Genomic DNA, 72,089 nt, shown 5'->3' with positions numbered 1-72,089 from the left:
GGTCCAGCTTGGGATGCCCACATCCCATGTAGGACTGTCTGGGGTCAACTCATGGCTCTGCACCCAATTCCAGCTTCCTAATTCACACCCTGGGCGGCATCACGTAATGACTCAAGTCCTTGGGCCCCTGCCACTCATTTAGGAGACCTACATTGAGTTTCCAAATCCTGGCTTCAGCCCAGGTCAGCCCGGGTTGTTGTGAGCATTTGAAGATGAGCTCTCTTTCTCTCTCTCTCTCTCTCGCTCTCTCGCTCTCTCGCTCTCGCTCTCAATCTGCCTTTCATTATATTGCATGGGCATGGTCTGGAGATGATAAGCAGAATCAGTAGGATTCAGCTCAGAGAGGAAGAGTCAAAGATGTTTCTCGGACATCCAGCCTCTGAGTAGATAATAATTATGATTGCGGACAGACAGAATTCGAAGTATCCGTGGAGGCACAGGTGTGAGTGTCCTGTAAAATGATGGAAACGGGGTTCTGGTGCTTGAGAGAAAGTTGAAACTGATAAACTGATCAGACATCTTTGGTGACTGCCAGTGTAGAGATGAGGACAGGAGCAAACCTCACTGTTCAACCTGATCAAAACCTCCAAGGACCCAGCCACAAAAAGAGCCCCAAGCTCTTCCATACAGATGAATGCCCATCAGGTAACCAGCTTTCGTGGAATTCCTTCCCATTCTACTCTCAGTCCTGCTCCTCTCACCCCTCTCTGCATGTTACCTGCAGATACTCACACCCGTGGACAGGTCTCCCAGGCTTGGGTTCCTCTTGCTTTTTTCCCCAGATACCACCTTACACCTTCTTCAGCTGCAGCATCTCCAACAGCTAATAACCTGGTGAGAACTCTTATCATCACACAGCCCTAGGAACCTGCACATGTGCACTCCTCTAGACAACATTGGAACTAAAGAAATCTAGTCAACATGTGGAAACACCTCCAAATATGAAAGCAACTACAAACCAACATTGGATTGTTTAATATTCATTAAATAGGACACTACATTATAATGAAAAAGAAGACACCTACTACTGAATACAATGCCATATATAAATCTCATATACATAAGGTTGGGCACAAAAAATCAGATATGAATCTAACCATATGATTTCACTTATAGCAAATTTTAAAAAAGGCAAAATGCATCTATAGTGTTAGAAGGCAGAATAGTGGTTAACTTAAAAGAGTAGATTTTTTTTTTTTTTGACAGGCAGAGTGGACAGTGAGAGAGAGAAAGGTCTTCCTTTTGCCATTGGTTCACCCTCCAATGGCCGCCGTGGCCGGCACGCCGCGCTGATCTGAAGGCAGGAGCCAGGTGCTTCTCCTGGTCTCCCATGGGGTGCAGGGCCCAAGGACTTGGGCCATCCTCCTCTGCACTCCCGGGCCATAGCAGAGAGCTGGCCTGGAAGAGGGGCAACCGGGACAGAATCCGGTGCCCTGACCGGGACTAGAACCCAGGGTGCCGGTGCCGCAGGTGGAGGATTAGCCTGTTGAGCCACGGCGCCAGCCCAAAGAGTAGATCTTAAAAAGAGGGGTCATCAGAGAGCCTGTTAGTGCTGGTCATACCTCCTTCGTGATTTTTATTAAAAGATTCATTGGGGCCGGCGCTTTGGCGCAGTGGTGAGGCCGCCGCCTACAGTGCCAGCATCCCATGTGGGTGCTGGTTCATGTCCCAGCTGCTCCACTTCTGATCTGGCTCTCTGCTATGGCCTGGGAAAGCAGTGGAAGGTGACCCAATTCCTTGGGCCCCTGCACCTGCAGGGGGTACCCAGAAGAAGCAGAAGAAGCTCCTGGCTCCTGGCTTCAGATTGGCAGCACAGCTCTGGCTGGTGCAGCCAATTGGGGAATGAACCAGAGGATGGAAGATCTCTCTCTTTGCCTCTACTTCTCTGTTTCTGTGTAACTCTGACTTTAAAAGTCAGAGTTACAATTTAAAGTCAGTTACAGAGAGAGAGAGATCTTCCATCTGTTGGCTTACTCCCCAGATGGTCACAATTGCCAGCATTGTGCCAGGCCAAAGCCAAGAGCCTGGAGCTTTGTCTTGGTCTTCCAGGTGGGTGGCAGGGGCCCAAACCATCTTCCACTGCTTTTTCCAGGCACTTTAGCAGGAAGCCGAATCAGAAGTGGAGCAGCTGGAACATGAACCAGCGCCCATATGGGATGCCAGCACTGCAGGTTTGTCATTACCCCCTATACCACAACACTGCCCCTCTTTCATGATTTGAATATACACAGATGTGCATGAAGGTAAAATTTATCAAGTGGAATACCTAAGATTTATTTATTAAAAATAAAAATACTAAATTAAAAAGTAAAAGATAGTTGCCCTGTATCAATTCCAACACCCCCAGTGGTTGCCTGAATGCAAGGATAGCATTGAATCCTATGTTTTTTCTATTCATGCATATTTATGATAAAATTTAATTTGTAAATTAAGCATAGTAAGAGATTAAAAATAATAAAATAGAATAATTATAAGAACTTATAATTAAAGTTGTGTGACTACACTCTCTATTCCAAGAGTCAATTAATAAAAATATTAATATTTTTAGACTGCAATTGACAGGTAACTGAAACCATGAGAAGTGAAAATTTGGATAAGAAAAGATGACTGTACCCAAAACAAAACATGGTTTCGGTATCTCCAAATTTATTCGATTTCTTGCTGAAAAATCAGATGTAGCACATTAAAAACACATACACACATTGTACTACACCCAACACTTTAGACCCCAAATGCATGTGTGGTTTTCCCAACTTTCCCAACCAATTCTCCAACTTTCCAGATGCCAACTGGGTATCCTATAATTCAGTCTAATTCTAACAGTAACTACCTGGACTTAATACAGACCTCCCCCCAAGTTAAAGGCTCAGTCTTACAAGACTTGTAAGTCTCCCAAGTTCAGATCCCAACTGCAAATCCGGACCACCCATACTTCTGACCAACCAGATATAAATCGCACGTTATAATACCCCTTCCTCGTTCAGTAATTTGTAGGAACATCTCATGGAGCCGACAGAAACACATATTTACTTTTGCTGGTTTACTACAAGGGATATTACAAAGCGTACACATGCACAGCCAAGTGAAGAGATCTTTGGGGTACCTCCAGAAGGGGCGAGGTTTTCATGGAGCTGGGGGGCACCCCCTTCCTATGTGCAGATGTATCCACCAACCCAGCAGTTCCCTAAACCCTGTGGTTGAGGGATTTTTATGGAAGCCTCATGACACAGGCCTAACAGATTGCTAACTCAGTCCCTAGCCTCCTTCTCTCCAGGGGATGGGGTTGAAGGGCCTGAATGCCTCAAGCTGTGAATCCTGGCTTAGTCTTTCCAGCGCCCAGCCCACACCCTGATGTGACCCAGGGGCTCACAACCTTTCACTCAACAGAACCACAGGTGCTTTCACCTCTCAGGAAGTGGCAAGGAGCTTTGGAGCACTGCGTAAGACCCGTCTGTCACTCCCACCACTCAGGGAAGTACCTAGGCTTTAGAAGCTCAGTGTCAAGAACCAGGGGTGAAGGTCAGATAAATTCATATACTTTTTTTTTTAACTATAACACAGCATCACATGTGGGAAAGAAAGTTCTCATTGGGGAAGAAAATAAATCATTTTAGGGACAGAGGGAAAGGGTACTAGGTTTTAAAAGGATGGGTGCAAAATTATAGCCATCATTGGGGCTGGGGGTAAGGTGACAACGGGAAGAAAGACATGAGGGTTTACCATTTCATTTAATTTTTTATGATTGATTGATCTGAAATGCAGAGCAACAGAGAGAGAGAGAGGGACTTGATCTTCTACTGGCTGGTTCACTACCCAAATGGCTGCAACAGCCTGGTCTTGTCCAGGTTGAAGCCAGGAGCCAGGAATTCCTTCCTGATCTCCCACATGGGTAGGCAGGGGCCCAAGCCACTGCTTTCCTAGGTTCATTAGCAAGGAGCTGGTTGTGGAGTTACTAGGACTTGAACTGGCACTTTGATATGGGACACAGGCATCCCAAGCAGTAGCTTACCCACTGTGCCACAATGCCAACTCTGTACCATTTCATGTGAAAGTTCTATCCAATACATCTAATCAATAAAGAATGATAGCGCACCAAACACAATGCAAAGTTCTAGGGCAATTTCTCAAAATGGACCAGCTGCATCAGAAACATGTAAGTTTTTTGCCTTACAAGTTTGGGCAGCTGTTTGGCCTCACAGTTAAGATGCCCACATCCTATATCAGAGTGCCTGGGTTCAATTCTGGCTCTGTTCCCAATCCCAGCTTCCTGTTGGTGTACACCCTGAGAGGCAGCCAGTGATAGCTCAAGTGGCTGAATCCCCATCATGCATGGAGGAGACCTGGACTAGGTTCCCAGCTTCCAGCTTTAGCCTGGCCCAGCCCCAGTTACTACAGGAATTTGGGGAGGCAAGCAGCAGATGAGAACTCTTTCTGTCTCTCTCCCTCTCTCTTTCTAGCAAATAAATATATAAATAAATAAATCCATGAGTTTTATAAAAACAAAACTAAAAATATATATCTTTTAACAACTGCAAATCTTGGGCCTACCCCAGATCTACCGATTGAGAAACTTACGGGGGTTGGTCCAAAAAAGTCAGTTTTCACACTCCCCCCAAGAGAATGCTAGGAAGCTGGCTGTGCCCTCTCTTGGTGCTGCACTGACCTCTCTGCCCTCAGAGGCCTGGGGATGGAAATGAAGCCTGGGACACATCAGGGCCCTACAACGGGGCAAGAGCACTGATGTGGAGCCTGCAGAGCAGCATGGGGTACATAGTTGGATTCCTCCAGTTGAGGCTATGTTGTAACAGAGACATCCGTCAGGGAAGCTTCCAGCTATGCATCGAGTTCTGGCCATTTGGGGCTGGCTGGACAGAAGTTATGGTCAAGTGTTTTTGGATTGACACAACTGCTAGTGATTTGGCTTCATGAAGCCGGACTGAGAGCAAGCTGGCCTCCTGGGTTGCTTATTGTAGATAAGGGGTTGATCTCCTGGCAGGTTGCTGCAGGCTGTAGGTCAAAGTTCTCTCTATACGTATGGTCTGGTCATTGTCCACTTGTATTTTCAGTCTCTCAGGCGTGAAGCAAAGCACAATGACAGTGGCAGAAAGGTCAGCGGGGACCAGATCATGGTATTTCACATTCAGAAAGAAAATCGAAGCTGGGAACTTCTCCTCGCAACGATGGAGTAGATGTGCTTTTCCTGTTCCTCCAGCTAAGTCAACCCAAACCCCCGGGCATTATAAATAAAAATCTGAAAGGTGAAGAAGAAAAGCAGACTGAAGGGGGACCTTGGGACCCGAGACATAACACAGCAATAAGTTCCCTGGATTTTCTTATGGCCTCACCTATCCCAGACATGCTGCTGATGTACCTGGTAACCTACAGATGCCAGTGGATACGACAGGAAAAGCCCCAACAAAAGCCTCCTCTCCTGAACCAAAAGACGAGGAAAAGGGCAAAAAGACCAACTTTAAGACAATAATCACTCTATTCCAGCCCAACATCACAGGGGAAAAAAAAACACACACACAATTCTGGCCTCATTCCCACCCATGCCATTGAACACTGGATTCCACCCTCACCACGCTATGATAAGGTGCCACAAATGCCATACTGTGTGGTGTGCAAGAGGCCAGTGGGGAGCTAGGATTTCCATTCACATCAGGCAACAATGAAGCCCACCCTCTACTTGGTCAGTGGAGACCACCTGGAGAGTCAGAGCTCCATCTCCACCCAGGAACCATGAGGGGCAAGCATGCCTTGGGTGTTAACAGAGGCCACGAGGGAGCCCCGGGTGTCTACTTCACCCTGGCTGCACAGAGGTGGCACCACCTTTCAGCTGAAGGACCCTGCCCCAACCTTGCTGCAGGAAGCTACTCCCCAGCTGTGCCACTGAGCTCTAATTTTACAGTGGTGAACGGTCACCACTGGGGAGTCTTGCGCATGTACCTACAACGACCTCAACATAAGATTTAATCTTTTTTTAAAAGACTAAAAAGAAAGCCAGACTGACTCCTGTGTCACAGAGAGCGACGGGTTTTAAGCAGAGTGATGGATTCGATTTGCATCATAATTAATCTTTTTTGTGACAACCTCTGAACACCACTGAAATTCATCCCAGGAGAATCTGGTTTGTGCTGTAGGCTGCCTGCTCTGGAATTTGGCATCAACACAGCTCACACCCGGCCACCCTTCACCACAAACTGTAGGAGACGTCAGGGCTGCCCACGCACAGCTGCAAGTTTCTGGATTGCTGGGGTGATGAGCCTGCTGCCCCCGTGGGAAGTCTTAATGGAGACACACACCTAGGAAGATGATGGATGGCATTACTTACAGAGAGCTTGATCTGGAGAGGCTCTTGTTGCTGACAAATACTTGTACACTTGTGAATCTCCTCTGTTAACTCTAGCAGGATCTGAAAATTCCAAAGCATAAACACAAATCAGAATGATCAGTGAACAGAGGAACCTGTAGGACAATTTTTCTTTTCTTTTAAAGATTTATTTATTTATTTATTTATTTGTTTATTTATTTGAAAGTCAGAGTTACAGAGAGAGAGAGAGAGAGAGAGAGAGAGAGAGAGAGGTCTTCCATCAGCTGGTTCACTCCCCAATTGGCCACAACAGCCAGAGCTGCACCCATCTGAAGCCAGGAGCCAGGAGCTTCTTCCAGGTCTCCCACACAGGTACAAGGACCCAAGGACTTGGGCCATCTTCTACTGCTTTCCCAGGCCATGGGAGAGAGCTGGATCAGAAGTGGAGCAGCCAGGACTCAAACCGGCATCCATATGGGATGCCAGCACTGCAGGCAGCAGCTTTACCCACTAAGCCACAGCGCCGGCCCAGGACAATTTTTCAACAAGAGTTTTGAAAATAAAGACTTTAAGATGCTTCCTGTGCAATCAATTTGTTTTCACCTAGACTCATACATTTCAAGTCCTGGACCCTGTTAGGATGGAGCTGCCCTGGCTGGGAATGGGAGGCACCATGGGGAAGGAAAAGAAGAGAGCATTTTGGAGATCAATAAAGACTTGCAAAACCTTGCAACAAAAAAGACAAATAATCTTTGATGGGAAGTATCGACACGGAGTTCAGAAGTAGAGAGAATGTTTGACCCCAAGGAAGAGGGAGGTCATCATAGACTGATGAGGCCAAGGCCAGCTTCTGGGAGAGAGGAGGGCTATGGAGAGTCCTGAGCCAGGACCCAAACAGAGCCCAGTGTGGCATGTCCTCAGGGAACACCAAATTGCTGGTTGCAACAGGAATTCTCGATTAGGGTGGGATGTTACATTGGGGAATGCACAGATCTCAGAATAAAGCTGCTATATAAGCCTCAGAGCGTATGTAACCCAATTGTAAAAACTGAGAAACAGAAACCCGCTCATGTCCAGTGTTGGAAACACAGATGGCTCAGCACAGACTCTACACTTAGTCCTACAGCCCTGAAAGATCTTACCTCCCCATGGTAGAGATACACAAACAAGCACACATGTAACACCACTAACAACTGGCATTCTCTCTGGTGGTGGGTGGGTCACAACGTGTTTGTATGAAGAGTCTAGAACAACATGATGTTTTAAAATACAGATTTTTAGGAGCAGGCATTTGGCACAGCAGTGCAGTTGCCACTTGGGAGGCCCACATCCCATATGGGAGGGCCTGGCCCCAGCTTGGCTACTTCTTCACTATTTTTAAAGATTTATTTATTTATTTATTTATTTATTTATTTGAGAGGCAGAGTTACAGAGAGGGAGAGACAGAGAGAGAGATTTTCCATCTACTGGTTCACTCCCCAGGTGGCCACAACAGCCAGCACGGGGCCAGGCTGAAGCCAGGAACCAGATTTCTCCAGGCCACCCATGTAGGTGCAGGGGCCCAGGTGCTTGGGCCTTCTTCCACTGCTTTCTCAGACCATTAGCAGAGAGCTGGATGGGAAGTGGAGTAGCCGAGACTCAAACCGGCACCCATATGGGATGCCAGCATTGCAGGTAGAGGCTTAACCTACTATACCACAGCACTGGCCCTACTCATTCACTTTTGATCCAGCTTCCTGCTAATGTACACTGTGGGAGGCAGCAGATGATATCTAACATACTTGGGTCCCTGCCAGTCGTGTGAGATAACTCAACAGAGTCCCAGGCTCTGGGCTTCAGTCTGCCCCAATCTTGCCTATTGCAGCCATCTGGGGAATGGGCCAGTGGATGGAATCTCTCTCTGTCTTTCAAATAAACAAATGAAGATAATTTAATAAAATTTCTCTTAAAAACAGCATGTATGTGTATTCAGGTATGGTGAGGCCAACAGATCAGAGAATTCTACCCAAGAGACCTTTGTTACTCACAAACCTGTGAGCAGGAGGAGGCAGGTGCCACTGGATCCCCGTGGGGCAGTACCAGGGCAAACGTCTTCATTGTGGTCTCCATGGTAGGAGCAGCTGAGACAGGACAAGCAGACCCAAGATAGGCTAACTCAAATGATTTCAGAGGTCTGTAGGTTCCAGAGTCATCTCTAGTTGTCTGGTAGCAAGCCCTATGCTGACTGGGGTGACTGGGGCAGGTGGATAGCAGCCTTCAGTGTGACAGTCATCAGAGGAGATGTGCAGGGGGAAGGTGAGGAGGGTCTGGCCTGGGGAATCCATGAGTCGAAAACATGCTCACCAGTCAGCATTTGTTATCTCTAGGAACTAGCGCATGCCGGGAGGAGGAGTTTCTCCAAAATCAGCAAGGCTTCAGGCACCACAGCATCAGAAGTACAGGGGAAAAAAAAAAAAAGTATGCTTATCAAGTATTTATTGGGCCTGCCATTGGACCTGTGAATTCTCAGAAAATTCATAGACTTGACCTTCACCTGGGAAAGTCCCACTCTCTGCAGAGGTGGTACACACGCAGAGATTACTTAACCATACAAGAAGTAGTTAGTCATCTTGGTCAGCATGTGCTGCCGTAACAAAATACCATGGATGGGTGCTGTAAATAACGGGAATTTATTTCTCACAGTTCTGGAGGCTGGCAAGTCCAAGATCAAGATCAACAGCAAATTTCATTCCGCCTTGAGGGTTCCTGTCCTTGGTTTGCAGATGGTGGAGAGAGAGAATTCTCTGAATTTCTCTTCTTATAAAGCCACTAATCCTATAATTCAGGCTCCACCTGCATGGTCTAATCTAATTCCAATTACCTCCCAAAGGCCTCATCTCCAAAGACCATAACATCTGGAGTTAGGGCTTCAACATATGGGGGGTCGATATGGGGGTAGGGGAGGAAGATGGAACCATCCCTCAGTAACACTAGAAATTCAAAAAGGTATCAATATGAATTTATGAATTTTGTAAATCAGTATTTCTCAAAACTGAATTGTGTATGGACCCCTTTTAAAAAATGTTTTCAGTTCTCGACTTGAACTATATGTTATTATAATGTTACTTAAGTCTATGCAAACAGGAAACTGAAATCCTTATACTCATATACTGAAATCCTTATACTTTATATACTATAAAATCACAAAAACTTTATAATTACAAATAAAAAATACCAAAAAAATTAAAAATAACATTTATTTTGTGTGAGAGTTGCTAATGTTTTACATGAACTTGATTGATACTATTGGACCTAATTGTGAAAAGATGTATTCGAGCATCTCCTAGGTCACATGTTACCAAAATGAATCTTGTGATTTTGAGAACAATGAGTCATTATTTGAGGCAGTGACTTCTTTCTTATTATTATGGTGCTTCCTCTTAATGAATTCATTTTTAGCCAGTGATACACTATTTTGATAGACCAATTAACTTCCTAGGAAGCACAAAATTACAAGAAAGATCTCCCTGGGCTCTTCACAAACCCATGCATTAGTAGTAACTGTTCAAGTTGGTCCGTATTCAGAAACAAATCACAAAACCACTCTGCTCACAAGGCCAGGTCATGGAGGTCCTGAAACTGGTGTATGGTCTTCAACTGTTTTGTTTTTCCTCCACTGTTCTCTGGTCAAGCTTTCTCAAAACCTGGGTTGTGTGGTTTGTCTGGACACCCTTTGGCCTTCAGAAAGCACCTCTGAGGCACTGAGACCTTAAAATGAAACTCAAGCCATTGCATTCATATGATAACCTAGGCTTTTTATTATTTTTAAGCTGAGCATTGAAATTAAAACACTCTTGGTAGCCCAGCGCTGTGGCATAGCAGCTTAAGCTGCCACATGCCATGCCGGCATCCCAAATGGGCACTGGTTCAAGTCCCAGCTTCTCTGTTTCTGATCCAGCTCCCTGCTAATGCATCTGGGGAAGCAGTGGAAAATGGCACAAGTGCTTGGCCCCCTGCCACTCATGTGGGAGACCCAAATGAAGTTCCTTGCTTCAGCGTGGCTCAACTCTGGTTGTTGTGGCCACTTGGGGAATGAACCGGATAAAAGATTTTCTCTTGCTCTCTCTCTCATTCTAATTCTTTCAAATAAGCAAATAAATAAATATTTTAAAAAAATAAAAAACACTCTCCTGAGACCTCAGCTGTCTCCCAGGGGTAAATCTGTGAGTTCCCAGAAGTCCCTGGATCTCTGTGTGGAATATGGAGCATATTTTGGATGGGGGGGGGGGGAGTAAAAACTCCTGAGGTCCCAGAAGGCTTTGGGACAAGAATGTAATTGGAGCTGAATGAGAAGACAAAGAGGATTCAGAGCACTCAGAGGAAGGGGGAAAAGAATCTCTCAGTCCTGGATTGGGCCATCCGTGAAGTGACCTCCGGGAACACTCTCTCCTTGCCATCCTGCCCCACTGATCCCCTTTTAGATGCTTTTAAGGCCATTTCCAGCATTGCTTCCTTGGATACAACTCCCACGCCCCACCCTTTTTATAAGGCTCACCCCTTCTCCACTAGGTCTTAGCCAAAATAAAACTTTTTCAGAAAGATCTTCCTTGACCCTTAATCCTACCCATATAATTTGTTTTCACCTCAACCGCTTTTTCTTTGAAGCTTCAATTGGTTTCCTATTACTACTGAACCAATTTCACCCAATGATATCCCAGCATAAGGGTTAATAAAAGCTGTCCTTAAACCATCGCAAATCACTTAGTACTCTTTCTTCACTCTGTACTTATCTGCCACATCTAAACTTCTTGTCCTAAAGCCAATTCTCCTCCATCTTCTATCTTTACAACTCTTTTCTCTCTCTTCCAGCATACATAACTACTACATAAAACTGAACCACTTCTTTAAGATTTTATACCTTCCAGGTAAAGCTTTGTATTCCCATCTCTTAATTTTACAGGCCACTGAGTTAGAGCAGCCTACACTTAAGAGGGGAGCGAAGGGGAGGGCATCAGGACATAGCAGTTAAGCTGATGCTTGGATGCCCACATCCATACTGGAGGGCCTGGTTCAAGTTCCATTTCCTCTGCTTCTGATCTAGCTTCCTGCCAGAGAAGCAGGAGATGATGGCTCAAGTACTTGGATCCCTGCCACCCACAGAGGAGACATGCATGGAGTTCTGGGCTCTTGGCTTCTGTTTGACCCAGCTCCAACGGCTGCAGGCATTTGGGGAATGAGTCAGCAATGGAAAATACCTCTATTTCTCTCTCTCTCTCTCTCTCTCTCTCTCTCTCTCTCTGTAAGGGTAGAGTGAAGAGAGCTGTTAGTTAGAAGCATGGAGACTAGAAATCTGCTATAAACTCTGAAACTAGCTGCAAAACCTGGACAAGTCACTTGCCTGTATTTGGCTTTATATTGCTTTGTGCGAGATGAAGAAACTGATCTAAGTGATCTCTAAGACTATTAACCCCTGAGGTTATGTTGCACAGGGGCCAAAATGAACTAAAATGGGAAGAAAGTTGTTCACAAACAAGAGGGCGGGTTGCATGGAAACTGTTTTGTTTTGATTTTAGGAATCATGGCCATTCAGGAATAGTAGTGATGATGCTAACAGCTAACATTCATGTCCTAGGCACTCTTCTAAGCAGTTTACATATATCGACTCAGTTAATCCCCATTTGGGGATAACAAAAGCACAATCAACAGAAAGGTGCTGAACCCCTGCATTAGAGATTCCTGACAGCAGTCTTTGCCCATGAGCGTTGATCCCCTAATCAGGAGCTAACCAGCAATCCATTGACCTGCCCTAAAAGCTGTATTTGCATCAATATCAGTTAATCTTCACCACAACCTACAAGATAAGCATTTATATATTTCTCTCCTTGGCTAAAAATCAGCAACTTTTTTGAAAGTAGCTGTGATAGATTCAAGATGGTTACAGGTTATGGGCTGTACCTCCCACCAAAAAGAAGGACTCTCAACTCTTGACTCTGGGTTGGTACCATGTCTTACTCAGTCAATTAAAGGTGGTATAATTTACACAAGACCAGTCCTAAGCTAAGGCTCTGTCCTGGTGGCTTCTCCCTTTGCATTCTGGGAACCCAGCTGGTATGTGGTAAGGAGAGTATAGGCTCTCCTGCTGAAAAGATGGAGCCCATGGAGAATCCCTGAGGATAAGGAAAGAGAGACGGAAGGGGAACTGAACCATCTACTCACTAAACACAGCCACATGAGAGACCCCAAAGACCAGTGAAAGAGTTTCTGGTCAACCTTCAAACTCATGAAAATAATAAATTCATTTTGGGATAAACTATGCACAAGGGTCTTCAAAGTTTCATGGAAAATACATATTATGAAAAACGCATATAATTCAAAAATGTTTTACACTGAAATAAACATCTTTTTTTAAACGGTTTATTTATTTGAAAGTCAGAGTTACACAGAGAGAGGAGAGGCAGAGAGAGAGGGAGAGGGGTCTTCCATCCGATGGTTCACTCCCCAATTGGCTGCAATGGCCGGAGCTGTGCCGATCCAAAGCCAGGAGCCAGGAGATTCTTCAGCATCTCCCACACGGGTGCAGGGGCCCAAGGACTTGGGCCATCTTCTACTGCTTTTCCAGGCCACAGCAGAGAGCTGGATCAGAAGTAGAGCAGCCAGGTCTTGAACCAGCGCCCATATGGGATGCCAACACTTCAGGCCAGGGCATTAACCCACTGTGCTACAGCGCCGGCCCCAAAATAAACATCTTTTAATTTCATTTTCCAGGAACTTTTTGAACTACCTTTGTATGTGAAAAACGGATGATGAACTCTTCCTCATTCCCTCTCTGACATGCAGGTGTCTTGACCCAGTGAGAATAGTAGGTATCAGTGTTACTTGCCATCAGTTAAGGGAGATACAGACATAGATACAACACTCAGATAAGGGCCAATCTCCTAGCCTGGAGTCAAATGGCACTGACTTTCGGTGTTGCCTATGAAAGCAGACTAGAAAGGCAGCAACAAAGACAAGGGTTTGCATTTGGCCTCTCAACCACCAGGATAGACCATCCACTGATCACTTGGGCTGCCACACCAGAATCCATCACAAAGGAACTGAACCAACTGGCTTGCTTGCTCTGCTCTCAGCCCATCCCATTAGGATCCCAAAAGCCAGGCCTCTTTGGTCCCACGTGACCGCAGGTGGCAGACAGTGATGCCACAGTCACCCAAACACAGTGGAGAGGTGCATGGCCCAGAGTCTTCCTAAGTACTCCCACCTTCTAGAATGGATCTCTATGCCTTGAAGCCCTAGATTTAGATCTTTAGTCTACTCTGCACCCTGTGTGTTTTCCTGACTTGCAGGTTTTTGCAACCTGCTCTAATCCTGTCTATCTGAACCTTCAAACTGAAAAAAAAAAAAAAGTCAAGTCTCCAATTCAGGCCTGCTTAGCAGATAATCCTTTGTCAAACCTACAGCTACCCTTACCCCTTCACTTCACAATTAACCAACAAGCACCCTCTGAGTACCTACTACGTACACGAGAAATAAAAAGAAGGATTAGACTTGACCCCTCTCCTGCCATCAAGAGCTTCTAAATTGAAAAAAATGCTGTTTTCCATTTCTTCTAAGAATATTGGATTCTACTTAAAATACTCTGGCAAATAGGAAGTTCTATTGCACAGACAGATATCCCATTTGCAATGAATCAGAAAACCATAAAATATACCTGACACTAAAATTATACTGTGCAGAAGTCAATCATATTTTGAGAATTCATGAGACCCTTTAAGATCTTGCCAAGCCTCTGGAATCTCATTAGGAATATGTTATCATTCTGCTGGCAAAGCAGAGAAATGCCAATTAGCGGAGATTTTCAATGGATCGAAAGTCTGCTAAGCCAGCTCTCACTTGAGGGGAAAGAAAGACATTAGCAAAACAGAGAAAATGAACAAAAATTAGAAGAGAAAGCATACAATTTTTACAAACATAAGCTTGGGTCCTTGTAGATCCAGGCCCAGATGAGGCAAGGGTGAAGAGTGGTTGGAGATTCCAGTGGATGGTGCATCCTCACCAAATTCTCCATTTCAGACCCAGTACCAGGGTGGGGCTGGGGACCACCCCCTTCCTTTCCTCCTTTTGGGACAAAGGTGCTAGCTGTTCAGAAAAGATGAACTCTTTCTCAAATTCTAAGGTGGGGTTGGGCGGGGGGTGGGGGGCAGGAAAGTTAATACTGAAAGGAAACTTATTATTTAATGGTAGAAGTACAGAAGCCACTCCTAAAAGATGTGCAGAGATCACAATGTGACCAGAGTCACGAAACCACACTGTTAACGGCACCCAGCTGAGTTCTAGAAATATGTCACAGAAATGTCCAAACCCCAGAGTGAGGAAGTCATCTTCCCATAGAATTATTTCAGGACCCTAATTTGTTGAGAAAAGAATCACTGGCTCAAAACTTTGCAAGGCTGCAGTCATTAAACTCACAATTTGTAAGTCCATTTATCTGCGTAAAAGACATTCGTCACCAGGAGGGTGTGACTGCCAGATCCCACGTGCTCAGCATTTGCAATTGTTGCCACCAGGCAGGCACCGATTTGCTCTGCATGGTGGAAACAGTTCACTTGGAAAGAAAGGACCCTCCCTCCCTAAGGCGCTCTCTGTCCATCCCCAGGATGACAGGCCACGTAGAAGGCTTCAGGTTGCAGGGAGAATGGAAGGAGGAGCCAAGATCCGATCCATCTTCATGCCTGCAACAGCAGGAAATTAAATCTTCAATGCAAAGCTCTGTGGCCAGCATAAGATATGAGAAGAAATATTTAAGTGTGGATATAAATGAGAAAGGTCAAAGACTTATTCTTCTCGTTCACCTTCATGTAATTTATTGAGAAATTGGCATATCATTACTCTAGAAGATAGAAATGAGACCATGACAGTTTCTTTTCCTTTGCTGGTTGAGTCCAACTTTGCATTTCAGAGCAGCTCTTCAAGCCAGAAGTGAAGGCATTTGCACTGCCAGGTTTACCCAGCAGTGGGAATAAAAATGATTAAGTCTGGGCACCTTGTCTGTAGTCAGAGTTAGTGATTTGCCTGTTACTTAACACTGCCCATGGTGTTACTGGCAAACCTAACAGGTCCACCTGCTACTCCATTTCTCAGTTACTAAGAAAATTTTAAATAACAGCCCTACTTAATAAGTCCTTTGGGCTAGCCCAGGGTCTCGAAAAGTCTTTTTAAGTGAAAACTTCATCACTGGTCCCCTGACTCATCTTAAGGCAGTCTGGGGTCTGATCTCTTAGGGAAGAGGAATGATGAACAAAATCCAATACCGAGGGGCTGGCACTGTGATATAGCAGGTAAAGTCTTTGCCTGCAACACCAACATCTCAAACTCAAATGGGTGCCAGCTCATGTCCCGGCTGCTCCACTTCCAATTTTGCTCCCTGCTAGTGTACCTGAGAAAAGCAGTAGAATATGGCCTAAGTGTTTGGGCCCCTGCACCCACGTGGGAGACTCAGATGAAGTTCCTAGCTTCAGCCTGGCCCAGCTCTGGATATTGTGGCCATCTGAGGAATGAACCAGCAAATGGAAGAACTCTCTCTCTCTCTCTGTCTCTCTCTCTCCCTCTCCTTCTCCCTCTCCCTCTCCCTCTCCCTCTCCCTCACCCTCTCTCTGCAACCCTGACTTTCAAATAAATAAAGAAATCTTTTATTAAAAAAACATGTCCAGCAATGTAATGGTCAGCCCTGTCCTTCTGAGCACTAGTTTAGCTGATGAATCTTAACTCTGGGCTTCAACAAACACATCCAAGTCTTCAGTCTTCCACTGTAGCTCCAATGCCCTGTGTTTGTAGCCATTCCTGGTCACTGCAGACACTCACACAAGACAACTTAGTTTGGTTGGTTGATCTTTGGGGCTAAATTTTGTCCACCTCAATAAAATGTGTGTATTGACGTGCTAGCCCCCTGCTCCCCACCCCAGCACCTCAGAAGGTAGGTTTATTTAGAGATTATTCAGAGAGGTAAAATGAAGTCATCAGAGTGGCCTTGGTCCTATGTTGGTCTCTACAGGAAGAGGAGATTCCTACGCAGACACCCACAGGGAGCCCTGTGAGGACACAGGAGGAGGTGACCATCTGCCATCCAAGGAGGGAGGTCTCAGAAGAAACCAACGCTGCTCACACAGGGATCGGGGGATCACACTGAGGTGACATTCTGGGCTGACCAGGGAGGCAGACCACCAACCCCTTCTGTGGGTCAGCACCGGCTGGGCTGCTAGATGGTGGGACAGGGGGACCATCCTGGGAGGCGGAGCAGTGCTGAGGGCCGTGACCAAACTGGAACCTTTAACTGAGGCCCTCAAACCAAACGCAAAAGCTCAAGGACTGAGAAATGGAAGCCAGGTCTGGTTTTTGCTGATTGTTCCAAAAACATATTACTCATCAACATGCACAATGATATTCCTGTGAAAATAATCTAACGGTGTTTTTATTTCTAATGAAAGCTTGGACTAAACGGACTAGGGAGGCGATACAGGGCACTTCACCTCAAAGGCTTTCATTCGGTTCTTGGGAGCACTTTTCAGCCCAGTCATGAAAAACTGGAGCCCACTCGGCACCACAAGGTGTTGTTGGGCAAACAGGCCATGAGCAGCTTTTGGTAATGAGAGCAGTTAGCCTGAAGCAGGATAATTCAGAGGACAAAGGCTGCTGTTTTTGCTACTGGGGGGCGGGGGGGGCGGCTGTCCCGTGGTGGGGGAGCAGGTGTTTATGTGCTACCCAAGGGAAAAAAGGAAAACCCAAACGAAGACCTCACTGAGAGGCACTTGCAGGAGTGTTGACAATAATATCTGGTGATTCAGGAGTTGGGTTAATTTTGAAGTAATTTTCTGACCCAGCTCCCTGCTAATGGCCTAGAAAAAGCAGTGGAAGATGGTCCAAGTACTTAGACCCCTGCACCCATGTGGGAGACCCAGATGAAGCTCTTGGCTCCTGATTTCAGCCTGGCTGTTAGCCATTGCAGTGTGCTGGGGAGTGAACCAGCAGATACAAGATCAATCTCATTCTCTCCCTCTCTCCCTCTCTCCCTTTCTCTCTGTAACTCTGACTTTCAAAATAAACAAACAAATCTTTAATTTTTACTTATTTTCTTTGAAAGGCTGAGAGACAGAACAAGATCACCTATCTGCTGTCTCACTCCCCATATGCTTGCAACAGCTGGGACCGGACAAGTCAGAAACCAGAACCCAGAACTCAATCTGAGTCTCCCACATGAGTTTTGGGAACCCAATTATATTTTTTCTAAGATTTATTCATGTATTTGAAAGGCAGAGTTACAGACATAGAAGGAGAAGGAGAGACAGAAAGAGACAGAGAGAGAGATCTTCCATCTGCTGGTTCACTCCCTAAGTGGCTGCAACAGCCAAGACTGGGTCAGGCCAAAGCCAGGAGTCCGAAAAAACTACATCAGGTGGATCTGGGCCATCTTCTGCTGCTCTCCCAGGCATATTAGCAAGGAACTGGATTGGAAGTGGAACAGCCGGGACTTGAACCATATGTGATGTCAGCGTCACAGGCAGCAGCTTAACCCACTGCACCACAATGCCAGCCCCATGCTACTCAACTACTTGAACCATCACCTGCCTCCCAGGGTGCACATTAATAAGAAGCTGGAATTTGGAGCAGAACCAGGATTCAAACCCAGGATCCATGATGAGGGATGTGGCCATCCCACCAAATGCCCGCCCAGTTTAGAGGTAATTTTGAAGATAAAAAATTCAATCAAGAAATTCAAAAATTCAATCAAGAAACACTGATCAAATTTCTACCACGTGCAGAGTTCTGAGCTGAGCTACATGGAGGATTTCCACAGGGAGAACTCATCCTCGCACGTTGCCACTGGGCACAGTGAGGTTGCTGGGGAACAGAGCCCTGGCTCAGCTACGTGCGGTCATAGAGAAGGGCATGGAACTCAGGCCAGGGCAGGCAGAGCACACACTGCTGGCCACGGTGAAATGTCAAGAAAAAGGGCTAATCCACACTGGATCAATCAAAGGCCCTCCTTGAATGTGTGGATGTAGGGGACATCCAAGCACATGTGTCCATGTATGCTCACGCTCATATATGTGCCTTTTCCCAAAATGTTTGCCAAACTGGGAAGTTGGTAAACCTGGCACTTGTGGTAGCCATTTTCCTACCATAAAGACCTGAAAGGGAGAGGGAACAAGAGAAACAGACAGATGGAAAACACAGTCTGAGTTCCCAAATCCCATGGCTGACGTTTCTTTCTGTCTTGCTTTTTTTTTTTTTTTTTTTTTTTTTTTTTTTTTTTAAGATGAGTGCTGTCTTGAGCTGGATTTCTCTTACTTTTATCCAGAAGAGTCCTGGGGGGCACAAGATGATATTTATTGAACACACAAGTTGCTTTGGAGGAAACTAAGAAAAAGCAGGCATGGCCCCTGCACCAAGGACTTACAAGATCAACTCAGAGAATCCTCTTAGACTGAACAGATGTGTGGGAAGACAGACGGACAGGTGGAGTAGTAAACAGCAGGTGCTTTCAGGGTTCAGAGCAAAGAAGAATCTCTATGAATGGTAGCTGATAGGGATGGTTTCAGGGGACAGGGAGAATGTGTACAGCCCTAACAACACATAGGGTCTGAAGACGCTGATGGAGGTGACGTTGGGAAAAGGAGAGGAAATACCTACCACCCAGTCTAGAAGAGCAGGTGTGAGTCAAGGCACAAGCAGGTCTATCAGCACATCCCTCCAACACCACATGAAGACGTTGGAAGAGTTTCAGGCCACTGAGGATTCTTGGGCAGGTAGGGGAGGGATGAAAGTGGGATTTCAGGGTGAAAACTACGGCGGGAGCATGCAGCATGCATTTGGAAGCAAGGCTGGGAAGAGGACGAGTGTCAAAGTCAAAGACATTTTGCTGAAGCCTCACTGGGATCAGGAAGACCTGAGCTGACAGAGCCCTGCACAGAGAATTCAAGGGGTTAAACAATATCTCTTTTTTTAAAAAAAAAAATTTATTTGAAAGCCAGAGTTACAGAGAGGCAAAGGCAGATAAAGAGAGAGAAGTCTTCCATATGTTGGTTCACTCCCCAAATGGCCGCAATGGCTGGAGCTGGGCCGATCCAAAACCAGGAGCCAGGAGCTTCTTCCGGGTCTCTCACTTGGGTGCAAGGGCCCAAGGACTTGGGCCATCTTCTACTGCTTTTCCAGGCCATAGCAGGGAGCTGGATCAGAAGTGGAGCAGCTGGGACTCAAACCAACACCCATATGGGATACCAGCACTGCCAGTAGCAGCTTTACCCACTATACCACAGCACCAGCCTCCACAATGTCTCTTAAAGATACATTTTCAGGACTCAATGACACACAAAATCCCAAAGGACACAACAGGTGGATTTTGTTTTAGCTCCTTCCCTCCAGGGATGGAAAGAATTACGCTCAGTTAGTGGCTCTGGCTGCTGTGCCAGCAGCAAGGCCCGGTACCCATCAACTCACACAGATTCCCAATGCGTGAACATCTGTAAGCAGCAAAGGTCTAGAAATCATAGTGGATTATTTTCATTATTGTGGATTACATGCACCTTTTCTGAGAAAATAGCTGGGAACCTACCATGAAATGTGAAAAGAAAACTTAAATATTAGTTTGAAATTACCTACTGAGAATACAAATGAATAACCATTATCAGCCAACATCCAGAGAAAATATTATTTAGATGTCACTGCAGGGCTCAGGAGCTGATTCAGAGAGAATTTTGGCTTTGAACCATTTAACAAGAAAACACTTGTTGAGGTTCATAGTGAGTTACACTCAACTACCACAAAACACTTGCAGAACACAGTACAGCTGGGGCCGGCACTGGGGCCTAGCAGGTAAAGCAACTATCTACAACACCAGCATCCTATAGGAGCACTGGTTCAAGTCCCGGCTGCTCCACTTCTGATACAGCTCCCTGCTAGTGCACCTGGGAACACAGAAGAGGATGGCCCAATTGCCTGGGCCTCTGCCATCCACATGGGAGACCCAGAAGAAACTCCTGACTCCTAGCTGCAGCCTGGCCCATTGCAGCCACTTGGAGAGTGAACCAGCAGATGGAAGATTCTCTCTCTCTCTGTCTGTCTCTTTCTCTCAATCTGTGTGTGTGTGTCTTCCTCTCTATGTGCAACTTTCTCAAATAAATCTTTACAAAAAAAAAGAAGACAACATCACAGCTTCCAAAACCCATTCATATATTGTGCCTAATTTTACTGATTCTAAAACATTTGGTGTTTAGGCAAGAACAACGTGAAGGTGTGAGAAATAGGGGAACTCACCCAGATCCTCTCAATGGGCAGTGTTGAACTCAGGCTTGGAATCTGACTCTTTTGACATTGAGTCCAGATGACTTCATGCTGCACCAACCGGATATAAAGGACATAAAGGCACGGGCCAGGATTCACTGCCTGTACCTACTGCGGGGCTAGAACATCCCCTCTCCTGCACAGAGAAAGGACAAAGGAAATGTAGACGAGACCAGGTCATGCCCTGGCTCTGCCATGAGCCAGTTATGCAACCTGGGGTAAGTCATGTCCCCTCTCTGGTGTCCTCTGGAAAAAGGAGACAGTGAGTCTGCCATAGAAGAGTCAAGAGTAGCAGGACTGACAACAGGGCCCAGGTAGCTGTGCACTTCAAGTCCTTGGGCAGCAGGGGCGAGACCAGCGAGGGTACCCATCTCTGCACCACGCAGTCTGCCCTCCATGGGAACACCAGGCCCTAAAGGAGAGTGGTCTACCAGCAGCCGCTATTTTATGAAGAACTAGAAAAAAAAGAGGAACGAGGAACTTGCAGCCTCCAAATATAGAGAAATGAGAAGATGGAAATGCTTACACTGATTTATCATTAGATAACGCCTGTATGTGTAAATGTCAACCCATACCCCAGAAATATGTACAGTTACTGCATGTTAATTAAAGAGAAAAGTAAAAAAATGGTAAAGAGAGTCTGGGTGTCAAGGTCAAGGGTTATAGGGATTTTGCATATTATACCGAATTGGTCCCTGAATCTCCTCTAACTTGTGCCTACCCTCTAAGGAAGATACAGCAAATCATCGTCATAATAAGAGGAGGGCAGTGAGTATCAGCGTATGATACCGGACAAGCCTCCGTTGTCTCATGGGAAAATGGGATGACTACATCACTTACTTCACAGGATTGCCATAAGGATTTAAATGTAGAAGTGAATAAAACACTTGGCAAAATGCTGAGCACATGGTAATTTGTGACCTATATTTTATGATTTGGTGTTATTGCGAAGCTCCCCTGCTTCGTGACATGGTGATAAAACGTGGCACCAGCTGTCCATGTCGGGAGTCCCCAGCAGGCAGCACCCAGCTCTTGCATTGTTCTAAGCAGTGTCCCTTTTTCTCATCACAGAACCTCTCTTTCCCGTGGAAATCCATGCTGGTGTCTGAACAGGGCTGGCAGAACCCTCATCTGGCCACAGGGAGGCAGATAACCAGGTCTGGCCAATCAGATCCTCCCATTCCCTGGCCACAGTGATGACACCTGGAGTGGGCAGCGACTCCCAGCTCAGCCCATCCAAGACCTCTCATGAGAGCTGACACATGGATCCTGGGAGAGAGAGATCTCTCTTCTCCTGAGACTGGGAGCTGAAAAGGCAATATGCACTTGGACCAGTTCTGGAAAAGGCGGCAGGGAGAGTCCAAGAGACAGGGAGTTCAGTCTGATGAGCCCTGAGGGGCAGCTGCGTAAGAACCTGGCTCCATGATTAAACTCTGCAGTTGGTGAACCAATTAACTCCCCTACTGGGCTGAAGGCAGCTGAAGCTGATTTCTGTCTCTTGCACCCTGGAGTCCTACCAATTTGGCTTGCTGGCAGCGTATCTGGAGCTCAGGGCAGACCTAGCAGGCCTGAGCCCCGAGACAGAGCCACTTCTATCTGGAGCCAAGAAGGCACGTGTGGATGAAGGACTGAGAGACAGGCAGCATCCCAGCTGCGCCTGGCAGGCTCCGTAGCACACAACACTGTAGCCAGCAAGAGATGAGGAGGAAATGGCAAAAGCTGAGTGTTATTTGAAAGTGTTATCTGCCAGGAACAAAATTAAAATACAGTATATGGGGTTTGTTAATGGTGTTCTTCTAGAAAATGAATCCTACTTTTATCATTTCTTATTTTCTTACCACTTTAGAAGAAGCCACTTGACCCATTCATGGGCTGGGATTCAGAGTTAATGAAAAAGGAAATAATAAAAGCACCTTACTTCCCCACCCCCCACCCCCACTTACATGCAAAGCCGGGCATCACATTTCCAACACTGAGCCTTTCTTAACCCTGACAAAGGGGAAACAAGGGGCCGGCAACGTGGCTCACTTGGTTAATCCTTCGCCTGCAGCGCCAGCATCCCATATGAGTGCCGGTTCTAGTCCCAGCTGCTCCTCTTCCAGTCCAGCTCTCTGCTGTGGCCTGGGAGGGCAGTGGAGGATGGCCCAAGTGCTTGGGCCCCTGCACCCTTGTGGGAGACCAGGAGGAAGCACCTGGCTCCTGGCTTCGGACCGGTGTAGCTCTGGCCGTTGTGGCCATTTGAGGGGTGAATCAACAGAAGGAAGACCTTTCTCTCTGTCTCTCTCTCTCTCTCTCACTGTCTATAACTCTACCTGTCAAATAAATAAATAAAAAATCAAAGGGAAATGAGATTTTTATTGCTAAGATTTGGAGCTCTGTCTATTGAGCCATTGTGCCCTTTCTTATCTCATTAAGAACCACTCTGGCAGAGGGTGGAGAAAAGAGGAATGGGGAAAAGGCAAAAAATGAAAGGCAAGGAAAGGAAAGGCAAGGATGAGACTCTGGGCCCTGGAATGTGCAGCTTATTGTCTGACTTCTGAGTGTTATAAGCCGTCTTCTACCCATGCGGAAAGGAATCCCATGGCAACTTATGCTATCGTTTTTCCTCTTCTCTGGCTTCTACCCATGCTTACATGAAGCTGGTAGGAGTCAGAACATGCTGAGGGTTCGCTGTGAGCAGAGAACCATGGTAAAAGCTACAAGTAGATGGCTACAGAAGGGTCCAGCTGAACTGCCCAACAGAAACACAAAGCAAGCCACAAACGTGGCCTAAAATTTCCTAGTAGCCACCTTAAAACACGTTTTTTCTTAAAGTGAAATTAGTTTTAATGTATTTATATTTATAGAATATACCCAAAGTAGTATCAGTTCAACATTGTATCAATATCTTTAAAATACTGAGACAGTTTGCATTCTTTCTTTTGCACTAAGTCTCTAAAGTCCACTATGTGTTTACATGGTCAGAAAATACTCTAGGTAACTGACCAGCCACATTTCAAGGACTCACTGCCTACATGTGGCTAGGGCTACTGTATGGGAAAGCTAATGACAGAGTTTGGAATGAGCTATACATGGATTAGCATTTTAATCCATCACTAACGAAATCCCTCTCTGTGCCTCAGTTTCTGGAGCTGACACGACTACCTCTTACTGCCAATGTCAAGATCAAATGAAATTATCCATGTACCACCTCCAGCACAGTGTCTGCCACAGTAGCACCATGCCACAGCAGCCCAGGCTCTGCCCTATGTCATATACACAGTTAACGCTCAGCACTCTGTAGGAGTAACTATTTTGAATGATTAGCACTGAGGTGATGAGAGCTAAGCAATTTCAGATGTCAGGTGAGGAATCTCCCTGCAGCTCAATCTTTCAACCTATAAAATGGGAATAATGACTACATCTGCCCTAAAAATAAAAATGACCTTCCTTTTTAAGTAGCCTGGTTTTTCATGCTAGTTCAGGACACTCTGGCTTGCACTTCCAGACCACAGCAATAAAGACTAAAGTTACGACTTTCTCTGCTTCGCAAATATGTCTGACTCGTTCACTTCAACACTCCCCTAGGCAGAGAAACTGTTCTGGGCACTCAAATCCCCAAACTGCTCTGAGTACTGGGGTCGGACTTTTCCCCCTTTTTGAAGAGGAATACTTCTCCAAGCCCATTCAGCCATGCTTTTTGAATTATGAGTGAATACAAAGAGGTATGTCTTTTTTGTGTGACATCTTCCAATTTACTCTCACAGAACATAGGTGATAAATGTAAACAGGTAGCTCCTTGTTAAAATATGTGTAATGGATATATTACTGTATCTACTGTATATTTTCATTTTGGCATGCAATTGGCTCTCCTTCACTTGATGATAATAAATTGCATAATCCCAGCCGTATTGTAACATTAAATAACAGGACACAAATAAATTATTGTGATGATATTTTTTGTTTGCAACTCTTTTCCATTTGGGATCTCAAAACCCTTTCCAAACCCTTTCCAAAATTAATTAGCTTGAGTAGCACATGAGATAATCTTTAGTGAACTACTAGAAATTAAAATACCAGAATACCAAGAACCTGGCCCTATACACTCATTTCTTTAGGGGTTCCAAGACTTAACAATCATTGGTTCTCCACAGGGTATGATCTGGTCCTCCAGGGGACATTTGGCAATGTCTAGAAATATTCACAATTGTCAAAACTGAATAGGGAAGGAGAAGCTATAGGCTGTCATGGGTAGAGACCAGAGCTGCTGTTAAACATTCTGCAGTGATGAGGAGAATCCCTCCAAGACACAGCTATGGGTACAAAACGTCAACATTGGCCAGCACCACGGCTCACTAGGCTAATCCTCTGCCTGCAGTGCTGGTACCCCGGGTTCTAGTCCCGGTTGCTCCTTTTCCCATACTCTTTGCTGTGGCCCAAGTGCTTGGGCCCTGCACCTGCATGGGAGACCAGGAGAAAAACCTGGCTCCTGGCTTCGGATCAGCGTAGCGTGCCGGCCATAGCAGCCATTTGGGGGGTGAACCAATGGAAGGAAGACCTTTCTCTCTGTTTCTCTCTCTCACTGTCTAACTCTGCCTGTCAAAAACAAAAGTAAACATTATCAAGGTGGAAAAACCCTGATCTAAGGAAAGGTGTTACTCCTACTGGGACAGTAGGAGATTTCTTTATGTTTCCTACTTTGCTAAAAAGATATTTCCTCAATTCATGCATGAGAAAGGGAAAGATGAGGTAATTCCCAACAGAGAAGTAGCCCAATTGGACCCAGACCTCAACTCACGAACCATGAAACCAGAGTCTAAGGGAAGAACTGACATATAATGGGATCAAGTCACTGGATAACAATGTCCCATAGTCAACAATCAAAGAATCAGAGAGAACATTTCTGCCCCTGTCCTCTTCAACAGGGAAATGTGCCATTGGCTTCACACAATCACCTTTTCCACACATTTATACTGCACCTGATCTCGATCATCCATCTCAAATTTGTGTCCTTCATGGGCCCTCCCTTGACTTGCATCCTCTGGTCTGCTTTAACAAAAACCAGGAAGAAAAGAAAGCTAGGCATCAGAAGCAATGGGTGGCAGGCCTATTAATGGCTGTTCTGTACAGTTATCTGCCCTCAAGGAGACCCAACAGGCCAGTCTACTGCAGTGGCTTTCAATGTGGTAAGCCTGGGCTTCAGCAGAAGTCAGCTTGTGAAGAGCCCTGGCAGCTCTGCCAAGAGTTGGATCACCGGAAATGGACCTGCCCTGGAGTCGAAGGATGCCCAGGTCAGAGCCACAGATCTTATTGGCTCTAAGCTGAAAAGCCCTTCACTCAGCCCAACTTCCAAAGTGACCACTGCAGCTGAGGGGATGGCCAAGCAGGGTCAGCAACATTGCAGGCAGAACTGTAAATTTCTTGTTAGAGATGCCACCTGCCTTTACCTGGCCAGCTCTCCTCCCAGGCCAGTTAAGTAATGAAAGTCAACAGGGTGCCTTCCCTCAGGTGGTTCACACCTCCCTTAGGATGTACCCCATGTGAAGAGATAGATAGGTCTGGGCCTCTTAACTTACAAGGCCTAAAGCCCACCAGATTATTATCAAGCCCCTTCTGTCAGGTTCTATTTGCCTCTCAATCAGAAAACTTGTAGCTTAGACCTCACCTTTCTTAGCTCCTCTAATAATGACTCTGTCCTTTGTTCTAGACCCTGTCTAGTGCACTTGGGCCTCATTCCTTTGTAATCATAACCTCTACTCTACCACCAATGGCTCTACTCCCAACCTGTGTGTACTGATGGTCCTCTTCCCCACTTAATGCTGTATAATTGTTCAGACCTGGTTAATGCCACCCTTAGGAGCATTGGTTACTATCCTCATGCTGTCTTTTATGACCTTGTCTAAATATGATCAGAGTTGGCGAACTTGGAAGGCTTCCATAACCTTGGCAACTCATGACGAGAGCCTAGGGTGGTTACTGGCGCCATAAACTAGAGTGTCAATTTGTTGGGTCAACAACAGGAGTCACTGTGCACTTGCTCCTCATGTGGGATCTCTGTCCTTAACATGCTGTACATTGTGATTTAATGCTATAACTAGTACTCAAACAGTATGTTTCACTTTGTGTTTCTATGTGGGTGCAAACTGTTGAAATCTTTAGGAAGGGGAGAGGGAGTAGGAGAGAGGAGGGTTGTGGGTGGGAGGGAAGGTATGGGAGGGGGAAGCCATTGTAATCCATAAACTGTACATTGGAAATTTATATTAAATAAAAGTAAAAAAAAAAAATTGTGTCCTTGCTTATCTGAAGACCTGGCCCCGCAGAGAGAGGGGGTTGTTGCAGGACAACCCATGCCATCGCACAAGTTCTGCTGACCTCAGGACGACAACAGCTTTAGGAGAAAGTGCTGAGCACTTCCTAAGGAGGAGTATGGAGTGGCTGATATGGGTGTATGTGTGTACGTGTAATTCTCTCTGATTTCCTCCCTTCTGTCTCTTCATATGTGAAATATTTCTGGTAAAGTTGCTCTGAATTTCTTTCTCATGTAGTTGCAAATCACCTCTCCCACACTTTCCAACTTTCCCATCTGATTACATGGAGAAATAGATGATACATTTTTGGGGTAGACCATAAAGAAAACACAATACTCACAGGAGATTTAGATACTTGGAAAGTGGAAATCTTACTCAAATAAAAACAGAACATCTGACTTGTCAGGATTCTAACCCCCAGAGGAAAAGGAAAGCTACTTTAAAAAGTGCATTCTGTACCTAACTCTGGCCAATGGAAAGAAAGCTACCAGCAAAACAAAAATGTAGTATTTTTGAGAATAGGACATCTGTCATTTTCGAACCAGAAAAGAAACTTAGGGCACAATAAAACATGTGCCCTAGAATTTTTTAATTCCAGGAAGAAAGATTTTAAAAGGAGACAGTGGCTCACCAAGCTCTCAGAAATGTAATCTGACTTTTAACTTGTAAATGACCCCAATGAAGAAGGAAGAATAAAAGCATTTGGAGAAATGAATAAATGTCTTAAGGGAACTAAGTTCTAAAAGAAGGACATACAAGATGGAAAGACCTATTGTGTGTGACTCGGTTTCTTCTATGTCACCTGCTAATAAGGATGAATGTCTTCAAGGCTTTTGGGAGGAGGATTTGTCTAAGCAAGGTAGCCTTCACTGTCACTCGTCTCTGGCTGGATCAATGAGTTTTAGTCCGTGGTGTGTCTTCTTACACACGGGTCTCTGCTTTTGCTCTGACTGGCCCAGTTCCACCTCCTCACCGCCATTGGTTTGATTACGCTTTGTCTTCAGGATCTTACTGGCAAATCTAAGTTTCATCTCCTGTTAACAATTCTTGGAAAAAATGCTCGGGGTCTTGATCCCACTTGTTCAAAATTTCCACTGAAAGCTCAGCTGTTGACTGCAGCTGATATGAACACAGCAGGTTGGGTACCTGTTAAGCAGAAAGTTTGCTCAAAATTATGTAGGTGGGGCCGGCGCCGTGGCTCAACAGGCTAATCCTCCGCCTTGCGGCGCCGGCACACCGGGTTCTAGTCCCGGTTGGGGCACCGATCCTGTCCCGGTTGCCCCTCTTCCAGGCCAGCTCTCTGCTGTGGCTAGGGAGTGCAGTGGAGGATGGCCCAAGTCCTTGGGTCCTGCACCCCATGGGAGACCAGGAGAAGCACCTGGCTCCTGCCATCGGAACAGCACGGTGCGCCGGCCGCAGCGCGCTACCGCGGCGGCCATTGGAGGGTGAACCAACGGCAAAAGGAAGACCTTTCTCTCTGTCTCTCTCTCTCACTGTCCACTCTGCCTGTCAAAAAAATAAAAAAAAATAAAAAAAAATAAAAAATAAAAAAAAAAATTATGTAGGTGGAACCATTGGAAATGTCTGGGATGTTGGCTGCTCTCTCTGCTGTTAATCATCAGGCCTCCTCAATTAGGGAACAGGCAAGAGTAAGTTTGTTCTCACAGATTGATGTGGCTGCGCTGCCACTGTAAACTTCACCTTCAACGTCATCACATTGCTTCCTAAAATCAGTTGTCCCTTTGTAGCCTGCTGAATTCTTCAGGGTTTTGTCTCTGTAACCTTTACATAAAGCATCAATGATTTCACCCAAGTGTCACCATACACTTGATGTTCGCTTGTCTTTCAACAGAATTCATGTTGTTCCAACAGTGCTTTTCAAACTGATACCTTATTCTTCTTAGTGCCTCGAGTGAGATCTTACTCAGACACGCTAAAGTAATGTAGTATGAGCTTATTTTGGTGCCAATTAAAAAATGAAGTTCATGCACAGTTTTTTTTCATTATACACATTTTCCATGGACTTTTTAAAGATTCCTTATATAATTGTAAAATAAGTAATCTAAAATCACTAATACCAATTGCAACCAAAATAACATTAAAGTAATTACTAATAATACCCAGTATAAGTACCTAATAACTCCTACTAATCACCAAGAAAGAGGAAAGACACCAACGTCAAGAACGGGCTGAGGTGTGAACATCAATGGCCTAAAAATACAAGGTACAGATACACAGAAGGATAAGTAGATAGATACAGATGAATCTCACCATTCAGCAAATAAATGCATTGGCAAGTAGCCATGCGAGATACCATTTCACAACCAATGAAATTGCCACAGGTTAAAATCTACTAACATCAAAAGGTTAGCAAGGGGAGGAGTTTGGCACAGCAGTTAAGACACTATATGGGTCATCCATATCCCATAACAGTGCTTGGGTTCAAACCGTAGCTCTGCTCCCAATTCCAGTTCCCAGCTAATGTGTACCCTGGAGGCAGCAGGTAATGACTCAAGTAGTTCAACCCCTATGTTACACAAGGGAGATCCAGATTGAATTCTATCTCTTATCTTCTACCTGGCCCCACCATGTCTGTTACAAATATTTGGGGAGTGATCAAGCAGATGCAAGATGTCTCTCTCTTGGTATCTTTCCCTCGCTCTCTTCCCCCTCTCTCAAATAAATTAGGAAGCTAAATTAGTATTTTTAGAAAGTTAGCAAGATGAATAACCATATGCATTACTATTATATGAATAGGAAGTTGTTTATCAGCTTTGCAGGGTAATTTAGAAGCATCAAGTTAACTTGAAGACTCATATTTAAGACCAAGGCAATGTCACTTCTAATCACACAGTCCAGAGAAATTCTTTCAGTGTTCTAGAGAAAGCATGTGCAGCCATGCTTATAATAGCACAGACACTAGAAACACCTAAATGTAGATGGATGGAAGGAGCAATACAAAAATAATTTTTAAAATGCATATAATAGGCTCTGATACAGCTTTTACAGGGTAAAGAATTAAACCAACCTGAATTCATTTCATGAATAATGTTTAGCAACCAAAGAAAAAGTGAGTAAGTTGGACTTCATCAACATTAACAACTTCTGAAGAGGTAGTTGTGGTAGAGCAGGTAAAGCTACCACTTGGGACAGCCACATCTCATATTGGAGTGCCAATTGGAGTCCTAGCTACTCCTCTTCTAATATACCTTCCTGCTAATGAGCCTAGGAAGCAACAAATGATGGCTCAAGTTCTTGAGTCCCTGCCACCCATGAAAAAGACTCAGACAGAATTCCTGGCTCCTGGTTTCGGACTGGGCCAGCCCTAGATAGATCTCTCTCTCACTCCACCTTTCAAATAAATAAATGAATAAATAAATAATTTTAAAATAAAAAACTTTTGTGCTTCATAAGACACTACCAAGAGACTGAAAAGTATCACGCACAGAATAGGAGAGAATATTTGCAATTATACCTGATAAGGGTCTTGAATTTAGAATGTAAAAAAAACTATTGCAACTTTATAATATAAAAATCATCAACCCAAATAAAGTATGGACAAAGGACTTTAATAGACATCTCTCCAAAGAAAATATACAAATAGACAATAAGCAGCTGAAAAGATTCTCAGCATCAGAATTCATTAGGAAAATGCTAATCAAAATTGTTATGAAATAGCATCTTATACACTAGGATGGCCTACATCAAAAAGCAAATTAGAAGCACTGGCAAGGAAGTAGAGAAACTGGATCACCCATATACTGCTGCTAGGGTTGTAAAATGGCAGATACTTTGTAAAACAGTCTGGCAATTTTCTGAAGTGCTGAATATCCTGTTATCACATGGTCCAGCAATTCTACTCCTAAGTATATACCCAAGAAAAATGAAAATGCATTAGTACAAAAACCTGCACCTGAGTGGTCATAGCAGGATTATCCACAATAGCCAAAAAACAGAAACAATCCAAATACTATTAACTGATGCACTGGTATGCAAACTGTGGTCTATCCATGCAACAGAACATCATCCAAAAGTAAAAATAAACAAAGTACTGACCCACGCCACAACGTGGATGAATCCTGAAAATGTTACGCTAAGTGAAAGAAATCAGTTGCAAATAACCACATATTGTATAATTCTCTGCATGTGAAAATCCCTGAATAGGTAAATCTATAAAGGCGGGAAATAGATTAGTGATTGCCTAGGGCTAAGGGGGAAATGAGATATGATTGCTATTAGGAATAATGCTTCTTTTGGGAGTGATAACAACGTTCTAAAATTGATTGTAAATATATTTAAAACCATTAAGTAAAATGGTAAATTTATATATATCAATGAAACTCTTCCTTAAAAAAAAAGCATTGAGGGTAAACACAATGTGACACATTACTAGATAGGCTCTCACAACAGAAAAAGGATACAAGTGGAAAAACTAGTGAAATCTGTATGAAATGTGGAGTTTAGAGAACAGAAATGCAACCTGGATGGTTTGAGCTTTGATAATGTCCACATGAGTTGGTAATATTCAGGGAGAATACATGAGAGGCAAACAAGAACTCTTCAGATCACCTTTGCAAACTTTCTGTAACTCCAAAGTCATTCCTTTTTTTTTTTTTTTTTTTTTTTTTTTTACTGGCAGAGTGAACAGTGAGAGAGAGAGAGAGAAAGGTCTTCCTTTTCCGTTGGTTCACCCTCCAATGGCTGCTGCGGCCGGCGCACCGCACTGATCTGAAGCCAGGAGCCAGGTGCTTCTCCTGGTCTCCCATGCGGGTGCAGGTCCCAAGCACTTGGGCCATCCTCCACTGCCCACCCGGGCCACAGCAGAGAGCTGGCCTGGAAGAGGAGCAACCAGGACATAATCTGGCGCCCCGACCAGGACTAGAACAGGATTAGCCTATTAAGCCTCGGCGGTGGCCTCAAATTCATTTCAAAAGAAAACAACTACGTCTTAAATGTTAGGGAAAAAAAGAATGATAACTTCATATAACATTCAGTAACATTTGTAAAACATGATAAATTACTATATATTGTTGAGGACACATGTAAGGAACAGGATACAAAATATTCATGGGCATAAAAAACCAAATTCAGAACAGTGATTACCTCTGGGCAGAAAGAAAGTGGAATGGGAACTAGAAAACACTGGTATACTTGCCTTGTTAATTAAAACAAACTAAAGTGGGGTCAAGTGGCCTAGCAGTGGAGACGCCAGTCGGGACTCTCACATCTCATATCAGAGTGCTTCATCCCAGTCCTGGGATGCTCTCCATTCCAGCTCCCTGCTAATGCACACCCTAGGAGGCTGCAGGTGATTCCTCAAGTTGTTGCATCCCTGTCACCCATCTAGAAGACCTAGCTTGATCGCCCAGCTGCTGGCTCCAGCATGGCTCAGCCCCTGTTGTTGTGGTCATTCAGAGAATGAACCAGCAATGGGAGCGCTTTGGCTCGCTCACTCTCTCTCTCTCTCTCTGCCTCTCAAGTAAATAAAATATTGTAAATGAAAGAAAGTTCCACAAAATTTAAGATACATGATAATAATAAGATACTAATGATGTGTCTTTAGACATTTGCTATGGTTTACACTTTTTGAAATGTTTGAAATATTTTCTTTTAAACTGAAAGGCAGTATGAATCAGGCAGATTTGGAAGACATCTCATGTTTCAAGCAGTAATATTGGTGGAACGCAAAGACAGGATAATGATCTTCACTATTGGAAAGGAAATACAGCCATTGTATATGACTAGGATTTGGTCATCCTAGAATGAACACATCACTGTGATAGGAGGATGAGTCAAGGTAGATTAATGGTCTGCCTCCAGGGTCATATGGCAATGTCTGGAAATCTGTGGGGCTGCACAAACTGGGGAGAGGGGATGCTACTGACACCTAGTGAGCAGAGACCAGGGCTGCTAGTGGACACTCTGCAGTGCACAGGACGGGGCTCAGAAGGGAGAAGTACCCAGTCCCAAATATCTGTGGTGCCAAGGTCAAGAAACCCTGATGGCACATGGGCTGTGTTCAGCTGTTAGCTCCCATAGTGTTGCCATCATTATTATCATAATGCAATACCCGAAGAGACCCAAGCACATTGATATCTCGATGTATATTCTTTTGTCTTTTTAATAGGTGTTGAAATTGGCCCCAACACACTCTATACTGCACCTGGATGGTTAGCATGCCTCCAGACTGTAAGAGGTATCATCTTTTCTCCTTTGCTTACAGCCCTGAGCTGCTCTTCGCTTCTCCTCTGCTGTCAGTTCTTATTTCCACTTTGTAGCTGCATTAATTAACCCTGGAAAGGTTTAAGGCGCCCATTGCTAGAACGGATGTTTGCCTTCAAAGATAAAGCTGTATCATTATCAAGCCTCCACTGCACACAGAGAGAAAACAGCCTTTAGGAAGATTCACTCCAGGCACACGGCAGCAAATTATCCACTGTTAACCTTGGACTGTCTTTAAAAAAAAACACTTTAAAGGTAAGAAAAGCAAAGACAAAACAAGCAGTAGTCACATAAGTTCTGAACCCACTTGCTAGGTCAGTAAAAGAAAGATCTTGCTCTTTCAGACCCAAGATTTAATCTGCCAAGCTAGTGCTCAGTCAATCAAACAACAACCACACGGAAATGATGTGTAACAGGCAGGGGGCATCATAAATTAACCCAACTTTCCATAAAGAGATAGCCTTGTGGGGAAAACAACAAATCTTAGAAAATCGCCATCCTTTCAAAGAAAAGAGAATATTTTGGTCAAAAATTAATATGAGGAGCTTTGACATCTTAAGAGAATATTTCCATCTCTTGTTCTCTATCTTCTTCTCTCACAAACCACAACAAAGAGCAGCCCACAGGGCTTGTACCTGCAAATTTTGATTAAGTAACTTTCCACTGAGACAGGGAGAACTATTAACATATTCTGACTTTGAAAGACACATCAAGAGATCACCTGTTCTGTGGTGAAGCTCTTATCTGTAACTAATCACTTGCATGATGAGCTCTCCACATCTTGCTTTCCTTTTTTATTTCCAGAGCTGGGTATTGAGAGAGAATCTTTAAGGAGAAACCAACTTAACCCTTAGTGACAGGAGCGAAGAATTTCTTGAAGGTGCTCATGCTGTTCCTCCAGGGGAGACATCCGAATACCTGGGAAGAAGAGCTCAGAAATTCGGCTCGTGATGGGGGAGGTATCTGGACAAAGGCAAGGCCAGCCCCAAGATGAGGAGGTCACGTCTCCCCCTGCAATGTCTAGTTTCCCCTTCTCAAAATGGAAGGAATGTGGTCATCACAGCATGTTCTCCCGGGACTCATAGCCGAGAATGTCACCAGAGTAAATAACTCATTGTGCAATTCAACCTGTTCCCGACACAGGAGTAGGATGGACTCTTCATGGGATGTTCACTTGGCACCTGTACCCCTCCCTTCTCTTCCATGAGCATTCTCGGGCTTCCTCTCTACTGTCCCCATCCAACCCCTCCTTCCTGGCTCACTTCTTCCAGGAGGCTTCTGTGACTACCTCAGCCAAGACCATTGAGCTCTGCCTGTCCCCAGTCTCTAAGAGATTAGACTAGTTGATAATTTTTGGAATCTGGTTATGCTTGACTTGCTGTTGTTATAGATAAGACCGGCATTGTTATGATTCTTTCTTGTTAGTAAAACTTGTAATCCCACCCATTTTCCTAAAGAAGCATGCTAGCTAAACTCTTAATAACATTTAAAGAGGAGCTGGTACTATGGCATAGTGGGTTAAAGTCCTGGCATGAGGCACCAACATCTCGTGTGGGTGCTGGTTCAAGTCCCAGTTGCTGCATTTCTGATCCAACTCCCTGCTAAAGCACCTGGAAAAGCAGTGGAAGATGGCCCAAGTCTTTGGGTCCTGTACCCATATGGGAGACCCGGAAGAAGCTCCTGGCTCCTGGCTTTTAATTGGCTGAGCTCCGGTCATTGTGGCCATTTAGCAAGTGAACCAGAGGATGCAAGATCGATTGATCTCTCTCTCTCTCTCTCTCTCTCTCTCTCTCTCTTTCTCTCTCTCTCTCTCTCCTTCCCTCCCTCCCTCTCCCCGTATAACTCTTTCAAATAAATAAAATAAATCTTAAAAAAAAATTTGAGCGGTGGATGTTATGGTAAAATGGGTTAAACCACCATTTAGGATGTCCACATAACATATGGGAGTGCCAGTTTAAGTCCAGCTACCCTGCTTCTGATTCAGCTTCCTATTAATGCTGTTAGGAAGGCAGTGGATGATGGTTCAAGTACTTGGGTCCCTGCCACCCATATGGGAGATCCAGATGGAGTTCTGGACACCTGGTTTCAGCCTGGCTTAGCCCCAGCTGTTATGGGTGTTTGGAGAGTAACCCAGCAGATGGAAGATTTTATCCTCCCACCCCCCACCAATCCATCAAATAAATATTTTTAATAATTTGATAAATTGGGTTGGATTAAATTATCAGGGGCCCCTTGGCCTGGATTTGTCCCTTATGTACACTCACACTTGGCCCATCTGGGTACAAGTGTGCACAGATGTGCTTTGGAAGACAAAGGAGAAGGGATGGACAAATTCTCCAACTGATGCCACAAACCCAGAAATTGTCAGATTTCCTTACCAAGAATCCCTGCCATTGAGTCCCCTCTTCTGAGAATGAGGCAACAGTGACTGGTCCCAAGAGTCACAGGAGGGCACTGCACACGGAAGGCGGGGAGCAGCAGGAATTAAAGCAACTTCCCCCCTTTCGTCTTCTCTTCCCTAAGCTCCAACCTGCTGTGGTAGATGGAATAATGGCCTCAGTACATGTCCTTGCCCTCGGCCCCAGAACTGCGAATAACTCGTGTTATACGGCATTATCATTTGGATATGATTGAGGTAGTGGAACCTTTAAGAGGTGGAGCCTGTGTGACGTGATGGGTCATGACCTCCCTGGTAAAAGATTACAGGCAGGCCTTTGCAGGAGCAGATTAGTTCCCAAGAAAATGAGTGTTATAAAACTTCTTCAGACCACTCTCTTACTCCCTATCTCACCATATAATATCTCTTTCTCTCTTTCCCTCCCTCCTTCCTTTCAGGCTTTCCTTCCTCCCTCCCCTCTCCTCCTCTTCCTCCTCCTCTTATCTCTCTCTCCCCTCCGCTCCAACCAGTGTGATGTCATGCACCACAAGACCTTCACCAGAGCAGAGCACACGCTGGCACCATGCTCTTAAATCTACAGAACTCTAAGCTAAGTAAACCTCTTCTTTAATAAGTTACCCAGTCTCGAGTATTTTGTTATAGTAATGCAAAATGGACTAGGACACATGGCAAAAGGGAAAGTCAAGATGCACATGGCATAAATTTGCTTTTCAACTGACTTTAAATAAGAAAATTATCCTGAATTACCCAAGTGAGCCCAGCGTACTCAGAAGAATCATTCAGGGGCCAGCATTGTGGCATAGCAGGTAAGGCTTGTAACACCAGAATCACATATGGGCACCAGTTCCTGTTCCAGCTGCTCCGCCACTGACCCAGCTCCCTGTAATTGGCCTGGGAAAAGCAGCAGAACATGACCCAAATGTGTGGGCCCAGCCACCCACATGAGAGACCGAGATGAAGTTCCTGGCTCCTGGATTGGGCCTAGCCCAGCACTAGCCATCTGGGGAATGAACCAATGGATGGCAGATTCCCTTCTCTTTCTCTCTGTAACTCTGATTTTCAAAACAAATAATCTTTTTTAAAAATCATTTAAAGTAAAAGAGGGAAACAGACATGGAGGTTGGTCAGAGATAGATTTGAAGACACGATGTGGCTGGCATTGAAGATGGAGGGACAAAAAAGATGGAGGAAGGAGGCCACAACTCAAGGAATGGGGGTGGTCTTGAGAAGCTGGAAAAGGCAAGGAAGCGAATCCTCCTCCAGCACCTCCAGTGTGATGCGGTCTTGTCTGTACCTTGGTTTCAATTTTGTGAGGCCCATTTCAGATTATGACCTCCAGAACTGTGAGATCAGGACTTCGTGCTGTTTCAAGCCACAGAGCTTGTGGTAATCTGTGGGAGCAGACACAGGAAATTAATATATTTGTTGAACTATCAAACTCATCAGGTTTTCCTCTGAACTCAAGGAGGAAGCTGCCCAAACACAGGACAGTGGCTCTAATAAAAGGGCCAACTGACCACCTGCCGATGAACTGCTGGGGACCCCTGAAAGCCTGGTCCCGGGTCCACTTCAGATCTACTTCATCAAAATCCCTAAAATTCATACCCCCAAATGCCCCTAATGAGTCAGCTAAAGGGAGGGCCCTAAGGAGAGTGCCTAAAGGACAGGAGACTCGCCCCTAACTAGCCGTGGACATGCACAGGTCACCGCCTCTCCCAGAGTCGGTCTTTCCTTCACCGTTCACGCGTGCTAACCCACACTGGTCCCTGTCTGTTTCCTTACCGCTCTTACTTGTGAAGTTGCAGTGGAAACATCAGTTCAGCACAACCTCCAATGCTTCTCTGTTTAAGCGGCCTCTTCCTGGCTGTGTGTAAACTATCATTGCAAACCTAGCCAGAGACCACAAGACACATGAAAAGATGCTCAACACCATTAATCATTAGGAAAATGCAAATCAAAACCACAATGCGATACCACTTCACACCCACTACGATATCTACTATTGAAAGAGAAAGAAGCAGACATAGGTGAGGATGAGGTGGAATTGGATCCCGTATGTGCTACTGGTAGGAATGTAAAATGGTGCAGCCAATATGGAAGACAGTATGGCAGCTTCACAAAAACTAAAGATAGAAGCATAAATTCCACTTCTAGGAACATATCCAGAATCGAAACTTGGGATTAGACTAGGCATTAGTGCAACCATCTTCACAGAAGCATTGCGGCAATAGCCAAATGGTAAAGGCAACCCAAGTATGAACCAATGGGTAGATAAATAAAACGTGGTGCATACCTACAGTGGAACATTATTTGCCTATTAAAATAAAGAAAATTCAGACTCAGGCTACAAGAGACGAACCTTGATGACATGGTGCTAAGTGAAATAAGCCTGTCACCACAGGGACTACTGTGTGATCCTACATATGTAGAGCATGAAGAGTCCTCAGTCACAGAGACAGAAGTTTGAATAGTGGCTGCCAGGATTTGGGAGGAGAGGAAACGGAGAAGCTATTCTTAGTGAGTAGAAAGATGAACTTGTACGACATGAGAAGAGTTCTGTACATAGTGGTGATGGCAGCCGATCATGTGCATGTACTAAATACCCCTGAATTGTACATTTAAAACTGTGATTTAATACTCTGAGCTTAGAAAGATATTCTCACGTTTGTATTCTTTTCTGTAAATAAATCCCCATAACCCAAAGGCATATCTATACTTCTCAGATTGGGACTAGTCCGATCGTAGTTTTATATGGCTGTAAGTTAGGATATGGACAATACTCTATAAGGCCATGGTTTATAAGTAGTTATGTCCAGAAATCCAAGGAAACAATCACTGTAGTATGGCTGAAACTAAAGCTGAGAAACATCTCTAACAATTTCTGCCAGACCAATGTACTTGTTTTGAGCTTTGCAGCAATGAAATTATTACACCTCATTTTTGACTGCACTAGGTACCTAAATTGTTATCATTAGTGGATTAGACATGAACAATTACTTAGTGTCCTGGAAACGAGGTATTAATTTGTATATCAATGGTTAAAATATTTAATAATGAAAATAGGTAGAGAAATGCCAAATATTCTCTTGTGCACATGGAATTTTAACAAGTATATATTTATAAAATTATGTATTTACATCTACTTAAACGTATATGTACATATATGCACATTTGAAGGCTCCTACAAATATTTTAGTTGTTTAGTCCCTTTCATTTTCACCCACACAAGTCTGATGCAATGGAATAAATTTCATGTTGTATTTTTAAAAAAGATAAATTTTATATCATTTGTACCGAACCCTAACAAAAGAATTTTTCATGTAGACCACAAAAAATGGCTAAATAAATGTTCATTGGCTTGGGATGGGAGGAGAAGAAATATTAGAGAGGAGTCTTTGCTTTGCCCCAGAATAACGCATTATATGGCTAAGCCCAAATCACACTGCTATCCTCACATCACCATCATCACTGGCAGACAAGGACAATCATCCCTTCACGTTTCCTGTTACCTCCTTCAATTCTGGGTGTGTGAGTTATCTTCTCTTGCAGGAAACAAATGCTCCTCACTGCAGGCTCACTGTCTGTGGGACTGGGCCAGAACCATGCTAGGCACGTTTCCTACTCAAATACAGCAGTGGGTGGAAGCATCCCCAGGCTCCTCAAACCCGACACCACATTCAACCACGAGCACGCCAGCACCGTCACACTCGCTGCTTTCTAATTAACCTTTTAGCCCACCCAAGTTAAGAGATAAATTTATTTAGACTCCAAGTAGACAATGATACACCTGTTTAATTAGACATTTTATCTATTAGCTCCGCTGAGGTTATCCCTGTTGGAAAGAGCTGTTAATGGAATCACTATTTCTCAATCATGGCTGAGCACAGATTCAATTGTTAGAGATGCTTAAGCACACAGGAGAGCAGGGAAATATCTACACATCTACACATCTAGAAATGAGTGAGCACGGTTAGCGAAGTAAAGAAGGGATAGGACCAGACTAAATCAGGCAGTAAACAAATGAAGGCCAGCTGAGCTGCCACTGACAGTCCTGGTGGCCCTAACTGGGTCTTATGAATTGACTCCTTGGCCCTATGTTCCTCGGCCTTGGACACAGTTTCTGAGCAGTCGAGACAGACAGCAAAGCCCATTTTAAGAGTCACCTCCCACAGCTGGGAAGACCCCAGGAGATCGTCTCAGAGATGCAGACAACGAGACTCAAAAATTCAGACACACACAGTGACAAGGGCGCGGCCAGGATCCAGGTCCCCAGCCATTCACCAAAAGTGCTTTCTTTTTTTCTTTTTGACAGGTAGAGTTATAGACAGAGAGAAAGGTCTTCCTTCCATTGGTTCACCCCCCAAATGGCTGCCACAGCCGGCGCTGCGCCAATCGGAAGCCAGGAGCCAGGTGCTTCCTCCTGGTCTCCCTTGTGGGTGCAGGGGCCCAAACACTTGGACCATCTTCCACTGTCCTCCCAGGCCACAGCCGAGAGCTGGACTGGAAGAGGGGCAACTGGGACTAGAACCTGGCACCGATATGGGATGCTGGCGCCGCAGGTGGAGGATTAACCAAGTGAGGCACGGCGCCGGCCCCTAAAAGTGCTTTCTACTCCACTCCCCAGTTCTCTTTCTTGCACGTCACTCTTTACTTGCATATCTTAATAAACATCCAATATCACCCAGGAAAGCAACCAGGAACAAAGGGTTGGGCACTCATTCAACAACTTTCTGTGAGGTTTGTCTCATTCTCTAGCCTGGCTGGGTGTCTCCGGGTCCCTGCTGGACTCACCTAGGAGCCAGACCTCATGGATGCAAGACACAGAAACTATAAGATTTATTTTTCCACTTGGATCTGGGGCAAGACAGTGGCATGAAAATAAGGTGCTGCTTAGTGATTTAGCCAAATGCAGGCCTGTGTGGGAGGGGGCATTCACCAAGAATTGAGGCCAGGGACACCTGCTTCTCCCATGACTCGAGGCATCGCATCCAGGAAAGGGCAGGCGCCTGCCTGATGGGAAGCCAGGGCCATCAGGTGAGCCCACAGCTGCGAGGCCCCTGCACTGCCTACTCATCAGCAACAAACCAGACAAGGCTAAGTAACTGCTTTTCTAGGATTCATTTCAGAAGGTCAATTTCTTAAGATAGCAAATAGTTAGAGAAAGCCATTATACCAGGGAGAGAAGTGGGGTTTGTGTGTGAGTGTGTGTGTGTCTGAGAGAGGTAGAGAGAGAGAAGCAGCAGCTCAGATTCTAAAAAGCACGTACTTGGAGCTAACTCACTGGTCTGAGCCATATACTGGTAATCAAAGAAAGTGCCATTCCTGGGCGCCGAGCTCACCGAGGTCATCGGAAATAAAAGAACTTCAAGTCTGTATCTCAGCCTTCACTCGCCACACGTTTCATGCTTCATTTTCAATGATCCCTTAGGCAATTAACTGTGCAGCTTAAATGAAATGTGTGGAGCTCAGGAGAGATTAGACCTAATACCTTCAGCCAGCAAAGCTTTAGCATTCAACAGTTTAATGAGATGATAATGGAAAAGAAGCTGCCCTAACCCTTGCTAACCCAGAGTCTGCTGTGCCCTGTCAGTGCCTACAGCCCTCACACAGCACCAAGCTGCAGTGGGTGTTTCAGAAAGCCCAGGGCTGGGGCCGGCGCCATGGCTCACTTGGTTAATCCTCCACCTGCGGCACCAGCATCCCATATGGGTGCTGGTTCTAGTCCATCCCGGCTGCTCCTCTTCCAGACCAGCTCTCTGCTGTGGCCTGGGATAGCAGTGGAGGATGGCCCAAGTGCTTGGGCCCCTGCACCCGTGTGGGAGACCAGGAGGAAGCTCCTGGCTCTGGATCGGCACAGCTCTGGCCGTTGTGGCCATTTGGGGAGTGAACCAACAGAAGGAAGACCTTTCTCTGTCTGTCTCTCTCACTGTCTGTAACTCTGCCTGTAAAATGAATAAATAAAATCTTAAAAAAGAAAGAAAGAAATCTCAAGGCTCCCAATTTTCTGGAAGCAATTTGTCCTTGTTCCCTCTTCCTCGTATCCTTCCATGAATGGCAGGAAAATGTAGCTTTCAGCCAATGTCAACACTTAGGGTTTTACTTCGTTTTTCTGTTTTGTTTTTGCTTTGTGTTGGTTGAGCTACCCACAATACTGGTTTTTCCCTCACAAACTGTGTACCATTTTTCTTACTCACCTTTTTTCTAAACTCACAAATGGATGTCTTTGATGAGAGAACTAGTTTTTGTGAGTCATGTGTGACTTATCTTTATCGTGGAATGGTGTAGGATACGGATGTTGGAGACCTGGATTCTCTTCCAACCCTGTCCATCAGCCAGGCTGGAGGATCTGCAAAGGTCAGTGAACTATTTGGGGTTCCATCATGCATTCATCCATGGTGCGAGTGTTTACTATACGCCTGCCATGGCACCATGTGGGAGGCACGAAGGTGTGTAGAACAGGTTCCCCAAGGAGATCAAAGTCTCTGTGCAAAACCCAGTACCTGCCAAGCACCACTGTCAAGCAGAAATAAATTGCTACAGGCACTCGGTGAAAAATCCCTATGTTGGGAGGAAATCTCAAAAGACCCAGCAAAGGATTGCACTTGGGCTGGACTTTGAAGGGTAAGTGAGGTTCAGTAGGCAGACTGGAAAGTGGGGGCGGGGGAGGGTGGCAAGGCAAGCCTAGGCCAGGCAGGTATAACACAAAATGTGTTCAGATGCTAGAGGTGGAAGCCTGTCAAAGTCAGGCTGAGGGGCAGAGGCCCCATCCTGTTGTCGCAAGCAGAATAAAGCAATGGTGAGTGGGGAATAGAACCCCCGTCTGCAGGCTGAGGGACTAGGCCAGGCAGACAACACACACCGTGGTGTGACAGCACAGAAGAAAGATAAATCAACTAGAGAGCTAGAAGCTTGAATGAAAGAGACTTCTTCTCAGTTCCAAGGTTCACCTGGAGGGCAAGGAGGATACCAAAGATGCCAAGGTTGCCGGTATGGTGCTAAGGATAATGGTGGGACTGACATTAAGAGTCTAAGCTGGGGCCAGCATTGCAGTGTAGTGGACAAAGCCACCTCCTGCAAGGTTGTCATCCTAAATGGGAGCCAGTTCACTTCCAAATCTGTTCTCTGCTATGGCCTGGGAAAGCAGTGGATGATCCAAGTGCTTGGACTACTGCACCCATGTGGGAGACCAGGAAGAAGCTCCTGGTTCCTGGCTTTGGCCTGGTCCAGACCAAACCATTGTGGCCATCTGGGGAGTGAACCAGAAAATGAAAGACCTGAAAGACAGATTCTCTCTCTCCCTCTCTCTTTCTCTCCCTCTTTCTCTCTTTCTCTCTAACTCTGACCTGACTCAGATAAATAGATAAAGTAAAAGGAGTCTAAGCTGGTTGGGAGGAGTAGTTTTCTATTTTACAACATTGAGAATCAGGTGTTGAACAAAGCTGCAGGGGGCAGCCCACAGGAACCTCAAGGAAGGACTGATGCTTGAGAGAACACAGGTCTTTCATCTCCCCATCAGGAAACTAAGTGCTGAGCCAGAGCCGCGAGCTCGCGAGCTCTCCGGGCGTGCCGGCAGAATGGCTGGGAGTGGGGTCCGGGAGGGCAGTCCTGGGGTGGCGGGGAGGAGGCACTGAAGCAGACTTCCCCCATGGAGGAGTCTTCCTTTCGCCTTCTGGGTAAGACAAGAGGGGAAAGGGGCCCAGCGTTTTGGACTCGAATCGGCAAAAATGTAAAACACATTTACCTGCAGGAATCCTCAAGGAGGGGAAACTCTCTAGGGAGCATTCCAAAGTGAAGGAGCATTTCTGGCCCCCTCAGAGAGCACTGCAGAAGAGAAAGGGTTAAGAGGAACAGAAGCCTGGAGTCCGGGCAGGCAAGGACTTGTGCGGCTCTGCAGGGCCTGGGAGTCCCTCCCATGGTCTTTCGTTCCTTGTGACTTGGAAATCCCTTTCCACCCAGCTTCTCATCCTGTGGCTACACAGAGCAGACCTGGTTAGCATGTCCATTTTACAGATGGAGTAACAGAGGCCGAGAGATATGAAGTGGACTTTGCCTACGTCGAATGCCAGGATGGGGACAAACACAGGCTCGGCCAGGATTCTTGCCCCACATTCTGAACAGGGGACTGAACAAGGGTTCAGACAGGATGGAGGCCTTGTAATTAAAATTTCTCTCAGTCATCCTGGGAACTGTAGCCTCCGCCACACTTAGGTAGAAGTCGAAGGAGGGAGCAGGACTGGCTGGCTTTAATTTTTGTCTGCGCCTCCTTTGTCCTTTCCTCTCTCCAGTAGCAGAGGTAGCTAGGAGCACTGGACTAGAAAAACAAAACTACAACAGCTCAACAGAAACAATGAGCAATGAAGTCAGAAAAGAAAGAGAAGCGAGCAACATAAGTTACCCGGAAGCCAGGAAATCATGATATCGGTTGGGTTCCAGCTATGTAGGAAGGCCGGTGAAAGCCTTCCTGGAATAGCGTGGATGCATCCAACCTATGTGGCCCTGTGGTACATGCCAGACACTCAAATATTTGCTGAGCAAGAATTGAGAATTCTACCCTGGTGACTCAGACTATCTCGTCAAGAAACACACAGCTAACAGCTAGGCTTTGGCCAAAATAAGGAGAAGACAACCTCCAAGTAGTATATGATTTATATCAATTAACATGTCACAGGAGCCAATGCATATTCACAAGCAAAGAGATCAGAGAGGTAACACCACTCTCTCAGAGATCAACAGGTTGCAAGGAATAGAAATCATCTCGTATTCACGCAAGCAAAAAGGCGTGTTGTGTCAATTCGTTTTTCATTTCTTTAACTAAAATAATTGAGAGTAGCCGCTCAGAAGGGAAGGAAGTTTATCTAGGATACAATTTGGAAGCTCAGGGTCCAAGACTGGGCAGTGTGTGATGGAGGATGACAATGGCAGAGCCAGTACAGACGCGTGATCACAAGGCAAGCCCGGGAACAGAGACAGACGCAGGGGGCACCCCCTTCCTCCACCTCCGTGTTGTCCCTCAGTGTGCGCCATCGTGATTCCGGCATAGGACTCCACCCAGGCAGCCTAATCCAATCCAATCACTTCCCAAAGACCCTACTTTCAGATGCCATAATTGGGTCAAGCCTCCAACCTAACCCACCAACCCTTAGCATTAATATATTAAATAAGCCTTTGCGGTTCAAACATCTGCATGAGTTTGGAGAGAAAAATCCCGTGAATTCATAACAAGTATGTTGTAGGATACACAGAAGTTTCCACTCTGCCCTGCTAATGGCCTGGGAAAAGCAAGAGGAGATGACCAAGTGGTTGGGCCCCTGCCCCCCATGTGGGAGACCCTGATGAAGCTCCTGGCTTTGAGCTGGCACAGTCTTGACCATTGCAGCTACTTGGGGAGTGAACCAGTGGAAGGGAGAGCTCTCTGCCTCTCCCCCCCTTTGTAAGTCAAATAAATAAATAAAACCTTTTTTAAAATGCATGGAAATTACAGAGATCAACTTGAAAAATTGCTTCCTTGAGTGACTTGCAATTGTATGTCAAAGTTTTTTTTTTTTTTTTTTTTTTTTTTTTTTTTTTTTGACAGGCAGAGTGGACAGTGAGAGAGAGAGATAGAGAGAAAGTCTTCCTTTTTGCCGTTGGTTCACCCTCCAATGGCCGCCACAGTAGGCGCGCTGCGGCCGGCGCACTGCGCTGATCTGATGGCAGGAGCCAGGTGCTTCTCCTGGTCTCCCATGGGGTGCAGGGCCCAAGCACTTGGGCCATCCTCCACTGCACTCCCTGGCCACAGCAGAGAGCTGGCCAGGAAGAGGGGCAACCGGGACAGGATCGGTGCCCCGACCGGGACTAGAACCCGGTGTGCCGGCGCCGCAAGGCGGAGGATTAGCCTAGTGAGCCGCGGCGCCAGCCGTATATCAAAGTTTTTAAAGAGGTTGCATTGATTACTGAAATATGTGTGCATTTGAAAGCAAAGTTCGAACAATTTATATACAGTTTATAATTTACCCCTCCTAAAACTTCATGAGCTACTAGCTCATGCAGTGAAGTCCTTTTTGGCTTGAACTTCAAAGTGTGTCCAGAACCTCTTCACTTCTGGCTGCCCTCTTTATTTCCACCCTGGTCCAAGTGCCACCATTGCTCATCTGAATCACTACAGGGACCTCCCTCCACAGTCCAGGGTGGTTCTGTTAGAACTTGTGACTGATCCTGTCTTCCTTCTGCTCAGAACTAACTCCCAGTACTGTCCTATCAGGCCTCCCTTTGGTCAGCTCTCCTTCAGCATGGTACCCGTTCTCCTCCAGGCTCTTAGGAAGAAATGCCTGTCTCTTGTCTGATGGACTGATTCGGTGGAGATTTTTGTTCCTGTGTGTTTAAAGAGATCTTTGTAGAATACATGGACCAAGAGAGTATCTTCCAAATCCCTCCAGAGTCCCTGTGATGGAAACTTTGATAGAAAGCAGGAACCACTTCCTCATGCGGTCTCCTCCTCATATCTTACTCCAAGTCCATCTTTGGTGTCATTGGTAAAGGCTCAATCTGTCAGGGCCAGCAACCCATAGGAGCACCACAAACGGGGTGCTCCACTTCAAATCACATCTGAAAAGCAACAGAAGATGGACCCTGCCACCCACATGGGAGACCTGGATGGGGTTCTGAGCACCTAGCTTCAATCTGGCCTTGCCAGCCATTGTGGTCACTGGGGGTGTGAACCAGCAGATGGAAGTCTCTCTCTCTCTCTCTCTCTCTCTCTCTCTCTCTCTCTCTCTTTCTCTCTTCCTCTCTTTCTCTCTCTCTCTCTCTCTCTCTCGCTCACTCTCTAACTTTCAAATAAATCAATAAATATTTTTTAAAAATCAATCTGCCCCCAAACCTCACTGATTGCATGAAGTGAGATTTTTGTATCCTCTGAAACTTCCATAGTCTTACACTTATAGGAAAACAAAAAACATTCTGATTGAAATGGCCACGTTCTATGGTAATCATTTCCCATATATCATATACGCACACCTGAAATACACATAATGCCTGCCAATTATACCTCAGTAAAGCTGAAATTAAATAAAATACTCTGGCTGTTTTGAGACTTTTCACCTTTGAGGCAGGAGACAGCTAGGATCCAGGAAAAACAAAAAGAAAAAGTAAAATGAAGAAAACTCAGAAAAAGTTTAAACTTTTACTTAAGCTAAAATTGCTCATTTTACTTGCTTAAAAATTGCCTGTTTAGAAAGCAGCTAGCTCAAACACACACCCACCTTGCTTGCAGCCCAGAACAGAAAAATCACACTCAAATGGCTAAGTTTGGTGAGCGGACAACTGTGCTAATCTTATAAAGCCCTTGGTAATAAGACATTGCATAAAGGGTCTAGTGATGAACAACCAATGGCCAAATAGGGGGCCGGGGTGGGAGCCTCCCCAGTCACAGCCACGGAAGTGGTCCAACAACACCTTTCCACCCAGGACCTCTGGCTGGGGTCTCCTTGGCAATGTCTTTCCACTCAAAACTCCAGGGGGAGTTTCTCAGACAATAATATGATACCCTCACTCAAAAATTCTGCCTGTAAATACATAGCTACAGCCACCATCAGGACCCTGGTGGAAAAAAAAAATATTATCTCTGAGCTGAGTTTTCCCCCAGCTACCTGCTCCCATCTGCCTTGAGGAATGTACTTTGCTTGCTAAAATAAATTTTTGTTGCTACACTTACAAAAAAAGAGAGAGAAAAGAAATTTCCACTCTGGAAATAGGAGACCTTGTTCCACTGCTCCAGAGCCCTGCATTGCTATCCCAACTCTTTCTCTCTCCTCTCCACCCTCTTTGAGTTGTACGGTAGACATAAGCACGGTAGACATAAGCCAATGTCAACTAGACCTTTCAGAAATGTGCTCTCCGTGTCTCCTGCTTCAAATTCTCTAAAAAGAGAATCTGATTGGATGCTGGCCAACCAGTCATTGGCTGGACTTTGGTCAGGTGTCCACCAGAGGTCCAATCATGGGAGGGCAGGGAGCACATTCGGAGATGAATTATTTTTTAAAACGATTCATGTGTGTCAGATGAGACAGCTTGATGGCAGTCGGAAGCTTTAATCTTTCCAGATTTTTTCTTTGAAATAAATCTGTGTATGCTCATCATGTTCATCGATGAAGCCAGTTCGAGTTCTGGTTACTCCAGGTCAGAGCCAGCTCCCTGATAACATGTCTGAGAAGCAGTAGAAATTAGGGCCCAACTACTTGGGTTCTGGTCACCCACGTGGGACACCCAGATGGAGTTCCCGGCTCCTGGCTTCAATCTGGCCAAATCCCAGCTATGGAGGGATTGGGGGCATGAACCAGCAGAAAGCAGATTCACCTTCTCTCTCTCCCTCTCTTTCTCTCTCCATTTCTTCCCCATCCCCTTGTCCTTTCAAATAATTAAATCATTAAAAAAATTTAAAAAGAATGCAAGTTAGCACAATGCACGTGAAATATAGCAAATAGCCCCAAGCACTACCTATCTTCCAGGGGCTAATTCGAGCGCCAAGCTCAAAGGAGAGGAACATGGCTGAGAGCTAATTGGGCTGGCAAGGCTTTGTGGGGAGGCTGGGACTTGGGCTGCGCCAGGTTGTGAGGGACAGAGGAGGTGTGGGCGGGTGAGAGGAGGAGGACAGCTCTCCCTGAAGCCAGTGGGTCAGCACCTAGGCAGAGGAGGGGCAGGGCTGACCAAATCCAATCATCTGGGGGGCTCAGGGGAGGAACAGGACGTAACCAACGGGGAGGCAATATAGGACCAGATTATGGGGTGACAGCTAAAAGAGAGGTTTAAGCTCCTGGGAGCCACCATATCTTCCAGAACAGATGAGGGACTTAATTGATAAAGGAGAGGTTTGAGAGAGGAGCCACGAAAGGTTCAATCGGAATGAAAGCAAAGACCTGTCGGGCCTCCAGCTCAACTTGATAGGTCCTGTGGACAAGCCACCCCAAGACTACTCTAGGCGAAAGCCAATGCCTCCCTTCTTTGCACAGAGAACTCACTGCTTTCTCTCAGCCTCAGTTTTTCCATCTGTAGAATGTGGAGATGGCGCCAGACCAGATGCGCTTGCCAAGATCCAGACAGGTGCAAGAGCAGCCTGTTGTTGTCTTCCTCGTTCCCTGACTGCCTTGTGCTGGTCTCTGAATCCACCCTGGCAAAAGTTCAGTCTGAGGAGGTTAGGTTGGAGACCCTAGATTTAAAATAACCTTTCTGGGGGCCAGCGCTGTGGTGTGGCAGGTGGGGCCGCTGCCTGCAGTGCCGGCATCCCATATGGGCACCAGTTGAGTCCTGGCTGCTCCACTTCTGATCCAGCTCTCTGCTATGGGCTAGGGAAGCAGTAGAAGATGGCCCAAGTCCTTGGGCCCCCGCACCCACATGGGAGACCCAGAGGGAGCTCCTGGTTTCGGATGGGTGCAGCTCCGGCCGTTGTGGCCTGTTGGGGAGTGGACCAGCAGACTGAGACCTCTCTCTCTCTCTCTCTCTACCTCTGCCTCTCTATAACTCTGCTTTTCAAGTGAATAAATAAATCTTCAAAAATAAATAAAATAAAATGATCTTTCTCTCCCCAGGATCTGCCATCATTTCCCTAATCCCAGGCAGTCGTCAGGAGGTCTGGGGTGAAGTTCTGGACAATCAGTAATGTGAGCACATCCTTGGCCCTCAGGGACTCAGCATTGTCAGCCAGGAAGTGGGATAACAGGACCTTGCCTGCGACGCAAGAGACAGCTGTGAGAATGACGGAAAATGGAAGAGCTCTGGAAACAAAGGCCGCGCCACTCACTGTTTTGAATGTACAGGGGCTGTGGCGTCAGGAAAAGAGCAAGGACACTACAGTCGGTGCTCTGGGTCCAGGCTTCTCTGTCACCCACCAGCTGTATGATCCCGAGTGGGACCCTGATGTGCCTCAGTTCTCTCTCCTGTAAAACAGAGACAACACCCACATTATCAGGGTATTTGACAATTTGAGGAAGGATCACATTTAAGGTATTTTCTAATTACATGTGGAATCCAAATGTAAAATTTTATTGTAGTAATTCCTCAAAAATTCAAGCTGGGAAAAAAATCTGAATTAAGATACAGAGAGACTGTTGGAATGGGAGTAGAACTTACTGATTTTTCAAATACTCAAATGGGAAAAATCTATCTGATTGAGGATGCGGAGAAATTCTCCAAATGTAGACAAGAGGGAATCTTGCTGCCCGGGGTTCAGGTGGGTCGGGAGCTCTTGTGTCCAGCTCATAAGCTGTTGCAGTACACAACGCCCTCAAACAGTTCGGCTAGACAGAGACATGTGTTGAGAAGAGTACAGCATGGGTGGAAGTTCCAGCGACCTGGAAGCCCAAGTCCCACCTGCCGTGAGGAAGCACTCACAAGCCCAGGTGTGTGGCTTGGGTGCAGGTGCACACCACAGGGCAGTGTGGGGAGGTCTCCAAGACTTCAGAGCGCAGTGCACATCAGCTGCTGCTGTACCTGTTAGCTACTGATGCTGATGTGGGCCAGGAAACATCCTGAGCTGCATACCAGGCCCTGGAAGAAAAGGGGAGCCCCTGAGGACCCCACCTGTGCACGCCCCACTCCCAACCTTCTGGAATTTGGCCCATAATCACCAGGAGGGTGGTCAGGCCTCTCTCCTACAGATGCATTTCTGGAAAAACATTTTTACCCTAGAAATACCATCCACACAACAATGCAACTCTATGCATTTGCTCATATAGATATCTATCAGGTATTAACCCAAATACTTAATACCAAAGTAAACTTGGAATCCTTCTCTGGGGGCCATTTTTCAACATAGACCAGACTAAGTGAAGCACCTTAAAATAAGAAAGTGATGAAGTTTAGACTAAAGGTGGTGTCTCCTCCAGGTAAATTTTCCCAAAGCAAGAGTAAGGATTTTTCCACTGTTCCCAGGATTCTCAAACTGCACTCAGGATTTGAAGTCGCATGTCTCAAAAAGTTTTCTTTGTTGATTTGATGTTTTCCCACCCGAAAAGTCTGTGAACTGTACCTATAAGCTGGGGAAGAGACATTGTCCTTGAAGACTTCTCGTTCCTTTCATAGATGTTAAATGATGGCTCTAACCACTGGATGATTCTAGAGCTTTTAAATGCTTTTACCATTAACTCACTTGTCTCAGATATGCAACTTGCTTGGTTCACACAGTTGGGTACTTAACATTGCTGTGTCTTCATTCCCGTGCATGTAAAGTGGCCAATAATTAACAGTAACTACCTTGGAGGATAATTTTAGGGTTGAGCTACTACATACAAAGTATTTAGAGCAGTGCCTTGATAATAAATGCCCAGGTGTTAGTTATTATCATTATCATTAGTGCTGTCATTACCATTGTTATTTTAAATTCTCCATGGTTTTATTAATTTATATCTTATTTATTTGACAAGCAGGCAGAGATCTCCCATTTGCTAAGCTCACTCCCCAAAAACATGTAATAAACGGACCGGGCCAGGCCACAGCCAGGAACTAGGAACTCAATCCACGTCTCCCACGTGGGTGGCAGGAACCAAACCACTTTGAGCAATCACCTGCTGCCTCCCAGGGTGCACATGGGGAAGAAGCTGGAATCTGGCATAGAGCAGGACTTGAACCCAGGCCCTCTGACCTGGGATGTGGGCATTCCAAGTAGTGTCTTCTAAACTATGCCAAATTCCCAGCCCCTCAGGGTTAGTATCTGAACTCACCACCTCCTTTACATACTTCAAATAGGCCACTGAGTTCTGTCTCTGAAGTATACAAACTGTACTTCCTTTGTGTCCACGGAAAATATCTTTCTTTCACATTTTACTAACCTACTAGTAGGCATTCTAAAGAGAAGTTATATCTTTCTGCCAAAGTACTTACTTAGTAAAAAAGCACGTGCAATGTTCTCTCTCATGAAATAGCTCATTGCTTTTTGACTGCCAATGGTTGCATTGAAAATCAGAGGTAATCTGGCCGGCGCCGTGGCTCAACAGGCTAATCCTCCGCCTTGCGGCGCCAGCACACAGGGTTCTAGTCCTGGTCGGGGTGCCGGATTCTATCCCGGTTGACCCTCTTCCAGACCAGCTCTCTGCTATGGCCCGGGAAGGCAGTGGAGGATGGCCCAAGTGCTTGGGCCCTGCACCCCATGGGAGACCAGGAGAAGCACCTGGCTCCTGGCTTTGGATCAGCACGATGCGCCGGCCGCAGCGGCCATTGGAGGGTGAACCAACGGCAAAAAGGAAGACCTTCCTCTCTGTCTCTCTCTCACTATCCACTCTGCCTGTCAAAAAAAAAAAAAAAAAAAATCAGAGGTGATCGTACTGCAATAAGAAATCCAGGAAGGATCCTGCAGAATAGCAGCGCCCAGCCCTGCTGCATGACAGAGACCCCCACCCCAGACCTCACTACTCAAAGCACAGTTTGTGCACCAGAGGCAGCAGCAGCCCCTGGCGTGTGTCTGAAATGCAGACCCTCAGGCCCCTGAGGCCCCCTGCATCAGAATCCTTGCTTTAACAAGACCTCCAGGTGATTCAGGGGCACATTAACATCTGAAAGGCACCAATGTAGATAACTCTTTAGAAACACCAGTGCCCAAAAACAACCTAAATGAAAGACTTTTTTTTTTTTTTTGACAGGCAGAGTGGACAGTGAGAGAGAGAGAGAGAGAGAAAGGTCTTCCTTTTGCCGTTGGTTCACCCTCCAATGGCCGCCGCGGTAGCGCGCTGCGGCCGGCGCACTGCGCTGATCCGATGGCAGGAGCCAGGTGCTTCTCCTGGTCTCCCATGGGGTGCAGAGCCCAAACACTTGGGCCATCCTCCACTGCACTCCCTGGCCACAGCAGAGAGCTGGCCTGGAAGAGGGGCAACCAGGACAGGATCGGTGCCCCGACCGGGACTAGAACCCGGTGTGCCGGCGCCGCAAGGCGGAGGATTAGCCTGTTGAGCCACGGCGCCGGCCTAAATGAAAGATCTTGGTGAACAAGACCCCAGCAGAAGGAACGGGCCATCAAGGAGGGAGGTGCCGTTCTCTGAAGGGAGGAAGGAACCTCCACTGTGATACGGCCTTGACTAAACAAGTTCAGAGTCGCTGAACTCAAGGGGCTTCCATAGCCTAGACAGCTCATGGCAAGAGCCTCGGGTGATTGTTGACGTCATAAATAAGAGTGCCAATTGTTAAATCAACAACGGGAGTCACTGTGCACATGCTCCCCATGCAGGATCTCTGTCCTCAATGTGTTTCACTATGAAACTTAAAAACAATACTACTAGTCGAACAATACCCTATACCTTGTGCGGTTGTGTGAGTGCAGCCTGTTGAAATCCTTGCTTAGTATATACTAAGTTGATCTTCTGTATACAAAGATAATTGAAAATGAAACTCGATGAAGGGTAGGATGGGAGAGGGAGGGGAGGGCTGCAGGAGGGAGGGAGGTTGTGGGGGGAGCCACAATAATACAAAAGTTGCACTTTGTAGATTCATTTATTAAATAAAAATAAATTAATTAAGTTAAAAAAAAAGAAATACCAGTGCCAGACATCAGTCCTCACATCGGTAAAATTAGGTTCTCTGGGAGTAAGATCTGGGTGTGGGTATTTTTAGCAAGTTCCCCTAGCTGACTCTAACTTGCAAGTAGCATTGAGAGGCCTACAGAAGAACAAAGCCAAACCGGGAATGGCACTAGCCGGACATCAACAAGGGCAAGAAGGAAAGAACGCACTAAGCGGAAGACTACGTGTGAGCACAAAGACAGAAGGGAGGAGAAAGCACCATCCCGAGGGGCTGGTTGTGGCTGAAACAGGCAAGAGAGGGTGGACAAGCAAAAGAGCAGCCACGCAGGGTGCCATGTGCTGTGGTGAGGACTTTGGAATGTACCCTGCACAGGGACTCTTGGAAGGACTTTAACAAGCTCTTAGAAAGATTACTCTGGGGCTGGCGTTGTGCTACAGCAGGTAAAGCCACCACCTGCGATTGCTGGCATCGCACATGGGTGCTGGTTTGTGTCTCGGCTGCTCCATGCCCAATCCAGTTCCCTGCTAATGGCCTGGGAAGGGCAGCAGAAGACGGCCGAAGTGCTTGGGGCCCTGCTACCCACTTGGGAGACCTGGATGAAGCTCCTGGCTTCAGCCTGGCCCAGCACCGGCCAGTGTAGCCATCTGGGGAGTGAACCAGCAAGTGGAAGATCAGTGTCTGTCTGTCTCTCTCTCTCTCTCTCTCTATCTCTCTCTCACTTTCAAATAAATAAATCTTTCAAAAAACAAAGATTCCTCTGCTGGAGGAAATGGATTGGACAAGGACAAGATACAGGACAGGAAGACCAGCTACAGAGATAGTGGATCGTTCTCAATACAGACGCAACACCAGGATTAGGATCCTAGCATTGAAGTTAAAGAAAAGCGAACAAGTCCCAAGGTTAGCAGAGACAAATCAGACAGGACTTAACGTGGCAAGAAGGAGACTTAACTGCCAACAGGAAAACTCGAGAGTAGAAGTGAGCAGTCACAGAAGGAGAGTTCAGCCCCCCATCCAGCCTTGCACGTTTGCAAGCAGAGAGAAGGGGTTTCGGAGACAGTGCAGCATGACCGGAAGCTGGCCAGGGAACAGGGAGTGGAGGTGAGATGGCGGTGGGGGCAGGAAAGTGTGCCGCTCACCTGGAGGGAAACCCCGGAGCGAAGCTTTGCATCCAGTGGCTCATCCCTGGCATGCCTGTAGCCCCAGAGCCCAGCCTGGTACCCAGCACATTAAAAGCTCTCAACCCATGTTTACAAGATGAACACAGTGAGGGAAAGAAACCCCAGAAAGAATTCTATGAAGCCAGGCTCCCCAAATCAAACAGCAGTGCCAGCCCATGTGCCCCAAACTTCCGCCCGAGAAGCCTCTCGCTGATCCATCTGTTTGGGGATCCTGCTGACATGGAGATGCTGTCTCAGGTGGGCTGGTGTGGGGCTGAGATCCTGCAGGGAACCACTTAGGAAGGAAGCCGAGACCTGTGCATCAGGCAGGAGAGGTAGCCATGACCCGAACACTTGCCCTACACTGGTTAGCTCTGTTCCTCTGGTTTACGTTCCTTGAGAGACTGAAAATCAACCCCATGAACAAATGGGAAGCTGGAGACATGGCTATGGAAGAAGTGGAGGCAGAAATCAGACCCCTGTACCTGAGGGGGTGAAAGATCAAGGGGTTCACTGGGCTGCAATGACAACACGAGGAATCAACCTGCGAGAGACAGGTGTGAGGTCTGTGCCTGCCGCAGGTCTCTCTGCGTGGGACAGACCAACTTCCACCTGCAGCTCCCTGCCTTCAACTCCAGATGTCCTTGTCTCTGCTCACAGAGTTGCTTTCTACTTGCTGAAAACAGCATGAGATCAGCCTTGCTCCCTGCCATCTCTGGAATCTCTAATCTTGTAACTTGTTTCAAATGTGTTCAGGTAACTGACTTCAGCCTGGCTTGTTGCAGCCACAGACAGGGGCCTGATAAGAGAGCTTCCCCAACTGCCCTCAGGTAGGAAATGGAGTTTTTAGCGACTACAAAGCAATGAAGGAGCTACTTGGAGCATAATACCCCCCGGGTAGTCTGAGTGGATTCCATTTACATGATGCCCAGGTGACCGTCTGGCCGGTCTCTTCCCTATCGAGATTTATAATACACAAGCGAGTGTTCTGCTGAAGAGTATATGCTTCTGGGAAAGCATATTAGCCATTTACTTTTGAAACTCCTCTGAGGTTCAAAGCCATCCTTAACCTAGCTCGTGTAACTTCATCTCCCTCTCCACACCCAAGCTAAAGCTCCTTGCTGTGTCTAAGCCTTTTGTATTTATTTTTCTGTTTAAGATTTTTTTATTTTTATTCATTTGAAAGACAAAGTTACAGAGAGAGAGAGAGAGAGAGAGAGAGAGAGAGAGAGAGAGAGAGAGAAAGGTCTTCCATTTGCTGGATCACTCTCCAAATGCCCACAATGGCCAGAGCTGAGCCAATCCGAAGTCAGGAACCAGAAACTTCTTCCAGGTCTCCTATGCGGGTGCAGGGGCCCAAGGACTTGGGCCATCTTCTACAGCTTTCCCAGGCCATAGCAGAGAGCTGGATTGGAAGAGGAGCAGCCGGGACTTGAACCGGCGCCCATAGGGGATGCCAGGGCTTCAGGCCAGGGTTTAACCCACTGCGCCACAGTGCTGACTGTGATTATTCTTTCTTCCCCCATGCTTAGAGTTCCCTCCCTCCACCCAAAGCCTGCGTCTCCAGAAAACGTCACTCCCACCTACCGCCTGCACTGAACCAGCCACACAGGACTTCAACCTGCACAGTTCTGCCGGAGTTTCCTGTCTGTCTGCAAATTTCTTTCTCCAACAAGCCTGCAGATCCCAAGGTTCATGTCTTTTGGCATTCTGCATGGTACATAGTAGTGTGATGGGCCATCTTCAGAGGCCAGGCAACTTGCTCTCACTTATTCTGTCATTCCTTGTGATGTAGCATCTGCTTTTAGGTAGCAGATCTGTGTGGTAGATTTTTTAAGTGGCCAACTGGGTTTGGTTGTTTGCAAGGATTAAAAGAACCACAGGTCAAAGTTTAAAAATTACACTTGATAGGAACAGGTTCTGGTGTTCTATTGCACACAAGGATGACTACACTTAATAATAATAATAAATTATATGCTTCAAATTAGCCAAAGAAAAAGATTCTGAATGCTCTCACCACTAACAGAAGATAAATGTTTGAGGTGATGGCTATGCTAATCACCCTTATGTCATGATTGCACAATATACACATGTACCACAACAGCCCACGGTACCCTGTATGTAGTTATTATGTGTCAATCACAGATGATGAATTAGATTCCAAACACAAACTTACTAGTGAATTTTATGTCCCCCCACCAGCTCTCTCTCTCTTTATTCCTATACTCTAAAATGATAGTAGGATTAGTGGCAGGGACAACAGCCACAGCCACAGGAACAGCAGCAGCAGCCGCAGAGCTGTAGCTGTGCGAGGAACACAGCTAGCAATGGGTTACCCTTCAAAGCCAGTGTGACGTCAGAGCTCAGTCTTTCAACAGTGATGTTTTTGCTTCCCAGGGATATTTATTAATTTATTAATTTTTGAGTATATATTGGAAAAATCAACATTGGCTACAGTCTTTTGGAAACTTATTGACTCTGTATTACAAATGAAGATGACATTAATATCACTCCCTCAAAAACTTTTGTCCCCTCTAATACCCAATTATGGTTGGTTATATTCTTTACTTTTGGGTTTTAACTTATATCTGGATGTGTACTTTTATCTTATTACTGGATTTAGCAGACTTCAATGGAATCTTTTTTCATTTCTGTCTTTTCAGTTCATTTGAAAAGCAGAGACGGATAGACAGAGGGATAGCTCCCATCCACTGGTTTACTTCCAAATGCCACCAATATTTGAGGCTGGGCCAAGCCAAAGCCAGGAGCCCAGAACTCAATCTGCATTTCCCACATGGTGGCAGGGCTCCAAGTACTTGAGCCACCGCTGGCTGCCTGTCAGGGTGTGCATTAGCAGGATGCCAACATCAAAAGCAGAGCTGGAACTTAGACTCAGGCACCTTGACGTGGGATGCGGGCATTCCAAGTAGCACCTTGCCCACTAAGCCAAGCACCCACCCCTTCTAGGGTATCTCTGGATGACCTGCTATGAAAAATGAGAACATCTGCACATTTGCATTATTGCCCCCGTTTTCATCCCCACCTCCGTTTGATGTTCTCAGTTATCATTTTTCTGTAATGTCTTTCCTTGTTACTTGTGCTTGGGTTCTGTAATGAAGATTGTCACTGCTGTATTAGTTTTATTGTTGAATTTAGATAGATTCAATCCCATCGCAAGTCTTCCTGCATTCATCTTTTTTTAAAGTTTTTTTTAAAGATTTATTTATTTATTTGAAAGTCAGAGTTACACAGAGAGAGGAGAGGCAGAGAGAGAGCTTCCATCCACTGATTCACTCCTCAATTGGCCGCAACACCTGGAGCTGTGCCGATCTGAAGCCAGGAGCTTTTTCCGGGTCTCCCATGTAGGTGCAGGGGCCCAAGGACTTGGGCCATCTTCCACTGCTTTCCTAGGCCACAGCAGAGAGCTGGATTGGAAGTGGAGCAGCCGGGTCTCGAACTGGAGCCCATATGAGATGCTGGGGCTTCAGGTCAGGGCATTAATCCACTGTGCCACAACACTAGCCCCTCTGCGTTCATCTTTAAACAACTAAATTTTATCCTTTAGTTTTTCAAGATCCTACAGGAAATACATTCAAAACTATTAAGTACATCTGTTCAGATTGCACAGTGCACATCTCCACAGACTATGTTGATTGTTGTTACAGTCTGTGTAATGAGTGACCATGTGTGGTCACTCAACCATAACTATATTCTTTAAGTATAGTCCTATTTGAAAAATGTGTATTGCTCATTTACTTTTGCACAGGATGGCTGGGTATAAAACTATTGGGTATTATTTCCCCTCTGAGGATATCATAGATATTGTTTTCATCATTGCTCCAGTATTTTCTAGCATCAAGTGATACCTGGGAAAGTGAGAAGCCAGCCTCTATACCAGACTTGATATTTATGGATTCTTTTTTAAAGATTTATTTTCTTTTTGTTTGAAAAGCAGAGTTACAGAGAGAGAGAGAGAGAGAGAGAGAGAGAGAGAGAGAGAGAGAGTTTCTATCCACTGGTTCACTACCCAAATGGCCACAACAGCCAGACCTGGACTAATCCAAAACCAGGAGCCAGGAGCCTCCCCCAGATCTTCTGTGTGGGTGTACCTGGCCCATTTTCTGCTGCCTTCCCAGGTGCATTATCAAGGACCTAGATCAGAAATGGAGCAGCCAGGAATTGAACTGGTGCCTATATGGGATGCCAGTGCTGCAGACGGCAGCTCACCCTGCTACACCACAGTACCAGGCCCTTTATGGATTCTTAAAAGAATTAGTTTCGTCAGTATGCTAGATGAGAAATAATATCATATTAACGGACTATTCCTTTATTTTGCCTTTTCATTATTTTATTGCATGTGTATATATTAATAATTATGTAGGGGCGGGCACCGTGATACAGTGGGTTAAAGCCCTGGCCTGAAGCTCTGGCATCCCATATGGGCACCAGTTCTAGTCCCAGCTGCTTCTCTTCCAATCCAGCTCTCTGCTTTGGCCTGGGAAAGCAGTAGAAGACGGCCCAAGTCCTTGGGCCCCTGCACCTGAGTGGGAGACCCAGAAGAAGCTCCTGGCTCCTGGCTTTGGATTGGCACAGCTCCAGTCATTGCGGCCATCTGGTGAGTGAAACAGCAGATAGAAGACCTCTCTCTCTGCGTCTGTCTGTAACTCTGTCTTTCAAATAAACAAAATAAATCTTTAAAAAATTATGTAATCAATACTATATGTGATTATATATATTTCATGTTCTTGCTTATTATTACAAGCAAAGTTGGTCACCTTTTCAAGCATTAAGGCCATTCTAATTTTCTATGAGCTGGATGTTCATGACTTTTGTCAATTTTTAAAATTGATTTGTAGGTCTTTCTCTTGATTATTTCTAGCAGTTCTTTATATGTTAGAGAAATTAGCTCCTTGTGATTCAAGGCCTCCTAAAGGAAATCTCATTTGAGTCATATGCTAAGATGAACTGACAGTTCCAGCAAAGTAGTGGACAGAGAAGGGAATGCTGGACTCCTGGAGCTGCCTCTCATGAGAGCCAGTGTTATCAAAACCTGGGCCCGACCCCTGGGTCTCTCTCCTGTATCCTGTTTGTGACGTCATCTCCTACACCTTCTTGCCCTCCCACCATGGCTATCTGCCATGAGACGACACAGCCAAGGTGCAGGACCTCACAAGCGCCTGCCCCTTGCTCTTTGGCCGTTCAGTCTCCCAAAAGCTGAGCTAAATAAACTGCTTTTTCTTCAAAAAGTTTGTTTGCCTGAAGCATTTCATCATAGTGACAAAAAGTTGATGGATATGGTCATGCGTACCCTGGAGTATTTTCCAGGTCTGTGGAGTCAGGCTGTGTGGCAGGTGAGCTGATTTCCTGCTCTTCCTCACAGTCAACTTTGGTTGCCTAAGATTAACTCAGTTTTGCTCTATTCTTTACAAGTTCAAAATGCATAATCAGGCCAGCGCCGCAGCTCACTAGGCCAATCCTCCGCCTGCGGCGCCGGCACAACAGGTTCTAGTCCCAGTCGGGGAGCCAGATTCTGTCCCGGTTGCCCCTCTTCCAGGCCAGCTCTCTGCTGTGGCCTGGGAGTGCAGTGCAGGATGGCCCAAGGACTTGGGCACTGCACCCCATGGGAGACCAGGAGAAGCACCTGGTTCCTGGCTTCGGATCAGCACGGTGCGCCAGCCGCAGCGCACCAGCCGTAGCGCGGCGGCCATTAGAGGGTGAACCAACGGCAAAGGAAGACCTCTCTCTCTGTCTCTCTTTCTCACTGAACACTCTGCCTATAAAAAAAATGCATAATCAATATAGAATTATTTCAATAGAAGTTGCAATTAGAATAACTGGAGGAAGCAGTGTTGTGGCATAGCAGGTTAAACTGTCACCTGCAGCACCGGCACCCCATACGCATGCCGGTTTAAGTCCCACCTGTTCCACTTATGATCCAGCTCCCTGCTAATGCACCTGGGAAGACAGCGGAGGACAGTCCAATTGTGATAAAGGATGAGTCTAATAAAATGTTAGTATTAGAATCCTTATGATGAAGGATGGGTATTTGGTGCAGTGGTCAAGTCACTACTTGAAATGTCCAAATCCCATGTTAGAGCACTTGGATTCAGTTCCTGGCTCCATTCCTGATTCCAGCTCCTACTGATGCACAACCCAAGAGGCAGAGGTCATAGCTCAAATAGGTGCATCCCTGCCACCTACTTGAGACACTTGGATTGAATTCCTGGATCCTGGCTTCAGCCTGGCCCGGTGCCAGCTGTTTCAGGCATTTGGAGAAGGAACCAGCAGTTGAGATTCTCTGTTTCTGTCTATGCATCTCTGCCTTTCAAATAAACTAAAATAAATTTTTCAAATACTCAAATCTTTAAAAACAAAATGTGTAGGCATTTGGCTTAGTGGTTAAGACGCTGCTTGCAATGCCCACATCCCCAGAGCGCCTAGCTCTGCTTCTGATTCCAGCTTCCTGCTAATGTATACCCTGGGAGGCAACAGGTGACCACACAAGTGATTGGGTGCCTGCCACCCACAGAGGAGACCTGGGTTGAGTTCCTGGCTTCTGACTAGCCCAGCTTTGGCTGTTGAAGGCAACTGGGGAGTAAACCAAGGGCTGGGAACTCTCTCTGTCTGTTACTCTGCTCTACGCTTGTGCTCTTGTTCACTTGCGCTCGCTCGCTCGCTCTCTCTCTCTCTCTCTCTCTCTCTCTCCCTGCCTCTCAAATTAACAAACAAGCACAACAGAAAATAAAACAGAATGGGGAGCAGAAAGGACTAAGATAAGTTTAAACAGTAATAAAAAAGAAAAGTGGAAACCTTATCAACAGATGCAGTGAGGCAGAAGAAAGAATATCCAAGCTAGAAGACGTATCTTTGGAAATATCTCAGACAAAAAGAAAGAAGAAAAAAATAGAAAAACCAAAAATAGTGTTTGAGATTTATGGGATACCATCAAATGACCAAATATACGTGTCTTAGGAGTTCCTGGAAGTATGGAAAAACAGAATGGATTAGGAGACCTAGTCAGTGAAATAACAGCAGAAAATTCCCTGATTTGGAGAAAGATTTGGACATCCAAGTACAGGAAGCACATAGAACTCCTAGTAGACATGAACAGAAAAGATCTTAACCACAACACATTGTATTTAAACTTTAAAAAATAAAACATAAAGAAAAGATCCCAAAATGTGCATGAGAGAAATACCAGATTACATTCAAAGGCTCTCCAATTATACTGACAGCTGATTTCTCAACAGAAACTCTCAAGGCTAGGAAAGAATGGAGAGAGTCTAAGTTTAAAAAAAAAAAAAAAAAAAAAAAAAAACTTTCAATCCATAACCAATGAAGCTCTCATTTATAAATGAGGGTGAAATAAAGACCTTCGAAAACAGAAATTGGAAGAATTTGTCACCACTCATCCAACTTTACAAATGATACAAAAGGATCTGTTACACAAAAAACAGAGAATTATAGTCAGCATTATGAAAGAATGTGAAGGCAGAAAGCCTCCTAGTAAAAGTACAAAGGAAGTCCAGCACTGTGGCGCAGCTGGCTAAAGCCCCCGCCTGTAGCATCGGCATCCCATATGGGTGCTGGTTCGGGTCCTGGATGCTCCACTTCCAATCCAGCTCTCTGCTATGGCCTGGGAAAGCAATAGAAGATGGCTCAAGTGCTTGGGCTCCTGTATCCGCCTGGGAGACTCGAAGGAGCTCCTGGCTCCTGGCTTCAGATCAGCTCAGCTCTGGCCATTACAGCCATCTGGGGAGTGAACTAGTGAATGGAAGACTTCTCTCTCTTTCTCTCTATGGCTCTACCTCTACCTGTAACTCTGTCTTTCAAATAAATAAAATAAATCTTCTTTTTTTTTTATATAGGCAGAGTGTTCAGTGAGAGAGAGAGACATAGAGAAAGGTCTTCCTTTTCCATTGGTTCACCCTCCAATGGCCGCCGCGCTATGGCCGGTGCACCGCGCTGATCCAAAGCCAGGAGCCAGGTGCTTCTCCTGGTCTCCCATGCAGGTGCAGGGCCCAAGGACTTGGGCCATCCTCCACTGCACTCCCGGGCCACAGCAGAGAGCTGGCCTGGAAGAGTGACAACCAGGGCAGAATCCGGCGCCCTGACTGGGAATAGAACCCAGTATGTCAGCGCCGCAAGCAAAGGATTAGCCTATTGAGCCACAGCGCTGGCCTAAAATAAATCTTAAAAAATAAATAAATAAATAAAAGTACAAAGGAAATCCAAAATAAATAATAGGAATATTTGTGGGGAAATGACAGGGCTAAGTAATTACTTATCAATAATAACTTTGAATGTAAATGGCCAGAATTCTTCAATTAGAAGATACAAACTGACTGAATGAATTAAAAACAAAACCCCAGGGCCGGTGCTGTGGCACAGAGGGTAAAGCTGCCACCTGCGGTGCCAGTTCAAGTCCCGGCTGCTCCACTTCTGATCCAGCTCTCAGCTATGGCCTGGAAAGCAGCAAGATGGCCCAAGTCCTTGGGCCCCTGCACCCATGTGGAAGATTCAGAAGACGCTCCTGGCTTCAGATTGGCACAGCTCCAGCCACTGTGTCCAATTTAGGAGTGAATCAGCAGAAGGAAGACACCTCTCTCTCTCTCTCTCTCTCTCTCTCTCTGCCTCTCCTTCTCTGTGTAACTCTTTCAAATAAATAAATAAATCTTTAAAAAAAAATCAAGACCCATCTATTTACACCTCACCAACAAAGATATACACAGACTGAAAGTAAAAGGATGGAAAAAAATATTCAATGCTAATGGAAAGCAGAAACAAGCAGGTGTAGCCATCCTAATAACAGACAAAATAGACTTTAACATAAAGGGTGTTAAAAGAAACTAAGAAAGGGGCCAGTACTGTGGTTCACTTGGTTAATCCTCCACCTGCAGCGCCAGCATCCCATATGGGCGCCAGGTTCTAGCCTTGGTTGCTCCTCTTCCAGTCCAGCTCTCTGCTGTGGCCCAGGAGGGCAGTGGAGGATGGCCCAAGTGCTTGAGCCCCTGCACCCACATGGGAGACCAGGAAGAAGCACCTGGCTCCTGGCTTCAGATCAGCGCAGCGCTGGCCGTAGCAGCCATTTGGGGAGTGAACCAATGGAAGGAAGACCTTTCTCTCTCTCTCTCTCTCTCTCTCTCTCAATGTCTATAACTCTACCTGTCAAATTAAACAAAAAAAAAAAAAAACTAAGAAGGGAATGATGTAATGATTAAAGGATCAATTCAACAGGAAGATGTCACTATAGAAAATGTATATGCACCCAATGCAAGGGTACCTGGCTATTTAAAGTAAATGTGAATGGATCTAAAGAGAAACAAAAGCTCCAGCACAATTATAATGAGGGATTTCAACACCTCACTTTCATTAACAGACAGATCAACTAAACAAAAAATCAACAAAGAAACAAAAGAGCTAACCTACACTGTGGACCAAATGGACTTAATTGATATCTAAAATACATTTCATCTAAGAGCTATAGAATATATCTTCTTTTCATCAGTATATGGAATTTTCTCTAGGATAGACCATATGCTAGGCCATAAAACAATTCTCAAGAAATTCAAAAAATACAAGTTGTACCATGTATATTTTCTGACCACAATTGGAAATTAACAACTTAAGAAAATCTAGAAAATACGTGAGCACATGGAGACTAAATAACATGTTCCTGAATGAACAGTGTGTCATAGAATAAATCAAAAGAGAAATCAAAAAGTTCCTAGAAATGAATGAAGACAACAACACAACATATCAAAAGTTATGGGTTACAGCAAAAGCAGTGTTAAGAGAGAAGTTTATAGCACTTAGTGCCTACATCAAGGAATTGGAAAGGCATCAAATAAATAATCTAACAGTGCATCTCAAGGATCTAGAAAAAAAATTAGGAGGAGGAAAGAAATAATAAAAATTATAGAAGAAATAAACAAAATTCAAATAAAAAATACAAAGACCAGCAAAATGTAGAGCTGTTAAAAAAAAAAAAAAAAGGAAATTTATCAACCATTGATCCAACTAACCAAAAAGGAGGGTTGGGGGTGAAGACAAAATTAATGAAATCAGAGAGGAAAAAAGTGATCCTACAATGGATATCACAGAAATGAAAAGAATCATCAGGAATTACTACAAATAGCTATATGTCAACAAATTTGAAAATCTAGAAGAAATCAGTAAATTCCTAGATACATACAATCTACCAAAATTGAGTCATGAAGACATAGACCAATAACCAGAAAGAGACCAAGTCATTATTAAAGACCCTCCCAACAAAGAAAACCCAAGATCAGATGGCTTCACTGTTGAATTCTACCAAACTTATAAAGAACTAATCCTAATTCTTCTTAAACTATTCAAAACAATTGAAAGGAAGGGAATCTTCCCAAACTCTTTCTATGAGGCCAGCATCACCTTAATTCCAAACTCAGAAAAAAATACAAAAAAAGAGAACAATAGAGGCCATCAGTGTGGTGTAGTGGGTAAAACCATCACCTGCAACCTGGCATTCAGTAGAGGAACCAATGTGTGTCCTAGCTGCTCCATTTCTGATCCAGCTCCATGCTGTTAGCCTGGGAAAAGCAGCAGAAGATAGTTCCAGTGTTTGGGCTCCTGCCACCCTCTTGGAAGACCCAGATGAAGCTCATGGCTCCTGGTTTCAGCCTGGCCCAGCCCTAGCTATTGCAGCTATCTAGGGAGTGAATCCGTGGATTGAAAATCTCTATCTATCTCTCCCATTTTCTCTGTAACTCTGACTTTCAAATAAGTAAATATATAAATATTTTAAAGGAGAGAGAGAGACCTATAGGCCAATATCCTGCTGAGCACAGATGGAGAAATCTTCTGCAAAATACCAGCTAATTGAATCCAACAACACAGCAAAAAGCTCATTTACCCAGACCAAGTGAGATTTATGCCTGGTAGTCAGGGATGGTTCACCATACACAAATCAATAAATGAGATACATCACATTAACAAATTGAAGAAGAAAAGCCATATGATTATCTCAATAGATGCATGGAAAGCATTTGATAAAGTACATCTTTTTGTGATAAAAAATAAACAAACTGGGTATAGAAAGACCATGCCTCAACACAATCAAGGTAACATGACAAACAGCCAGCACCACACTGAATAGGGAAAAGTTGGAAGCATTTCCACTAACATCCAGAACCAGATGAGGTTTCCGCTCACCATTGCTGTTCAATATAGTTCTAGAAGTTCTAACGAGAGTCATTAGGAAAGAAAAAGAAATCAAAGGGATAGAAATGTCAAAGGAGGAAGTCAAAGTTAAATTACACGTTTGCTGATGACATGGTCCTGTACATAGAGGACAAAAAGACTCCATTAAGAGATTATTGGAATTTATAACACAGTATCCAAAGTTGCAGGATATAAAATCAACATAAAAACCAACAGTGTTTGTATATAAAACCAATACCATAGCTAAGAAAGAACCTGTCATATCAGTCCTCTTCACTATAGCTACAAAAAAATGAAATATCTTGGGATAAATTTAACCAAAGATGTGGAAGATCTCTAAAATAAAAATTACAAAACATTAAGGAAAGAAAGAAAAGAAGACTAACAAAATGTAAAAATCTTCCATATCCGTGAATTGGAAGGATTAATATCATTAAAATGTTTATACTACCCAAAGAATTTAAAATCAAAATACCAAAAATGCTCTTCTCAGATCTAGGAAAAATGACCCTAAAATTCATGTGCAACCACACGAGACTCCAGATAGCTAAAGCAATCTTAAACAATAAAAATAAAGCTGGAAGCAACATAATACCAGATTTCAAGACATATTATAGGGCGGTTATAATCAAAACAGCCTGGTACTGGCAAAAAAATAGATATATGGACAATTAGAACAGATTAGAGATACCAGAAATTAATCCAAGCATCGACAACCAACTAATCTCTGACAAATGAGCTAAAATCACTCCTTAGAGATATAACAGTCTCTTCAATAAATGGTGCTGGAAAAATTAGATCTCTCCATGCAGAAGTATAAAACAAGGCCTCTACCTTACACCCTACACAAAAGTCAACTCACAATGGATACAGGAATCTAAATCTAAGACCAGAAACCATCAAATTATTAAAGAAAAACCTAGAGAAAACACAGCAAGACATTGGCACAGGCAACAAATTCTTGGATAAGACCCAAGAAGAACAGAATAAAGGTAAAAATAGGCCAATGGGGTTACATCAAGCTAAGGAACTTCTGCACAGCAAAGGAAACACTCTACAAAATAAAGAGGTAGCCACAGAAGGGAGAAAATATTTGCAAACTATGCAACTGATAAAGGATTAATATCCAGAATATATAAAGAGCTCAAGAAAATCAGCAAAACAAACAATGCAGTTAAAAATGAGCTAAGGATATGAACAGGCATTTTTCAAAGAATGAAATACAAGTGGCCAACAGACACAAGAAAAGATGCTCAGGATCACTAGCCATTAGGGAAATGCAAATAAACACCACCATGAGGTTTCATCTCACCCCAGTTAGAATGAATATCATAGGGGCTGGTGCTGTGGTGTAGTAGGCTAAACCTCTACCTGCAGCACTGGCATACCATGTGGGTGCCAATTTGAGCCCTGGCTGCTCCTCTCCCAATCCTTTTCTGTGGTATGAGCTAGCAGTAGAAGATTGCCCAAGTCCTTGGGCCCTTGCACCCAAGTAGGAAACCTGGAAGAAGCTCCTGTCTCCTGGCTTTGGATCAGCTCAGCTCCAACCTTTGCAGCCATTGGGGGACAAAATAGCAGATGAAAGACCTTTCTCTGTCTCTCCCTCTCTCTCTAACCCTACCTCTCAAATAAATAAATAAAATCTTTTAAAGAAATGAATATCATACCAAAACCAGAAAATAACAAATGCTGGTGAGGAAGTAGAGAAAAGGGTACCCAAATACACTGTTGATGGGACTATAAACTAGTACAGCCATTATACAAAAAAGTATGGAGATTCCTCAGAAATCTGAAAATAGATCTACCTTATGACCCAGCCATCCCACTCCTGGGAATTTACCCAAATGAAATGAAATCAGCACATGACAGAGTTGTCTGTACCCCCATGTTTATAGCAGCTTGATTCACAATGGCTAAGTTATCAATCAACCCAGATATCCATCAATTGATAACTAAATAAAGAGATTGTGGTATATATATACACTATGGAATACTACTGAGTCGTAAAAAAATAAAATCCTATTTTTCACAACAAAATGGATGCAATTGGAGATCACTATGTCTAGTGAAATAATCCAGTTCCAAAAAGACAAATATATGTTTTCCCTTATTTGTGGTGACTTACATAGAGAGTACAAAAAAATGTAATGTAAATGAGTGAAATTGACATTTTGAGATTTGGTTATTGTTTATAGCCCTTGTCTCTACTCCTGAGGAAGTGGTTTTTCTACTTACTACTTGTTGTTGAATTCTTTATTTATTCTAAAGTTAAGCTTGTGATTATAAAGTAAATTGAAGGTATGTCATCGCAAAAATTAAAAGAAAAATGAGAAAAGGAAAAGGGAGGGTGGAGTGAGGGAGGGAAGTTAGGGGAGGACTTTTCATTATGTTCTTTAAACTGTATGTGTTAAACACATGGAATTTTTTTCCTTCATATAAATTTTTAACATTTTACTAAGCAGAGTAGAAATGCAAATTCTTGACCTTGTACCCCAAATCTACCAGATCCAAACAGCTGGGGGTAGGGCCCATGATCTTAGCTCTAACAATCATCCCAAGCAAGCAGGTTCAGCTTAAGATTGAGAGTCAGAGCCATAGTGTGCAAGGAGAGAAGAGATGATGGGTAAAATACGTACGGAAGAGTAACTAATATGTATATGGTATTTACAGCTCAAGTCATGTGTAGGATAAACAAGCATAATTAAAACACTTTTATTTTTTCTTTCAGGTTCCCTTTAAAATGTCAACATAGGAGTGGGCATTGTAGTGCAGCCCAGACGGAGTTCCTTGCTCCTGTCTTGCCCAACTCCAGCTGCTGCAGGCATCTGGGGAGTGAGTCAGCAGTTGGAAGATCTGTGTTTGTGTGTAACTCCATTGCTCTACCTTTGAAATGAATGAATGAAAATTCACTTGCAGGCAGCATCTCCCAATTCAGAAATTGTGAGGCAGTTTTCAAAGAGGAGACATCTCCGCGATCCTGCCAACCAATGTGGAGGTGGCCTGACACCATCGTGGGCTAGCTGGCATTTGGGGAGTGAAGATGGAAGGAGTCTGGAAGGACAAGGAAGTTCTTCATGTCTGTTAGCTTTAGCTCTCAGGGCCCTTGGAGACCACTTGAGTGACTTCTTCCCCCACAAGTGCTTTTTTGGGCTCACTGGAGGCCACTCTGCCCAACCTGTCTGGCCACACTCCCGCCACAGGAGCCCTGCCTTCTACTTCTAAGGAGACTGTTCCCTGTCACCCATGGGCCTCTGCAGTGCCTTCCCTATAGACTGCCCAGGCCTTTTTTGCTCTCCCCTTACCTTCTCTAGGGGCAGGCAGGTTGCCAAATGGCTCCAGTCCATTTCTGCGCAATGAGGCTGATTAGGAAGCTATAATGTGTCATCCCTCAGTATCTATGGGGGATTGGTTCCAGGATATCCCACAAATACCAAAATTGTGGATGCTCAAGACCCTTACCTAGTGCATAGCACCACTCCCATCTCCTCTGACTTTAAATCATTTCTATTTCATATATGATGCTTAATACAATGGAAATGCAATGTAAATAGTTATTATATTGCTTAGGGAATAATGACAGGAAAAGGTCTATTCATGTTCAGTACAAGCATACTTTTTTTCCAAATGTTTTCAGTCAAGGTTGATTGAACTCAAGAATGCAGAACTGGTGATCACAGATGGTTCACTGTACAACCTTAGCCCCACAAGTCCCTGGGAGTGCTAGCCATCCCCTCTCCCACTGCCCCAGGCCTCTAGCTTTCTCAGACATGAAATAGAAACCCCTGGGTCAGCTCTTCCCAAAACCAGCAATAGGCTCTAGGAATGAACCCCTTAGAGTCACCTGCTCCCACTGGACTTTGGGGTAGAGGGAAGGATTTACACCACAGCAATGGTTCCCTCCCAAGAAAATAATTCCTTCCCACATTCTCTGTCTCAGCTTCCTCTCTCAGCTCTTTTTCATCTTTAAGTAGGTAAGGAGTTCAAGGACTTCGAGCCAACCTGGGAACATTTTCTTTGGAAATTGTCCGTGGGGTGACTTGCTTCAGATTATCACATGCATCCTGACTCCGTGTCTATATGAACTTCTACTTCAACATCTGTTACATAAAGAGCCTCTCAGGTGATCCTAAACAACTTGGTGAGCCCTGCATCGCGATTCTTATTATTGCCAAAGTCTGAAAAGAATCCAGCAGGGCTATGGCCTCGGGTCTTCCAAATGTAAACTGTGCTCCTTAAAACCCCTGCCCCTCAGTGAGAAGGACAAAACTTGCTGGAAGAAAAACAGGAGCCAGTGAGACCAGAACCAAGGATCCCAGTTGTTAAAGCCATGGCCAGGTATGAACTGAGAATCCAAGGTATAACACCAGAAAGGGCTCTCTCCACAAATGAATTCAACTACCAGAAAACGTCAACAAAAAGCTATTGTAGTTACATTTCTTTTGATTGCAAACAATAAAGACGAACTGAAAGCACTTGAAATAAATGAGTGTGTTCACTCTCTTCACTGTGGTGATGGTTTAAGGACTTGGACATTTGTCAAATCCTAGCAAGTCAGCACTCTGAAATACGTGCAGCTTACTATATGCCAATTATAGTTCCATGAAATTGTCTTTAAGAACTCAAACAGCAAAAACAATAAAATGAGTTAGAGTGGAACATCAAAGATATATTATTACACATAAAGACACTCTGGGGTAACAAATCTGTAAAGGTCAGAAAAGAATTAGGAGGACAAGAACACATGTTCAGAAACAGGACCATGGAGCAAGAAAAAGAAAGTCAAGCATTTAGCCTTTGAGGTTGAGTGTCCCCGAGTTATTAACATTCAGTGTTTGCACACATTTTATTGGCTTTGTTAGGTGGTCAAGGAATTGTACATATTTAAATATATCATATGAAACAGAACTTATACTGGTGTTCTTGTAGATGTCATATGAGGTCAAGTATATTATCATTGGGAAAGGTATAAATTGCTAGACAAATGTAAGTGGTTATTAATAATAGAAAATGGTAAAAGTTCTTCCTGGCTAATTCAGCACTTCGCCAGCAGATACCTTCTCCTTTTCGTTGTATGCACATCTCTCTCATCCACAGGTCAAGTGCTTTTGGAAAACGAGCTGAGACACAGACAGAGACAAATGACTGTGCTGCCATAGACCTCTTTAGGCCTGGCCTCTGCATCCGGGGAACTCCCTGCATCTATAACCAGTGATAGATGGTGATAGGGTGATGGGGGTAGGAGCCGGGCCAGTCCTGTGCCATGCTGTGTCAAGTTGATTTAACTTGTCCAGCCATCTGGATCAGGGAAAACAAACTTCCCATGCATGTGTGCACAGTCCCCAGCTGAGGATGGCATGGCTTCAGTCCTCCAGGGAGAGCCAGGGCCTATGTCTTCCTCCCTGACTAACCTTTCACAGGAGGGCAGAATATTCTGTTTTGCAGAAATCCCTTCAACACTTTGCAAGCCACAATCACACATCCCTTGCCCGGCTGCTTTCAAGCAGTAGCAGGCTCACCAGAATGAGAATCCTTAGCTGGAATCCAGTGGCTGAACTTGACGTTTGGTCAGTAGAGAAGGAAGCAGAGCCTGTCCACATCCCTAAGTGCACAGCACACTGCCTGACACAAACAGGAATTGAAGAAGTATTTAAGGTAGGAAGGAATAGAGGGAGGGAGGAACAGAGTGGGGGCAGGGGAGGATTAGGGGGAGAGAGGGAGACACATGGCACAGGTCAATGCCTATCCTTAGAAAGCCATGGACCCTTCAGAAATTCCCCTATGCAAATATGTGTCAGGACCCTGGAGAATTTAGGAGGCTTACAAGGTATCCTCTACAAACAAAGATTGAGTGTCTTGTGGGAATGTGAACAATGGGAAGTTCCCATAACTCTCAGGTACACTGCCCTTGCCCCAGACCACACCTGGCCTGAAGGGATGGGTTCCCATGGCAGCCACTGTTGACTACCAACACGGTATCCATTCTGTCCTCTTCCCAACTAAGAGAACATCAATTTATTGCACAAGGTGCTGGCACTGGTCAATAAGATAAAAGCAGACACTTGCAGCATGAAGCTCCTAGGGAAAAAAGTTGTTCTTAAGAAGAGAGAGAAAGAGAGAGGAGAGAGGAGAGAGAGAGTCTGTCTTAGCCTTTTTACTGCTCTGATAGTCCCTTTCTTCCCACATGGAACAACCTGTAACTGCTATAGCTGAAACAGTGATCACACAATCCTGAAGACAAAAGCCACAGACCACAGGTGGCAAAGCAGGAAGAAAGATAAAGTCTGGGTCCCTGACAGCATTGTGGATACTTACATCAGTACCAGATTGCCTTGCTCCAAACTTCTTTTTACATGAGAAAAGTAAAACCTTTCTTTGGTTCAACACAGTCAGCTTTCTGTTTTACACTGTCAGCCGTCATTACAGCCGATGAGTCAGAGACACAACGTGGACAGGTACACACAGCCTTCCTGGAAACCTGTCCACTGGAAGGAGAATGATGGCAGCGTGGGAGGAGGGCGGTGTGGGTATACGCCCCAGAGCTACAGTCGCTCTCATAAACTGTGGTCTCTCAGACTCATAAGTAAGGAACAAAAGAAAGACACCAGACAAAGCACTGTCAGACCCTACCAAGGTGCCCAAAAGAGTCGTCCTGGGCTCAGCAGTGCACCTCCCTGAAGAAGGATTTGTGCTCTGTCGATGAGGCTGGAGCTGCT

This window comes from Lepus europaeus, chromosome 9 (genome assembly GCF_033115175.1).
Source record: "Lepus europaeus isolate LE1 chromosome 9, mLepTim1.pri, whole genome shotgun sequence".
NCBI classification, from domain to species: Eukaryota; Metazoa; Chordata; class Mammalia; order Lagomorpha; family Leporidae; genus Lepus; species Lepus europaeus.
Note: the sequence above shows the minus strand (reverse complement) of the source record.